This window comes from Heptranchias perlo, chromosome 33 (genome assembly GCF_035084215.1).
Source record: "Heptranchias perlo isolate sHepPer1 chromosome 33, sHepPer1.hap1, whole genome shotgun sequence".
In the NCBI taxonomy this organism is placed as follows: domain Eukaryota; kingdom Metazoa; phylum Chordata; class Chondrichthyes; order Hexanchiformes; family Hexanchidae; genus Heptranchias; species Heptranchias perlo.
Window position 1 is genome coordinate 20,570,064 of NC_090357.1, and position 72,089 is coordinate 20,642,152.

The 72,089-nt window shown below is 41.8% G+C and overlaps 1 long non-coding RNA gene across 1 annotated transcript; it reads left to right on the plus strand.

Annotated features, from left to right (window-relative positions):
* The first annotated feature begins 23,304 nt into the window (after positions 1–23,304).
* LOC137301324 (uncharacterized) lies at positions 23,305–58,097 on the plus strand. Its single transcript, XR_010958276.1, has 3 exons — positions 23,305–23,473; positions 48,895–49,014; positions 55,702–58,097. It is a non-coding gene; the product is annotated as an uncharacterized lncRNA (long non-coding RNA).
* Positions 58,098–72,089: the final 13,992 nt, after the last annotated feature.

A 72,089-nucleotide genomic window follows, 5' to 3' on the forward strand; every position in this document is an offset into this window, starting at 1 on the left:
AGCAGATGGGCTGAGGCAGAGGTGGAGACAGAGATGGCCGATGTTATGGAGGCGGTCTTGGTGATGGAAAGGATATGGGGTTGGAAGCTCAGCTCAGCGTCAAATGAGATGTTAAGGCTGCGAACTGTCTGGTTCAGTCTGAGACAGTGGCCAGGGAGAGGGACGGAGTTGGTGGCTAGGGAACAGAGTTTGTGGCGAGGACCGAAGGCAATGGCTTTGGTCTTCGCAATATTTAATTGTCGGACAAGCAACATGACAAATCAGAGGCAGCGGTGGGTTCGAGAGAGGTGGTGGTGAGGTAGAGCTGGGTGTCATCAGCGTACATGTGGAACCTGACATCGTGTTTTCGGATGATGTCGCCGAGAGGCAGCATGTAGATGTGAAATAGGAGGGGCCAAGGATGGGACTTGGTACAAGTTCGATAATATGATCACGTGATCACTTGATGCAAGTTAGATAATATCATCACACATAATATGATCAATGTATAATTAAAATAATCTTTTTGAACAAATAATCAAATGCCTTGAGAGGCATCCTGGAGTGGCCTGCACTTGTTGACAACTAATTGACACTGATGGATCAGATATTAGATCCAAATCCTTTTTCTTTTACACCCTTGATCATGTACACCCAAAATACATAACATTTATCTGCATTAATTGGTCTAGATCCCTTTCATTGCCATCTTGCACTGACCATGTACTGACTCGATAGCTTGGTGTCATCAAAAAATTGTGCACTACAGGAGTAAACCTAGAAAATTGAAGAAATTTGTCGGGAAAATCCCCTATAAATTGCTTAGGTTGTGTTCTCAAAATGGAGTTTTATCTTAAAGGTGACCATACAATATGGACTCAGTAGTTAAATTGAATACTGGAAAATGGCTGGGAAATCAAAACTCCAAACTAATTAAAATCCCAAAGATGTTTATTCAAACAGGATCTTTCTTAATAGTAATAACACCGCTAACATTGAGTTCATGTTTTACATTTTTTTTAATATCAGGATAACATCCAGCACTACGTCCTAGAAACACTGAAATTATCTTCAGCTCATCATCAAAATTAAAACCATGCTTTTTGGTTCTCACGCCTTCCAATCTCCAGCTCTGACTTCACTAATCTCTCTGGCTGCCCCCTTGAATCAAGCCACGCAGGCACCATTTAGGCACTGTTTGATCATAAGTTGAGCTATTTGATCCATGGTTGACATTGCATTATTCCAGAACAGGGCCCTTTATGCCCTCAGTTCTCCCCACTGCTACTGAAATCCTAATCTCAAAAATTGATTTCTCACATGCGCTCACTGGCCTCCCAGCCTCTACCATTAGAGTTCAGCTAATCCAGAACTCTTCGCCTTCAAAATGTCACACACACCTATCACTTCTAGCCACACCTCATTTACACTGATCACTATGCTCAATGTATCAATTTCGAATCTTCATCCTAAAAGCTTTATCAAATTCACTCCATTTTATCTGAGCAATCTTCAATCACTATACATCTCAGTCCAAACCAGTTTGCCACTAGTTCCCTGCTCATTCCATTCCAAACATCAGATACCAATCCTTCAGTCACTATTATGGCTCTGTTCGCTGGAATTTTCTCACAAACCTGATTTGCCATCTCTTTCACTGCTTTCAAAAACACATAATTAAAAACACATTTCTTGAATGTGTCTTTAGTTTCTCTCCAGCTCCTCCTTTCCTGCTTGGTGTCCACCTCTGCCCTTGAACTGAGACATTTCCTTCACAAGAAGAACATCAAATAAATGCAATTTGAAAGATTGATTGAAGATAACCTAACTGGATAAAGTTTAATTGATTAGACACCCATTAGACTTGAACTCATGAATGATTCGGAGCCAAACATTCAGCTCCTTCTGCTACTGGGCTGCACCAATTTGAAGTGCATTGGCAAGCCAAATGTAAAGATAGCTCTTCATTATTGCATTGTACTTAATTTGTGCCATTTGACCCAGACATGCTTTGAGCAAACCAGAGAATTCCATTTTACAGTACACTCATCCCTCACATTGATACACAAATACAAAAAGTATCAGTTGTTGGGGGAGAGGTTCATGAAAACCTCACTCTGCCAGTCACAACAATGGATGTCATTGACTTATCACTGCTTTGTTTTACCTGTAGTATTTTTTCTGGTGACAGCAACTTGATTATTTAATATTTATGTGAATCATCAGAGGAGATTGTTGTACATTAATAAGAAAACTGTGAACCAGTGATTCACTCTCACTCACTGCCAATCCAGCTTCCTGAGAGTAAGACACTCAGGAAAAAACAACGAACTGAATCTGCAGCACTGTGCCAGGGAATTGTGCCTAGCAGTGGCACAATACCAGGAATAACACCATCACTCCACTGCCAACCCACTGAATTGATTGACAAAATAAGTATTTCCCACTGACTGTGCAGCTCCAACCAGTGTGTGAATCATAACAGACAAAGTAGGTCATTTTTAAAACATATAAATGTTTAGCTGGAGACAAATGATAGAATATAGTAACCCAATTCCCTTTGGACAAATTATATCCTCCAAGTAAACTGGACAAAAACCTTCCCCTATAATTTGTAGAAATAAAAGTATTCCTAAGAATTTATTCTCTTTTCCTTAGTGAGCAGGAAGCTGAAATAAAATGGGGGTTAAATTGGTTAACCCCTGAAAACAGGCACATTCATGCTGCCTGGTGATTGCAGTGTTTGCTGCATGCAACCACGCTATCTGCGCTGTTGATTGGCTGCATGCACCAGCAGGGGGCCCCGATATCGGGAGTGGCCAGCACTACTTAAAGGCAGCCTGCACCTCTGTGCCAATTAAATCTGTTCTGGAACATACTGTAGAATGGCTGGGCCTGCGAGAGAGCATGCAGCAAGGTTCTCGGACAATGCAGTAGAGGCCTTGGTGCAAGACGTGAACGCACGGAGGGCATCCTTTATCTGCAGTGAAGGGGTGGAGGAGCACATGCTGAGGAGGCAATGGGAGGAAGTGGCGAATGAGGTGAATGCCAGGAGCATCGCACCACGCACATGGATGCAGTGCAGGAAGAAGTTCAATGATTTGACACGATTGGTCAAGGTGAGTGACTTCAACTGTCAAGTGGCGCATCCTGCCAACTGCATCACTAACCTCATCCACTGCTCGACACACCCCCATCACCCACCTACCAACAGACCCTTTCAATCAGTACACAACTCTTCAAATCAGATGCTGCATCTCACCCTCACATAGTACCGTGTGAAGTGATACATTTCAGTAGGAAGTATGAGGAGAGACAATGGGCCCGATTTTACCAGGGGTGCGGGTTCCCGGCGGATGGGCAAGCGGCGGTGAAATTAGTGGGTTTCCCGCCCGATCGCAGCAGGCAACCCACTAATTGGATCCACTTACCTGCTCCTCCAGGTTCCCCACTGCTGATCTGCGCGTCGGGCGGGCTGCGCATGCGCAGTAAGATCTGTCAGCTGCAGGCGCTCTATTTAAAGGGGCAGTCCTCCACTGACAGAAGCTGCAAGAAATAGCAAAGATGACTGCATGGAGCAGCCCAGGGGGACGGCTGCTCCCAGTTTAATGGTCCCTCACCCCAGGTATCAATACATGGGGTGAGGAGGAGGGGGAGGACAGAGATCTTCCCCCCGGCGGGCGGGAGGAGGCGGCCCGCCTCTGCCACCAGGAAGGCCTGGCTCGAGGTGGCAGAGGGGGTCAGCCGCGCCACCAACATATCGCCCACCTGCACACAGTGCAGGAGGCGGTCCAATGACCTCAGTAGGTCAGCCACAGTGAGTACACGTAGTCTTTCCCCTACACTCCGTCTGCTACATCACTGCCCCCACCCCACATCTCCTTCGGCACTGCCAACACTACTCTGTCACATCACCCCTCATACCCACTCAAACCCCATCCTCATCTTACCTGCACCTACTCACCTCGCCAGTACTCACCCCGCCACTACCACTCAAACCAATCCTCATACAATCTCATGGCTCTATCCCATACTCACCCTCTCGTGCATCTCTCTCACGGCCAGCCTCACTCAACCTGCCACCACCTGTGCTGCAGCCACAGGGCATGCATCACATATATGCAGTAGGCAGCGTAACGCAAACGTGTCGTGAGCATGAAGGGGATGCACAAGGGTGTTTGAGGGTTTGTCATGGTTGTTACTTATATTGAATTTCAGAACAACTCACATCACACATTATATTGGCACCACTACTGCCATGTCTTCGCGAATCCTTCCGGTTTGTGCAATAATGCTCGCTCCTGGGTATCGCTATGAGGACCCACCACTGATGCCACCCATTGTGTCACTGCAGAGTGGGTGTAGGTGTATTTGCAGGGCTCTTCTGCGCAGACGACTGAGAGACATCGGGTATGTCCCCGGTTGCAGCCTGGAAGGCTGTGGAGCAGAAGTTCGGGAGGGCAGTGGTGACTTTGACAGCGACAGGTGGGAAGATGGTGCACGGGCCAGCCAGGAGCAGCTCGGCATGAAAGAGGCTACAGATGTCCACGGCTACATGTCGAGTGACTCTGAGCCTTCGTGTGCACTGCTGCTCAGAGAGGTCCAGGAGGCTGAGCCTCGGTCTGTGGACCCTGTGGCGAGGGTAGTGCCCTCTGCGACGCATCTCTCTCTGCGGTTGCCCTCCCTCCTGCTGTACAGGTGGATGTGTCACAGCACTCTGTTGTGGAGCTCCACGTGTCAGAGGTGGACGGCGTGGATGGCGAGGCTGGTGATGCTGTTCGCCCTCCGAGGAGGTCATGACTGCAGCTACGGCGGCCCCCATCTGCAAGATGTACATCTGAGGGTGTCCGCAAGGTAGGTACATGTCTCCGGACCCCGGGGTAAGTGTGCAGGTTGGTGACTTTGACCGTCAGGAGGAGGGTGGTGGAGGCCAAACTTTGTCCCAAGTGACAGAGTGGCCTCCTGCAATGGCAGAGGGTCTCCCCCCCCCCCCCCCCCACCCCGCCCCCGACCTGTCAAATGGAACTTTGCAGCTGCCACAGGCTGACAGCTGCAACAAGTCCATTCGAGCTGGGAGTGTTTCCCCCAGTGTGTGAAACAGTCCCATGTTTATCTAAAATCACACACAGTCCCTTAATCAGGTCACTTAATGACCTGAACAAGCATATAAATACTGTCAAGTGGCATCCCGCTGGCTTTAATTGCCTGCGGTATTCCCACCAGCGGGGGCTGCGCGCGCACGCCGGTGCGTCATCGGGGAACCCGGAAGTGGATTTCGGGATTTTCGGGGCCCCCCCGCCGAGAACGCACCCGGTCGCGGGTGCTAAAATCAGGCCCCATGTAACTAAAGTGCACAATTCTAAAAGGGGTGCAGGAACAGAGAGATCTGGGGGTATACATGCACAAATCGTTGAGAGTGGTAGGGCAGGTTGAGAAAGCGATTAAAAAAGCATAGGGGACCGTGGGCTTTATAAATAAAGGCATAGAGAACAAAAGAAAAGAAGTCATGATGAACCTTGATGAAACACTGGTTTGACCACAACTGGAGTATTGTGTCCAGTTATGGGCACCGCACTTTAGGAAGGATGTGAAGGCCTTAGAGAGGGTGCAGAAAAGATTTACTAGAATTATTCCAGGGATGAGGAACTTTAGTTTCGTGGATAGACTGGAGAAGCTGGGGTTGTTCTCCTTGGAACAGAGAAGGTTGAGAGGAGATTTGATAGAGGTATTCAAAATCATGATGGGTCCAGACAGAATAGATAGAGAAATTATTCCTATTGGTGGAATGGACAAGAACCAGAGGACATAGATTTAAAGTGATTGGCTAAAGAACCAAAGGCCATGTAAGGAAAAACTTTTTTTACGCAGCGATTGGTTAGGATCTGGAATGCACTGCCAGAGGGGGTGGTGGAGGCAGATTCAATCGTGGCATTCAAAAGGGAACTGGATAAGTACTTCAAAAGAAAAAAATTTCAGGCTACAGGGATAGGGCGGGGGGTGTGGGACTAACTGGATTGCTCTTGCATAGAACCAGCACGGACTCGATGGGCCGAATGGCCTCCTCCCGAGCTGTAACCTTTCTAAGATTCTGCCACACTTGCAAACCGCACACCCACAACTCATAGCTCAAACACACTGACAGCCATTCAACCATGACAGCCACATCACTCAAACATCTTGCAGGACACTCACTGACACATTCCCGCTTTCTTGCAGGACAAGGTGGCGCATATCAACAGGAAGCAGGAAAGATCTGGGGGAGGACAAGCATACCTACACATTCTCGCCCCCAATGAGGAGACAGTGCTGTCCATCATTGGGTGGACCGTCGCTGCAGCCATGGTCACTGGCGGTGCTGGAGGTATTGATGATGAGGGTCTCTGCATACTTAATCCTCATTCTCGCTCCCCACTTCTCCCTCATTCCACAATCTTTTCTGACTCATGTACTGAAGATGGTGTGAGCACACACGTCTTACTTTCTCCTCTCCTCTCACCACAAATCAACCCGTTTCCCTTTGTCATTGCAGATACCCAAGAACTGGAACCAGCGCAGTCAGAGGAGGCAGAGGAAGATGACAGTGAAACTGTAGAAACACCGTCACTTGATCTTACACTCGCAGCCACCAGTTAGATACGGACACTGCACGTACTTTAGAGGCTAGATTAGAGGAGGGATCTGCACATGGTGAGACACCGGGCATAAGTGCGCAGGAGCTGGGGTGGGGGGGCGGAAAGGATACCGCAGTTCTGCTGCAGAGGAATCAGGTGACTACTTCGATGGGCCAGGCTACATAAGAAGGCTGACGGGCGTACACAATCAAATGCTTGGTGCACTGGAAAGCCTGCCAGAAAGCCTGCGCGCAATGTCAAGGGGCATGGAGGAGTCCAGCTCCAACTTGGCACAGGGCTTTGCGCAGAGCTTGGAGCCCATCCTTTCCCACATGGAACGGGTGGTCACCTCCATCAGCACACCTGTAGAACCCACCATGATACAACGTCAATGACCGATGTCACGGCTTCCATTACAGCACAAACATTTGCCATCCAAGGTCTAACTGATGTGTTTGGAACTAAAACTGCTGTCTTGGAAGCTCAGACTGCAGCTATCGTGGTTCTGGGTTTTAGTGTGGAACAGGGCTTCCAGGGTGTCACAGCAGTCCAGCAATCTGTTCTCCAGCAGATCACCAGGATTGCTGAGGCGCTGCCCAGGGAGAGTGGCAGTGGCGCCATGCAACAGGAACCTGTTGTCCTCGCTCAGGATTCTTACAACACCAGGTTATAGTCCAACAGCTTTATTTGAAATCACAAGCTTTCGGAGCTTTCCTCCTTCGTCAGGTGACGAAGGAGGAAAGCTCCGAAAGCTTGTGATTTCAAATAAAGCTGTTGGACTATAACCTGGTGTTGTAAGACTCCTTACATTTGTTCACCCCAGTCCATCACCGGCATCTCCACATCATGGCTCTCTCAGGATGACTGCATTCCTGCTCCTACCCCTGCCACTCCGCTGGTGCCCTTGCCATTGCCTGTCAGCTAGCCAGGCCAGACTGCTCCAGCCCAGGCCGAGATGATGCAGTCTGAAGCTGGGCCCTCATGGCTTAGAGCTGCTTGAGGTCATCCTCCAAGGCCATCTGTACTCTCCTTAATTGAAGGTCAGCAGCCTTCCACTACCCATGCTCCAGCCATTGGGGATGTACCTCGTAGGAGCACTAGGATAGGTAAAGGCACACGAATGACAGGCACTAAGGGGATGCACAAGGGTGAATAGACTTATTTTGTTTGGAATTATTACGTGTTAATTTATAAATTTGGATTTGAATTTGCATTTGATGTTGATTTTCATTTCTGCAATGAGCTGAGGGAGGAAGCAATGTGTGATCATAAGGAGGACAATGCTGTCCTTGCCTTGCTCTGAGGCTGCATCTGTGTGCAGCAGTTGACAAATCTCAGTCACGACCTCTTTAGTGAACTGCAGCCATCAGACGCACTGGTCGTCGCTGAAGTTGAGATAAGAGAATTGGTCCCTGAAGGCCCTCGTTGGATACAACCTCCTGCTCCTCCCCCTGCGCCTCCTACTCCTCCCCCCTCTTCTGGCAGCTTGTCCTGCTGTGCGTGGCCTCTCTGCATGCTCTCAGTCATGTTTGATTCCCAGAGGAAGCCCTAGCAGGCCACCCATGTCTGGCAGCAACATTGATCAGCACACTATTTTAAATGCCACTAACAGTACTGCATGACCAGCCAGACCACTCACTGTGTAATATTGCAACTTTCTCCAAGTAGAGGAAATTTCCACAAACACCTACAATTGTATCAGCAGCCAGAATAACTAATCCAGCAACTAACCTGTAACTCCTGCTTGCTCCCTTTAAATAGCGCTGGTGTGGGGGTGTCCTTCATGCCCTTTAACTCCTGTTCAGCTGTGAGAGGTTAGGACATTGGCTCGAGCGGGGAGTATGAAAATGGTGCCAGCTGCTTCCATTTAGCGTTGCACACTGATTAACATCATAATCTCCCTACTTTACTCGCTGCCGGCGGTCTTTAGGTGCAAGATGGCGTCATATCGGAAGTGTGTGCATGCATCTCAGTCGCCATTTTCGGGGCTTAGTTGGCTGCGTAGTGCCTACACAACAGGTGTTACGTGGCCCAATTTAGCCCCCAATGTGTATTACATCTGAGTGTAACATACCAGAGTTCCTGCATGTTGGGTTTTAAGATCTACACGGCCTGTATATTAGAAATGGGTAAACAAAGAAAGCTAGGAATGGGGATCAAATTGCTGAACAAAATATTCTGTAGAGAGTTTTACTGTTCTTTTCAAATCTGAAGCACAGGCAAAAAGCATTTAAAACAATTCATGGTCAAGTGTGAAAACCGTTAAGAAGCAGAAAGAATATTTAGTCATTGTGGATTTTATTTGTGAGTCTTGTTATGTAGTTATATACATGATTCCATATGTTGTGATCTGTGTAATTTACACAGACCCTGATTAACTCACATTTCTCCTAGTGTTTAGTAACTTCATGTTATTCTATAATTCCTTGTGGTTTACCAACAACTGAAGTAAAACTGACTGAGCTACAATTTCCTGGCCTCCTTTTCTTTTTAGGAAGGGTGTCACATTGTCTCCCTTTCAGTCTTCTGGCACAATTTTCCTTTCCACAAAACTTTGGGAAAATTTCAGTCAAGTCATCTGGTATTTCTTTTGTGGCTTCCCTCAGGATTCTCAGATGTGCTCAGAAAGAGTATGTGCTTGGGTCTGTAGACACGTGCATAATGACCATGTGGAACTATTTTAAGCTATTCAGGGTATTTTGTTCTTCATTCACTTCAGAGAAGAAAAACAGCAAGTGAAAGCAACAAAACTTGCAGAGAATTACTGAGGAATGTTTCTGTACTAAAAATGTGAGGCCATGATATGGAGATGCCGGTGATGGACTGGGGTGAACAAATGTAAGGAGTCTTACAACACCAGGTTATAGTCCAACAGCTTTATTTAAAATCACAAGCTTTCGGAGGCTTCCTCCTTCGTCACGAAGGAAGAAGCCTCCGAAAGCTTGTGATTTTAAATAAAGCTGTTGGACTATAACCTGGTGTTGTAAGACTCTTTAAAAATGTGAGGAGTAAGAACTTAAAATAAAATTGCTGGACTATAACTTGGTGTTGTAAAATTGTTTACAGGAGTAAGAACGGCAGCACACTAATTTCCATAACCAGAAGCGACAGAAAAAACATGCTATGTGATAAAAAAGGGAAAATGGATCGCTGACAACTTATCAGACAGCATCTCATGTACACCTGACCCTTATCAAATTGGTGCCAAGTCAACATGTTGAAAACCTGATTGCTACCTGAATCAGGCCCAACAATAAATGCCTTGTGGCACAACATGTCAGATTTCCCTGAACGACCATAACAAAAGCTTGACATAAACCCTTCCATCTGCTGACTGTTCATGAGCTGTAATTGATGAATGTGCTCAATACCCCTGTGGAAGTGATCATGAAATCAAACAGTTAATCTGCAGCTGGACAAATAGTCTCATCGTTAGCTGTATGTTCCAACAAGTGACAGGAGGAAATGGCCCACATTTCAATGGCCATGCAATTGCTCATTAACTGATTTCAGGCACAGAAAAATCACAGCAAACTGACACAAAACCAATGCCGAAGTTGAGTGCTGTATGAAAAAAAAAGTCAAAAGAAATTATTTGTGCTGCGAAAAGAATGTCATAGATACAAGAACTTTACAGGTTGTTGACAAATTCCCAACAATTACATCTTCAGCAGAACTTCTATTTGGTTGAAAATCACAAATCAAGCACAGTGAAGCAATAAATAATATGGCTGTAAAAGTTGGCAAGAGAGATCAAAAATTGAAACACAAGCCTGGGAAAAAAACTGTACGATAAAAAACAAATGTTTAACATATTTGTAAAAAAAATTCCTTTGCTATTTTAACTTACTTATAACTTATTTATTTTGAATGATTTGACAGCTGTTAATTAATGCACTGAAAAATTTGATCAAAATGTGTTCAGAAATCTTACAATCATATCACACAGTGTAATGTCCAGATCACTAGTTTGTAGCTATACTACTAAAAATTGGACTTGGGGAATTGGTACTTGTCCATCAAAGGAAAAAAGGGAACTACATACAATGTTCAACCAGTGACCATATGCAATAGTTAATGTCCAAGGCTTCACCATCACTGCTCAATGAAATGTGCATAGAAGAACTGGAAACACATCACATGAGATCCCTGAACATTGGGATGAGATCATGTTTGTCTCTCAAGAGGAACTCGTTAATGGCGGAGATGTTGAAAAACAATCAAATCCACTAGAAATCCTCCAAGATTCCCCATATATTACTCAATGAGACAAAAGAGTGGGTCGTCATCATATTTGATGAAGATGTAAATCAGCAAGTCTGAAGGACATGACGTTGATATATTTTTAACAGGAGTAATACAAAAATATAATCACCTATTGAGCACAGAATCACTCCTTTGAACAATTAACAATCCAGATGGTTAGAGATTTCAAATAAACTATGGAGTGTAGTGATCCACATTTACTCCGGTTTGTGACAGATACAGTGAGGAGTACATGGCTGGGGAAGGTGGTACAAACGAACAGCTTGCACAATATATTTTAACAGAGGGGTTTCATGTGTCCTTTATTCACAACAAGCAGCATAAATTCAATCAGGTTTTTTCGGTTTTCTCATTTGTATTGCACTGCCAACATTTCATTCTTACTTGAGTTGTATGGCTCTGAATTTTCTAGTATTAGCAGCATAACGGGTTAAGCATTTAAAAATTATGGTGTAGCATTTCTCGTTGTAAAGTGCTTTTCCACGCTGCACCATTTGTTTCATCTCCTGTAAACAGAGGGTAGGAAAGGACATACTAGTTTGGGCTGAACTCACCCTTCAAAAAAAGCAAGCTGTTTGAGCTTGTTCTATTGAACTTTCTGCCAACTATAGTGCACTCATCTTAAGTACATAACTCATTATCCTGACAGCTCAGTAGCTCTACAAGCAGAGTGTTGGACTCCCATTAAACACGTCTAGAATTCTCCCATCGGGTTCTCTGTGGTTCTTTCAAATATCTGCATTTATTGAAGTGATTCGAAATCATCACATCAATTTTCATCTAATTCTCATTTGTTACATTGCTTATCAATCCTTAGCTGGTTTCCACTTTGCTCCATTTTTTTTCTCCCTCAGACATAAATTTATTTGCACCAGGTGGTGAATCTGGGTTGAGATATGGACAATGGTCCATCACCTCCTTATAAGTCAGAGGAAAGGAAACAGCTAAAATGGCAACATAGCAAAGGACTACACCAAACTTGATATTACATAAATGGGCATGAACAGACGCGATTGCTGGATTGGATGTGGTGAAGAATAGACCAGAATACATATTCTGGTTCTGCAGAGAAATCCAGCTATTCTGAATGCTGATCTTAAGGCAACAGCAACTTGCATTTATTTTGCGCCTTTAATGTAGAAAAATGTCCCGAGGCACTATACAGAGGGTTAAGAAAAAAGATGCCGAGCCAAACAAGGAAAGATTAGGAAAATGCTTAAAAGCTTGATCGAAGAGATGGGTTTTAAGGAGGATCTTAAAGGAGAAGAGGGAGATGAAGAGGTGGAAGAGTTTAGGGAGGGAGTTCCAGAACATCAAAGACATTGTGAATGGATGGTAGGTGGGTGGATGATTTTTGTTGAGCTGAGAACACTGGAAGCCTTCATAGCCAACTCAGGAGATGATAATGGATACACTGGACCCGTCAACCCAATAAAACCATAAATCCTAACTCAGCAAAAAATTGAACCCAGATACAACATACCTGTGACACATCTATGATGATAAAGAGGCATGGTATTAATACATCAGTAATGTGTTAGTCATAAAAATGAACAACAAAAAATAGTCTAGCTAATATATTTACTGAGCTAAAGACATACCAAACTGAATTACTGACATAAAAGCTATAATAAACATTTCAATGATGGATATTCAGATTGAAACTGAATAGATTGTGTTCAGCCCAAGCTAACAGTTAAAAAATCTGTCAAAATACAGTTGAGCTACTTTCAATCTTAATGGACAGTCAGGCCTAATTCAGGATATCCCTATGAGTTTTAACAAATCATCCCCTCAGCAAGTCACTGACAGCATTTTTCCAGTTGTGCTCTGTTCAAGTCAGGGCAGTGACTTTTCATAGAAGTGGAAAAACAGAATAGTTTGCACAGGGTATCTGAAAGTATAACCAAATGGTAATAATGGCCTTTGCCTGTAGTGCACCAGGGGACAGCAGATATCGAGCCAATTGAAGGATTCTACCTGTGGTCTTGTCCTTCAGTTGACATCCCCCTCTTCAGTTTTCCCGCACAGTGAATTGACTGCATTTAATTCCTTGGCACGGTAAAGGTGGATGTCTCTTATTGCATCAATTAAAAAGAAATATCAAGGGATGCACCAAAGCTGAGTAACTTCTTTGATCAACCACAATAGAGGATAGAAAACTACTGAAGTGATGAATTAAGGCACAATCTCCTCCCCCATTTAGAAAATTAAGCACTGAGCCTCTTGAAACAACTATCGCAATTGAATATTTGAAGACTGAAGTTAATGTTTTTCTCTTTGTAGGAACCCAAAATGAGACAGTAGCACTTTAAGTGTTGTACTCTGTTCCGGAAAGATAAAAAGCCATGTGATATGTAATATTGCATCAAATACATACCTCAATTTTCTTTCAGACTCAACCAACCATTTGCAATATGCTACACTAGTATTGCAGCTGACAGCTAGAATTACATTAAAGGACAATTTGCGCCTGATTTTATGAACAAACTAGTTTAATAGGCTTGTACGTACATTTAGTCATTTCGTCCTGAAATTATTGTTGAGTCACAAGTGAAATTGTACTCAAGCACTACACATAGAAGAGGGTGAAAGCAGAAAGAAACATAATTTTCAGAGGTTTATTTGTTTTGGTATTTCACTGGCATTTTGAAGCTTAATTTGTCACAAGTGTAGATCACCTGGCTAAGGGTCGTCAGATTGTCAAGTTTGATTTAAACATTCTGATTCTTGATATTTATGGGTGCACTGTTGCAAACATGTTTGAGTGTATATCTGTTTGTTGATTGCACCTGTGTGTATTGGTGTTCATGTATAAATATATACACGACACAGCTTTTTCATGTCGTGCCATTTTTTTTTATTAATTATTTTAATTGAGCACTTTGCGCTCATAAAACATTGGGGAATGGAAAACTTTCCTTTATAGCCACCCAATATCAAAATTGAGCACTCTCAAGGTAGGGACAGCATAGCAAGAGGGAAAGTAACATTTCCTCCCCTCTGCCACAACTTCAGAAAAACATCTCCTACTGTACCAACGTGGCATCTTTTCCATTTATCATACCATTCTGTGGTCTCTCTGAACGAGGCATATTCGTGCTGAATTTAGGCAGAGTTTTGTACTGCAGTTACATGCCAACTAGGATATGGGGATGAGATCAGCCATAACCTAATTGAATGGGGCTGAATGGCCTCCTCCTGTTCGTTGAAACTGGATTAACACTGCTGAAAATCCAACATTGGAAGCTTTCAGCCAAAAGACTGAGGAAACTTTCATACCATCACTCTGGGCTTGATCTGAATCCAGGTCCAGGAAGTAAAAGGCCAGCTCCTATGCTGAGCATTTAATGCCATTGTATTGGTAAGACTTAAGATGCTGATAGGTCCAGGAAAATTCCAGTGTCCCTGAACCAATTTATGCACCGTCACAACAAAACAAATGCTATCCACACAGCAATAAAACCACTTAAATGTCAGAAGTAGCTTTATTACTTATTAGCCATAAACTACAACAATAAAATTTAATTCAAAATAAAATAACAAAGTACACGTTTAATTCTGGTCATCAATCATTTGATTTACCCTTCCTCATTATTCTTGGTCCCTTTTTCAAACTTTACATTTTTCTACCTTATCTGTCCTTCCTTTGCCTTGCTTGTCTTCTTTTAAAAAAAAGACTTGAAAGCTCTTTACTTACTTGTTTGCACTCTCCCTCCTGTTCCATCAACCATTTTGGGAGTGAGAACAACTTAAACATTGGCTAAAAACTAGCCCCAAAAAATTCCTGTTTGCCCGCTATTTTCCACTTACTGTTCCTGCAAAACCTTCTCCTAATCACTAAGTTTGCATCTATTTTTGACCAGAGCCTTTACTACTATAACCACACAATTACCAAAGCGCTTATGTTTACCTATTTCCAAGTAACATATTTATGTTTTTCTATTCTGCACATAATCCGGATTCCAGGAGCCTGGTTCTCCTCAACTGGCTCTCGGTATTTACACTGTTAAATCTGTTTACCATAGCCTGGTGGCAAACTCATGGATTCATCTCACCTGGATTTACAAGTCTGCCACTGTGCTATAGAAAACAGATTTAATAGCATAAAATGTTGGGAGCAGTTGATATGCACCAGGCCCTGAACTCTAAATTTGAAGGAAAATAACATAAATTAGCTAAAATATACCACTGTAGTCATCTGCTTTTCATGTTATGCGAATTGCCTCTAGTTATTGATTTTTTTTACCCTCGTCTTCGTTGTACCTGCACCGCCTCCCTTAACTTTTCAATACCAAAAATCTCCATCACATAATTATTTTTTAAAGACCGACTTATTTCCCATGCAGCCATTTATTCACTTTAACCAGGTGGTCAACAACTGCCGTGTCGTCCTTAGCATTACTGATGTATGGCCAAGTTGTTCTGCCATGTTCCATTCTCTTGTCATTTTCACACTTTTAATAGATGTTATGGAAGCCCTTAACAAATACAACTCCTTCACCCAGCTCTATCCTTAGCTTGTGATTATGGATTTTAACATAGCAAGCTCTGGATGAAGGTGAGATCTTTGGTAAGGGATGACATAACATCTGTTCAAAAGATAGAAATGACAACAGAATGGAACATTTTTAAAAATTCATTCTTGGGATTTGGGCTTCGCTCGCAAGGCCTACATTTATTGCCCATCCCTAATTGTCCTTGAGGTGGTGGTGGTGAGCCTTCTTCTTGAACCGCTGCAGACCATGTAATGAAGGTGCTCCCGCAGAACTCTTAGGTAGGGAGTTCCAGGATTTTGTCCCAGCGACATTGAAGGAACAACATGTATGCAGGTTTATTGTTGTGCAACAGTCTATGTCCTCTTATATCCATGTCTTGTTCGGCTTCTACTTATGTCATGTTTCTGGAATACCAATTACAAGAAATGTTATTGCTGTCTGTATTTATGTTTAATTCAAACAATCAATTGCTTCTTGAATTAGCATAAATAGATTTAAGCTTATCCTTCAGTGCCTTATCCCTATTTATTGGGGGTAATTTTAATCTACCCCGCCTGGTGGGAAACTGATGCGATCAGATTGGTTGCTCATTTTACACGCTGTCTAATTTTACTTTCCACTAACTTATATGGAAGGTGAAATCGGGTGGGGTGTAACACCGGAGGCCGATCTGATCGCGACAGTTTCCCGCCGGGTGGGTTAGGTTAAAATGACCCTGTACTTGTATTTCTCCCTCTTGACCCCGAATATGATTTCCTTCTGTCCCTTCATCAGGAATAACCATTTGCTGATCTATGCTCACCAACATATTAACCAACCCCTTCAAAATCTAGTTTAGACTAATTTTAATTACTTGCTTGTTTCAGGTTTTACACCAACCTGGTAGCACTCATCTGCTTGTGTTTGGATCATTCTTCCTTTTTAAGCTTTGCCTCTACTTCTCAAACACCGCAGTTGTCTACAAAGTCAAGTGCACACATCTGCTTCATAAGCACAGAAAATGCTGGAAAAACAATCAGGCAGAATCTGTGGAGAGAGAAACAGAGTTGACGTGTCAGGTCGATAACATTTCATCAGAATGGATGATAGGTTATTGACCTGAAATATTAACTCTGTTTCTCTCTCCACAGATGCTGCCTAACCTGCTGAGTGTTTCCAGCATTTTCTGCTTTAATTTCAGATTTCCAGCATCAGCAGTATTTTGTTTTTGTTTTATACCTTAGTAAGCAGCTTTGGAGACAATTATTCTGCTCATTCCAGCTGTGACCCAATTAACACTGCACAGGAACCAGACAATTGCCTTTGCAGCTTAGCTTTAGATTTAGCAACCATACCTTCATTTTTTTTCTTCAACCATATTATTTGTTCCTATTGGTAACAGCACTGTTGGCTCAACCGCCACTCCTCCTTTATGAGCTCTTGTTTCTGTCTGCTTACTATAAACATTCATCTTAACACCACAATTTTCACACAACTCACTATCCAGATAGCACCACTGACTCTCCCATTATAATGGTTAATCTTGCTTGCAATTGGCCTGCTACCAAATTTGTCCTTTCACTGTCAGACTCTGACCCTTCACTTTTCTTCTCTATTTCGACCTCATCCTCATCTCATCCAAGATTCAAGTTCCCTATTTGTACCCTAGGTCTCCACTGTGGGTGCACTCATAAGTGAGACCTTAAGAACGTTATTGGTCATGCACATCATCCTGTCTTTACATCGTTTCATCAATCACAATCTTTTTTCAGATGTTCCACTTACTTATATTAGAATCCACCGACTCTGACCATTGTTTGCATTACAGTCTTTCTCCTGCACAAACTTTAATGTAAACAATTTTACAACACCAAGTTATAGTCCAGCAATTTTATTTTAAATTCACAAGCTTTCGGAGATTTTCTCCTTCCTCAGGCAAATGTTTCAAGAGCTCCTTGAAGCCTACGCAAGTGAATTTAAAATAAAATTGCTGGACTATAACTTGGTGTTGTAAAATTGTTTACAATTGTCAACCCCAGTCCATCACCGGCATCTCCACATCAAAACTTTAATGTGAACATGACACACTCCTTGCATCTCAATCTCTCATTCTTCTTTAACATCATCATTATCCTAACTTACTATTTCCCTGTTAAATTAACTTTCAAGTATACAACATACCACAAACTTTTATTTTTTCATTCACAAGTCATTTTTTCCAGAATTTTAATGTTGTTTACACGTTGGTCCACATGTACATGCCTCTTGGAGGAGCAAAGTTTGTTGGCGTAATTGTACTTACTTCAGCAGCAAATTCCCGCCCTGTGACCACTGCCTCCATGAAGGACAAGAACAGCAATCTTGTAGGAACACCATCACTTTCAAGTTCCCCTCCAAGTCACAAGCCTAACCTCCCTTGGACATTTATCATGATGCCTTCATTGTTGCTGATTTAATATCTTGGAATTCTCTACCTAACACCAGAGTGGGAGTACCAATATTACAAGGATTACAGTAGTTAAGATGGTAACAGCACATCACCTTCGAGGGCAACTATGGATGGACAATAAATATGGCCTTGCCAGCCTCGCCCACATTCCAAGAATTTTTTTTAAAAAACAGCTACAGAACACTTTAAGGCTTTTCAGTTATTCAATGCTTTATTTTCTTCCTCTATTTAAATCCTTTGAAATTCTCTTATCGATTTCACTTTGGAATTCTTTAAATTCCAATATTCATTCCTGTTAATTACTTCATTGATTAGGATGGTTCTTCAATATCACAGAATCATAGACATCTTAATGCAAGATAGAACGATTCATCCCATTGTATCTATGCCGGTATGGATCCACATTGGAGCAATTAATCTTATCCCAGTTCCTGTTTCCTGGTCCCTGATAATCTGCTTTGCTCCACTGATAAAAAGCAAAAGAAAATGTCTAAATCTTGCAAACTTTAACACTTAAATATCTACACTGCCCACATTTTTATCAACAATAAATTTGGCGTGCAAAGTTGCATATTCCGAACCTATTTCTCTTTCTGGTGAAGGAGCTTCTTTCACCAGCTGCTTCTCTCCACAACACAAGAAATTAAATCAATAGGTCTTGCCATTATCTTGCCTGAATCTGGATTTAATGGGATTCCAACTGAATAGCAGTCTTCTGAAGATCTAGGAATGCTGCCAGTTCCTGGGGGCATGAGCCCACGGTCCAAACTGCCCATAATTCAACACTAATTGGCACTCTTACTCAGAGTGGTACAAAATGGATGGTGTGAAAGATGAAAATGTCAAATAAGTGCAGTTAGTGGTGCTCCTCTGATATTGAGAATTAAAAGAAAAAGTAGCACTACAGATAAGTGATATCAAAAACCATCTATGACTTTGAAAAAGAAGAAATGTAGGAGACACATTTTTCTGGACATCTGTAATTATATGTCAAAGTCTCTTTCCTGTTCTAAAAAGAACTGAGTGCCACAAGTTCCAACATAAGCTGTCTCTCATGTTCTCACTCAGTTCTAACCACTGAACACAGGTTGTATTCAAACTCGTCTATCACCTAACACCGAGAACAGCTTGAGCTTTGCATTAATGTGTTGAAAGGGTGGACATCGTTATTTCCTCCGTGGTGAGTCCTTAATCCCGGTCAAGCCCTCAGGAGTGATGTGGACAGATGTTTCCCCCGCAATGTGGAACGGAAAGTTTATGATTTGGGTATCTTCGAGTTGCTGTTCACTGTAGTGACACCCTTACTCAGAGGATTTAAGAAAAGAAAAACTGAGGAAACAAGGTAACCCATGATACTTTTGTACACCTCCAGGTATCTGGGTCAAAAACAAGAAGAGAGTCTGGAAAACAAGTCACATATTTGCCAGAAACAGGGGGACCTAATGTGACATCAGAAAAATATGTACAAATAAGTGGAGAAAAAAAACCATACTGTAATACCTTCATATCAGTACCGAACCAGTGTTCATGCTGCTTGTACCAAGGCTCCAAGAGTTAAATTATGATGAGAGATTACATAAACTAGGCTTGTATTCCCTGGAATATAAAAGGGTAAGGGGTGATTTGATTGAGGTTTTTAGGATTTTTAAAGGAATTGATGGGGTAGATGGAGAGAAACTTTTTCCACTGGTGGGGGAATCGAGGATAAGGGGACATAACCTTAAAATCAGAGCTAGGCCATTCAGGAGAGAAGTTAGGAGACACTTCTTCACACAAAGGGTGGTAGAAGTGTAGAACTCTCTCCAATTAAAAGCAGTAGATTCTAGCTCAATTAATAATTGTAAATATGAGATCGATACATTTTTGCTATCTGAGGGTATTAAGGGATAAGGAAAGTAGATGGAGTTACGATACAGATTAGCAATGATCTCACTGAATGGCAAAACAGGCTCGAGGGGCTGAATGGCTTACGCCTGTTCCTTGGTTCATATTTGCCAGGCTCTCACTTATGTTTTTTTTTTACAAGAAGTTGGAGCAAGCAATTTAAGACACATAGGGCCCGATGTTAGCAGGGCTGCGGGTTCTCAGCAGGGGGGCTATTGGGCCCGTGGGTAATGCACCCCGTGAAATTAGTCAGCTTCCCGCGCGATTGTAGCAGACAATCCACTAATTGGATCCACTTACCTGCTCCTCCGGGTTCCCCACTGCTGATCTGCACGTCGGGCGGGCTGCGCATGCGCAGTACGATCTGTCAGCTGGAGGAGCTCTATTTTAAGGGGCAGTCCTCCACTGACAGATGCTGCAACAAATAGAAAAAATTACAGCATGGAGCAGCCCAGGGGGAAGGCTGCTCCCAGTTTAATGATGCCTCACTCCAGGTATCAATACATGGGGTGAGGAGGAGGGGGAGGACAGAGATCTTCCTCCCAGCGGGCGGGAGGAAGCGGCCTGCCTCTGCCACCAGGAAGACCTGGCTCAAGGTGGCAGAGGAGGTCACCAGCGCAACCAACATATCGCCCACCTGCATACAGTGCAGGAGGCGCTCCAATGACCTCAGTAGGTCAGCCACAGTGAGTACACGCTGTCTTTCCCCTACACTCCGTCTGCCACATCATTGCCCCCACCCCACATCTCCTTCAGCACTGCCAACACTACTCTATCACATCACCCCTCATACCCAATCAAACCTCATCCTCATCTTACCTGCACCTACTCACCTCGCCAGTACTCATCCCGCCACTACCACTCAACCCAATCCTCATACAATCTCATGGCTCTATCTCATACTCACCCTCTCGTGCATCTCTTTCACGGTCAGCCTCACTCAACCTGCCACTACCTGTGCTGCAGCCACAGGGCATGCATCACATATGTGCAGTAGGCAGCGTAAGGCAAACGTGTCGTGAGCATGAAGGGGATGCACAAGGGTGTTTGAGGGTTTGTCACGGGTGTTACTTACATTGAATTTCTGACCAACTCACATTACATATTATATTGGCACCACTACTGCCATGTCTTCGTGAATCCTGTCTGGTTTGTGCAATAATGCCTTCTCCTGAGGATCACTATGAGGACCCACAACTGATGCCACCCATTGTGTCACTGCAGAGTGGGTGTAGGTGTATTTGCAGGGCTCTTTTGCGCAGACGACCGAGAGACATCGGCGATGTCCCCGGTTGCACCCTGGAAGGATGCGGAGGAGAAGTTGTTGAGGGCAGTGGTGACTTTGACAGCGAGGTAAGAAGATGGTGCTCGGGCCAGCCAGGAGCAGCTTGGCATGAAGGAGGCTGCAGATGTCCACGACTACATGTCGAGTGACTCTGAGCCTCCGTGTGCACTGCTGCTCACAGAGGTCCAGGAGGCTGAGCCTCGGTCTGTGGACCATGTGGCGAGGGTAGTGCCCTCTGCGACACATCTCTCTCTGCGGTTGCCCTCCCTCCTGCTGTACAGGTTGATGTGTCACAGCACTCTGTTGTGGAGCTCCACGTGTCAGGGGTGGACGGCGTGGATGGCGAGGCTGGTGATGCTGTTCGCCCTCCGAGGAGGTCATGACTGCAGCTACGGCGGCCCCCATCCGCAAGATGTACATCTGAGGGGGTCCGCAAGGTAGGTACATGTCTCCGGACCCCGGGGTAAGTATGCAGGTTGGTGACTTTGACTGTCAGGAGGAGGGTGGTGGAGGCCAAACTTTGTCCCAAGTGACAGAGTGGCCTCCTGCAATGGCAGAGGGTCTCCCCCCCCCCCCCACCTGTCAAATGGACCTTTGCAGCTGCCACAGGCTGACAGTTGCAACACATCCATTTGATCTGGGAGTGTTTCCCCCAGTGTGGGAAACAGTCCCAGTTTTCTCTAAACTCCCACCCCTCCTCACATAATCCCTTAATCAGGTCTGTTAATGACCTGAAATACCAAGGTAAATACTCTCAAGTGGCATCCCGCTGGCTTTAATTGCCTGCGGGATTCCCACCAGCGGGGGCTGCGCGCGCACGCCGGCGCGTCAGCGGGGAACCCGGAAGTGCGTGGGTTCGGGGCGGGCTCCGGTCCAGCTCTGGGATTCTCCAATTTTCGGAGCCCCCCCCCCGCCAGGAACGCACCCGATAGCGGGTGCTAAAATAGAGCCCATAGTTTGGCTTGAGGCAAGCCTTATATAATATAATGTTATGAACATTATATAACGTTATGAACTTTCAACAGAGATTTGAAGAAAGGCATTTGCTGTTGAAGTAAATTTGGTTGCACAGGTCAATATTTGGCAAGTTCCCCCAGCTCCCAGAACAGTTTGGATTTCAAACATAACAGAGCAATCTGCCATAAAATGGGAACCAGAACTCATCTGAACACAACAAACCCGGCAAGCTTGCCCCAGTTCAGCATTCTAACCTGGCACTGTGCTCACTCCTACTCAAACACAGTGATCCCCAAGTGTACAGGGACACAATGCTGGGTCCATCTGTATAAATACAGTTGTTCTGAAAAAATAACTTTTACATTTCTTGCTTTTCAAAGGCAAAGATGCTACTTTGATAGCACTTACCTCGAGAGCTATCTTTGCCTTTAATTTTCATCAGAGGACCATTTACTGCACTTAGTTGACATTTTTATTTTTCATACCATCCATTTTTATGGCATTGCACATCCCAGTCTGCAACAGCATTATTTAGTCTGAAAAAAAGGAGCCATTTTTTTGTCCTCATATGACCCTGGAATCTTTAAGTCAATGGCTGCCTTCTTTCAAACTTCCAAAAACTGGTGCTAATAAAGGAACACAGGAAGGTAGGAACAGGAGTAGGACATTCGGCCCCTCGAGACTGTTCCATCATTCAATCAGACCATGGCTTATCTGTACCTCAACTCCATTTACCCTCCATTGCTCCAGATCCATTGATACCCCTAGCTAGCTATAATCTATCGATCTCATTCTTGAAAAATTCAATTGACCCAGCATCTGTAGTTTTTTGGTGGAGAGTGTTCCAGATTTTCCCTGCCCTTTGCGTGAAGAAGAGATTCCTGATTTCACTCCCAAATGACCTAGCTCTAATTTTAAGATCATGCCGTTTGGTCTTTTTAAATATGTCACTTTTCAGTGTCACCTTGAACTGGAAGCCAATGTGCCACAAAAAAAAATTCCCACTTGTCATCAAACACGACTGTATGTATTAATCAAATTAACAGTAATGTGAAGAGCAAATCAGTTTGTGGCTAATACTCTCTGAAGAAACAATTCCCTCTGAGGATCTGTTAAATTTATCACAGCCTAAATGTTCTTGCAGCAGATAGTGCGTGACTGACAAATACTTCCGCAGGCGTTACCAGATATTCCAAAACGTCACGGTGGCAAATGCAGCTCAATATTCACACAGTTGAAAAGAACATTTTAAAGGTAGCCAAGCAGCTACAACACAGTTCCTACGAGCTCCTGTGCACTGTGCTGCAGACTGATGACACATGGGGTCACTCAGTTCACATTCTCAGTTCTGTTGCCGCTGGGGATCACTGAACAGAAACTGGGCATTTCCTCACAGAGAAAGAGGAAGGTATCATGGGGAGAGTCATCCCAGGCCGGTCGCACTTCCCTCCTTAGCCTAATGCAGGATGGCACTGACTGAAATGTGCAGACTAGTTGCTTGCCAGTCTTTTTGCTCAGCAACAATTGATGGCAGAGGAAGGGTTGACCCTGTGAAGGAGAATTGGTAAGAAAAAAATAGTAGAGGCTAAGTCATCAAGAATCTTTGGCTCTTGAATCAGAAATTCATGTTTACAAATAATGCAGCAACTAGAATCAAAGACAATGATAGGAAAATAACTTCACCACTTGAATTTAAACTTTATTTAAAAACTTTAGTGAATTTTAAATGCTCCATTTAAAACAAAAACATGCTCACATTTTTGTTGTGTTTGTACCAAGTGAACAGCTGTAGGAGTGGGTATCTTATATTTGTACTTTCTCCTCATTTTCAACTCTGGGATTGGACAATGCCGTCAATAAATATTGAATTGACAGGATGTGGGAGATAATTTGCTGAGGCTCACCAGGAAGATGCAACATGGGAGACTGAACAGTTTAATTATTTACCCACATCGTACCATATTCAAGTTGCCAGTTCTATTTATATCCTATGTTTCAGCTCCATGACAACACAAATTCCACAAAATTTAAATCCAATGTACTGACGAGCATGTTTGATGCTGAATTCTGTGCACAGAATGTACAAGTATTAAGCACTACACAGGCCAGATACTAACTTTGAACTTGTATACTTTTTGCACTTATCATCTAATCACAGAGCTAAATGTTAGAAAAAAGATAGTTTAAATGGCACAGCACATACAGTGCAATGAAAGAGTGGTTCTTTGTTAGGAGAGAAATTCTGCTTTCAGACAGGGCTTGACCACAACTCCATCATGGAAATATTTATCATATCGCATAGCCAATCATTCATTATTCTCCATCCACTGCCTGCTACTTTTTGAACTGTAGCCAAGCCTTTCACCTGCCACTTCACATTTACAATTTACTGGATATCAGCTTCCCAGAAGCAAGTCAAGGAATTCAGTTCAGTCCAGCATTAAAGAGTGGGAGGGATAAAAAATAATACTGAAACATCGTGTTTACAGATACAACTTTGATTTAAAAAAAAAAATAATTTTAATGTAAGATGACTAGGTAAAATCGGTATGGGAGCACTGCAAGTTGTCAACATGTACTTGCATTTTGTAGCAACTTTAACATAATAAAACATCCCAAAGCATTCACAGAGGTGTGACTGGAACACTGAGCAGCGACAGGGCAAAGTTAAAGGGGAGCTGAACTGAAGGCATAGTATGGGGCCAAGGCAATGAAAGGCTCAGCAACTGAAGGTGGGTTGCAAAGCAAGCCAGGGTTGGAAGAGAGAAGGATGCGCTCTGATATGTAGTGCTGGACAAGGTTATAGGGATAGGAAGGGACAAGGCCGAGGACAAGAATTCTGAATTCAGTGCACTGGGGGATGGAGAGCAAATGGAGGTTTGTAAACATAGGGGTGTTAGGGGAGTGTGATTTAGTGTGGGATAGGATGTGTGGGGCAGCGTTTTGAATGACGTCTTGTTTATGAAACTCCAGTGGCTGGTCAACTGCACAGGAGTGATCAAGTTATAAGGTGAGAAGAGGTGTGAACAAGGTTTTCAGTTGTAAACAATTTTACAACACCAAGTTATAGTCCAGCAATTTTATTTTAAATTCACAAGCTTTCGGAGGCTTCCTCCTTCGTCAGGTGAACGATGTGAACATCGTTCACCTGACGAAGGAGGAAGCCTCCGAAAGCTTGTGAATTTAAAATAAAATTGCTGGACTATAACTTGGTGTTGTAAAATTGTTTACAATTGTCAACCCCAGTCCATCACCGGCATCTCCACATCAAGGTTTTCAGTGTTAGTAGTGGTGAGGTAAAATTGGAGGCAGATGGTGGAAATAGATGGCAAACAAGTCACAGAAAAAAATTATTTCAATAATAGCACAGTAAAGAGATTGTTCTGTCCAGATTGAAGTTTGGAAAACAGCGATAAGCAGATATGAGGAAATGGAATGGGAATAGGAGCAAGTGTTAATACGAAATGTACAATGCAACAAACATAACAGTGTCAGACTGTGCTTGCTGATGGCTGCTTGCATTATTATGACATGACAAATAAAAATAGAAGAGATGGAGCAGTTCTACAATCATTTAGCCCAATTTTCTCCTGTGAATGTTTTCTTTCTTGATCAATGCACAGCAACAGGTAAGCATTTTATTTCACCCATCTCTTTTTTGGGCTCTCTTTCCTCTTTTGGTCATGGAGACATGATGTCATGCATTTCTCTCTCATATATTCTTACATACATACACACTCACACATACATACATACACACACATTCATACATAGGGAGAGAGAGATTCCATATTTCAAGTATCACACTTTTTGATGCATGCAGATTTTGAAGTAGCAGTTACAAAAGTACATTTAAAAAGAAAGCCCGTCATTTCCTGCTGCATTCTTCTGACCTGGGGTAGGAGTCAGGGATTGATCAGCAGCTGCCATTGTACAGCGAAACTTACCCAAAAACAGAAAATAACCTAACTGTCTTCAGGATGTACCAATTCACAGCAATTAGACGAAGTGGCCTTAAAACATCATGGCAGTTTACACACAGGTCTGCCTTAGTAACAGAATAATACATAGTGTGTGATGCGGCATAATCCTCCTGCCCTCAGAGCAGTGCATCCATCAACTTACTGTGAGCAATGCCACGGGAGATCAGCCAGTAGCAGAATTAAAATCCTGCAGGCATGTTTAAACATCACAATATTGAAATGCATTTAAGAAAGTTAGTTATATAAACTGTATGAAAAATTCGTACAGGGAAAGGACACTGACTAGACAAAACTCATTAAGAGCAGCTGGATAGAGGTGTAAATAAGTGTATTTCTGAAATGTTCTGCTTTTGAGAACAAGCTAAATAGACATGTGGAACAGTGATAAAAGGAAAGTCTAAGTGTGAAGAGGTGATGCTCTTCACAGATTAAATGTTAAAAGCTCTTGAATGCTTTGCTAGAAGGTTGATGGAAGTGTTGCAATAATATTGCACTTAGAGCTTCAAATGTTTGACTAGAAATGTGAATTGTAAAGTTCTTAGGGAAAAATTAGGTGTTCAAGTGTTCTTGAAATTGAGATCCAATGTAGACAGGATTAAATAGCACAAACATTGGTTTCTATAGATCGCTGGTTGGAAAAATATTGCAGTTGAAGAAAAAAATAAAACATAGCCCAGTGATATGCCATATTCCTGCCCCTATGTACATAGAATCACATAGAATGTACAGCACAGAAACAGGCCATTTGGCCCAACTGATCCATGCCAGTGTTTGTGCTCCACACGAGCCTCCTCCTATCTCTCTTCATCTAGCCATAACAGCATAACCTTCTGTTCCTTTCTCCCTCGTGTTTAGCTTCCCCTTAAATGCATCTATGTTATTCGCCTCAACTACTCCTTGTGGTAGCGAGTTCCACATTCTAACTGCTCTCTGGGTAAAGAAGTTTCTCCTGAATTTCCTATTCGATTTATTAGTGACTGTTTTATACTTATGGCCTCTAGTTTTTGTCTCCCCCACACATGGAAACATCTTCTTTATGTCTATCCTATCAAACTCTTTCATTTCTTTTATTCATTCATGGGATGTGGGCATCGCTGGCAAGGCCACTTTTTATTGCCCATCCCTAATTGCCCTTTAGAAGGTGGTGGTGAGCCGCCTTCTTGAATCCCTGCAGTCCGTGTGGTGAAGGTTCTCCCACAGTGCTGTTAGGTACGGAGTTCCAGGATTTTTATGCAGCGACGATGAAGGAACGGCGATATATTTCCAAGTCGGGATGGTGTGTGACTTGATGGTGGTATTCCCATATGCCTGCTGCTCTTGTCCTTCTAGGCGGTAGAGGTTGTGGGTTTGGAAGGTGCCGTCGAAGAAGCCTTGGCGAGTTGCTGCAGTGCATCCTGTGGATGGTGCACACTGCAGCCACGGTGGGAGTGAATGCTTAAGGTGATGGATGGGGTGCCAATCAAGCGGGCAGCTTTGTCCTGGATGGTGTTGAGTTTCTTGAGTGTTGTTGGAGCTGCACTCATCCAGGCAAGTGGAGAGTATTACATCACACTCCTGACTTGTGCTTTGTAGATGGTGGAAAGGCTTTGGGAAGTAGAAGGTGAATCACTCGTTGCAGAATACCCAGCCTCTGACCTGCTCTTGTAACCACAGTATTTATGTGGCTGGTCCAGTTAAGTTTCTGGTCAATGGTGACCCCCAGGATGTTGATGGTGGGGGATTCGGTAATGGTAATGCCATTGAATGTCAAGGGGAGGTGGTTAGACTCTCTCTTGTTGGAGATGGTCATTGCCTGGCACTTGTGTGGCATGAATGTTACTTGCCACCTATCAGCCCAAGCCTGAATGTTGTCCAGGTCTTGCTGCATGCGGGCATGGACTGCTTCATTATTTGAGGGGTTGCGAATGGAGCTGAACACTGCAATCATCAGCAAACATCCCCACTTCTGACCTTATGATGGAGGGAAGGTCATTGATGAAGCAGCTGAATATGGTTAGGCCTAGGACACTGCCCTGAGGAACGCCTGCAGCAGTGTCCTGGGGCTGAGATGATTGGCCTCCAACAATCACTACCATCTTCCTTTGTGCTAGGTATGACTCCAGCCACTGGAGAGTTTTCCCCCGATTCCTATTCACTTCAATTTTACTCGGGCTCCTTGATGCCACATTCGGTCAAATGTTGCCTTGATGTCAAGGGCAGTTACTCTCAACTCACCTCTGGAATTCAGCTCTTCCGTCCATATTTGGACCAAGGCTGTAGTGAGGTCTGGAGTCGAGTGGTTCTGGCGGAACCCAAACTGAGCAGGCTATTGGTGAGTAAGTGCCGCTTGATAGCATTGTCGAAGACACCTTCCATCACTTTGCTGATGATTGACACTAGACTGATGGGGCCGTAATTGGCCAGATTGGATTTGTCCTGCTTTTTGTGGATAGGACATACTTGGGTAATTTTCCACTTTGTTGGGTAGATGCCGGTGTTGTAGCTGTCATGGAACAGCTTGGCTAGAGGCATAGCTAGTTCTGGAGCACAAGTCTTCAGCACTACAGCCGAGATGTTGTCGGGGCCCATTGCCTTTGCAGCATCCAGCGTATCCAGCCATTTCTTGATGTCACTTGGAGTGAATCGAATTGGCTGAAGACTGGCTTCTGTGATGGTGGGGATCTCAGGTGGAGGCCGAGATGGATTATCCATTTGGCACTCCTGGCTGAAGATGGTTGCAAACGCTTCAGCCTTGTCTTTTGCACTCACGTGCTGGGCTCTGCCATCATTGAGGATGGGGATGTTCACGGAGACTCCTCCTCCCGTTAGTTGTTTAATTGTCCACCACCATTCACGACTGGATGTGGCAGGACTGCAGAGCTTTGATCCGATCCATTGGTTGTGGGATCGTTTAGCTCTGTCTATAACATGCTGCTTCCGCTGTTTAGCATGCATGTAATCCTGTGTTGTAACTTCACCAGGTTGGCACTTCATTTTTAGTTATGCCTGGTGCTGCTCCTGACTTGCTCTTCTATACTCCTCATTGAACCAGGGTTGAGCCCCTGGCTTGATGGTAATGGTAGAGTGAGGGATATGCCAGGCCATGAGGATACAGATGCTGATGGAATTCAGTTCCACTGCTGCTGATGGCCCACAGCGTCTCATGGATGCCCAGTTTTGAGCTGCTAGATCTGTTCTGAATCTATCCCATTTAGCATGGTGGCAGTGCCACACAACACGATGGACTGTGACCTCAGTGTGAAGTCGGGACTTCGTCTCTACAAGGAATGTGCGATTGTCACTCCTACCAATACTGTCATTGACAGATGCATCTGTGACAGGTAGATTGGTAAGGACAAGGCCAAGTAGGTTTTTCCCTGGTGTTGATTCTCTCACCACCTGCTGCAGACCTAGCCTGGCAGCTATGTCAGAAACTATTCATAATCTTAAAGACCTCTATGTACTCAATGTGTTAAATACCACTTGAGATAATACAGACGTAGAACAAATGCAAATCAAACAGAGCTGAGTTATACTGCCAGCTGAGCACTCCTCTCTCGCCAGTCAAAATGGAGGTCTGCACGTTTATGTGAGCACACACTTGCAGAGCTCTGCTCCCTGGTAGCCAAATGCCAGCTTCGTGTCATTGTTGGCAAAGAGGCAAAGCACAGTGAAGTTTGAAAAGTTTACATTGCCCTAGTTAATTATTTTGCAGCTGGTGCGAATGTCAGACCAGTTGCCAAAAGTCAATCTGGCCAACTTCATTCCCAAGTTATGTTATACAGTTTTCATCGATGCAAAACTGAAACCACTTGCATCCATACAAACCACGCAGTTAACTGGGCTGAAAGTGATTGGATGTAGCTACACAATGTGTTTATTACATTTTTAGACATAAATAAAACCTGCATCACAAATACTCCAATTACTAAACATATTGATAAAATCTTAAATAATACACTGCTTAATGTTTCTGTGGAGCACTGAATGAAACCAAGTTCTCCAAGAACTCCAGACAATCTGGTTCTAATGATTCAAAATTCCTAGGTGCCACTTAAAAGTGTGACAACGTATTTAATTACTTTACCAATACTGTACAGCTCCCAATTAGGAAGGTGAGTGGGGGGAGGAGAGCAGTCGCGGAGCAAATAAAAGACAACAATTCAAGGGTGAAAAGACAACCAGAGAGCAAATCAACTGGAGTTATTTTACTCATGCAGTTCTTAGAGACTTGCTCAGTGGAATGGGAAGAAGTCAATGTTATGGCCACTCCCAGCTTCTAACCTAAAGAACAAAATAACCAAAAAAAAGTAGAGAGGGAAGGGGGGTGAAAAAAGAAGAAAATTCTTTGTACTGGGTGCAACTCTTAGATACTTTTGGCTTCACTGCAAACTACATGCACTTAATTGAAATAACTTGCATTCCCTTGTTGGCCACAGTGTAAATGAAAAACAATTGACGTGGATATATTTGACACTGATGAAGCTGGTTGCCTGAGATAATGCAGCATTGGACTGCACAGCTGTGACCTACCTCAGCAAACATTATACTCTATTATATGGAGAAGTCAGATTTCATCATCTCCAGACCGAGAAAAGTGCACTGGAGACAGTCAGAGTCTAACGGGAATGAGAACGTAATTCCTTAACTAATAATTCCATGCTTCTTCGTTGTTGTTAAATGCTTTTATTGGAAACGCATTTAGAAATCATTTTAGCAACTTCTGACTTTTGTACTTACATAAAATAAAGGAAAAGCCACTTGTAATAAAATCTGTGCAGAAAATAAATTATGGAGTTTGATGGATGTACACAAATCTAATGCACTGAGGGCCACCAGAAAGTTTCTAACTGTAGCAGAAATGCAAATTCTGTGTTTTTAAAAAAATTTCGCTGCCTGAAATTCAGGAATTCGAAAAGCTGAAGATCAGATTCTGCTCCTGTCGCCCAGTGGGCAAGTTTCCTTTAACTGGGAGGAAACAGCGATCCAGACCTCCACCCACAAAAGATACAACCAAGGGAAATAGAAGCATGTTCACCTCTGTCGTCGCAATTGATCGGAATAGAGTGCCTGCCTCCCCCTCCCTTTCCATCTCCCACCCAAATCAATCATTAAAGCAACACTAAAAGGAAAAGGTACAAAATTACTGCTGGATTGCAATGGGTTGTCATAAGCCTGTTCCCCACTCACTGGACTGCCAGTGATTGGGTGCTGCACAATAGACATCACAGCTAATAAAATTGAGGACCTTTGTTGCCATGACATCAGCCTGCTACAGCCCTCATCTCTGAGCGATCCAGCATAAGGAGGATAGGAAGAATGTGAAAGTGTGGATTAAGGGAAGGATTTTAGTTGTTGACCTTTCTTATATGCATCATGCTGTGTTGGAAAAGACCTTCAAAAAGAAAATTAGCTGAAATTGCTTCCATCTTTACTGAGCAGCACAATGACTTGTAATTCTACAGCACTCCTCACATATAAGAAAAAAAAGGGGAAAAGGCTACACCAAGCAAGAAATAAGAAGGGATTTCAGGAAAGGGCCTGAAGAAATAAGTTTTATGGAGAGTTTTGAAGGAAAAGAGAGACATAGCAACACAAGTTATCATTGAGACAATTCATGGTTTACCTACTGTTACAAGTTTAAGGTCTGCTTTAGATATTCTCTCAGATTAGAGTCATTGGTCTCTTTGTAAGTGTTTTTCATGATCAAGACTTTACCTTTGTGACCCAATATCTAGATGTAATTTAGTGAAACCCGGAAGAGAGGGGTATAACAATTAGACTCTCTTGCTTCACAACTCCTCACCCGGACCTTCACGTGTTTTTCTCCAATCTTCCGATAGGTTGACTGATTAACACTTTAGTGAGAAAAGTTTTGATATGAATTTTTAAGCTGCTTTACTTTACCGTCAGTAACTGAATGTACAAAGTAACAATCATATCAAATATCATCCTGATGCAATTTTACTTGAGTCCAGCCTCATAAATAATAAAAATATGCCACACTGCTCTGGTTACCTGTCTTTTGGTCAGTCCTATCACATATGATACCAAGGCTTGTTCTGGACCTGGTTGGTTCCCCTCTTAAGGTTGACTGCCACTCTGGGCATACCTTACCAATTGGCCCTGACGTGTCTCTTGATTCTTTTTGTGGCCTCCCAGTGGACAGAAAGTTGAAGGTTCAGCCTCTAGCCCTTTCTCTGTCCAGGTGTTGGCTAGTAGAGCTGCCAATTAAACTGGCTATCACTTCCCCTGGAGATGGGATCCTTGAACCTTCACTCCTGCAAAGCTCAAAAGAATAAGACATTCAAATCATCAATGTGGGATGTGTTTTAATGACCCCCCCCCCCACCCAATATCAGAGGCCATTTGGAAAGATGTTTCCAGAGACTTCTTATCAGTATTCCCAATATGTGGTTTTCCAGCAAATGTACTCCCTTAAAAGCAAACTTTTAACCTGGAACAGATTTTAATATAAATTACACCAAAGCTTGTGCAAAAATCCTGAAACCTGACACTTAGACTTTAAGTGACTTTATTCCCAGCTATTAATTCATTCTCCTTCCTACCAGTTCTTCCACTTCTTGACAGGCTTCTGCAGTCTTTAGTTTTAGTCCGTCCCTTTCACCAAATGGCGGTGCATGTGCATAAAGAAACAAACGGTCCCTCTCCATGGGAATTCTCGTGATTCTTCCTATGCTGTTGTAAACTCACCGAAATACTACTGTGTGTCTCTGTGGCCAAATATCCATATCCTAGCAGCTCTGGGATGTCGCGAAAAATTCTGAAATTATACCCCTTGATAAAACTTTACTGAGTATTAAACTGATGCCAATCATGGATCAAGGCAGGTACTGGATAGCCATTTTGTGTAGTAAATAGCTTGTTCAAGCAATTGGATTAGCTGGATGATTGGGATGCAACTCAGCACCAGTCTGAAACATGCATGGCACAAGGATGCCACATTCAGTCGGAAAAGTGACTCAATAATGAAGCCATGTTAGTGTTTACTTGCTGGACCACAAGAAGAATCTGGTCCTATGACCTCCATCTGCCATGATCAAGTCGTTTACTTAAAAAAAGATGTTAATGGACATGCAAAGGACTCTATTTTTCTCAGATTCTAGACCATCAGTGAATATATTTTCAGGTTGTAAAATATTCAACTGGGACTATCCGATGTCTAAATACTACATGTGTGGCGCAGGCTCGATGGGCCAAATGGCCTCCTTCTGTGCCGTAACCATTCTATGATAATTAAAAATCCAGTTTGATTTTGTAAACAAGTGCATAAAAACAGTAAATAAACAATAGCAACAGTCAGAAAATCACTGGGAACTTCAAAGAATGGTTCTTATTTGTGACAAAAATATTGAACAATATTTTATCTAAATGAACGCTTTAAAAATAATATTTACCTCTTCAACTCCTGAAGATGCAATGGTTTAATTCCCTTCCGGAACTTTGCCCAAGAGGCTATTCTTCATAACTGAACTTTGGCCCTACCGTCCCCTGCTTGGAGCACATCTCCAGAAGGCAGGACTTGGATCTGCCCACCCCCACCCTCAGATGCCCCACCTCCTCCAACTATATTTCTGAGCCCAGTGCCATTTACATATGGACGACAGGCTTCTTGATCTCTGCCAGAGAGTCATGTCAGTCTGAGGGCAGGGACTTGCAGCAGTAAACTTCAGGGACAAGCCTCAGTGGGTAAAGGAGGAAGCTGCTGGTCAGCTGCCTGGTTATAAAAGATTCCTAAAACTGTTTCTTTTCACTGATGGGGCCTGCCCATGGTCATGCTCTGAGCACGCTTGCACAGGCCTCTCCGAGTTTTGCCCTGGGAGTCACACCATTGACTTCTACTCTGCGGCACCTATGCTCAGTGCTGAAAGAGTGAACTGCTGGCAGGAGAAACTTCTTCACACAGAATGTTTGTGAAGCTGCAGAATTCACTTCCAGGGTTAGTTGTTGAGGCACAAGCCATGCCAAAATTCAAGATTAGATTGGATAGGTGGATGAAGGGCAAGGGATTGAAGGGATAAGAGAACAGGGTGGGCAAATATGTTTAGAACTGTTTGCTTGCACCGACATGGACTGGTTGGGTCAAATGGCCTTTTTCCATGTTGTAACTTCTATGAGTTCTATGTAAATTGCAGAAGACACAACAGATTGTGGTTGTCTTATTTGCATGTATTTATCATGCGTTCGCCCACATATAGATAGACGCAGTTCCCCCTCACAGAGACCAATCACAAACAAAGATGCAGAATTGGCAGGGGTGAGAGAGGAAGAAGCCTAGACTGGAAGGTCAGGCAGCTTTATATGGCACTAGAAGTCACCACTGTTATGGCCAATCTTGTCCTAACCTGAAAACCATTTATACTTTCCATCAACACTCACGACAATCAGGAATATGAACCTTGGCTGATTTTCTTTTCTCTTCCTTCCTTCGCCAAGTGGCACAGAAACCAATTACAATTAGAACTAAGAGTCATCGTCTCAAGATAAGGGGTCGGTCATTTAGGACCGAGATGAGGAGGAATTTCTTCACTCAGGGTTGTGAATCTTTGGAATTCTCTACCCCAGAGGGCTGTGGATGCTCAGTCATTGAGTATATTCAAGACTGAGATCGATAGATTTTTGGGCACTAAGAGAATCAAGAGGTATGGGGATAGAGCGAGAAAGTGGAGTTGAGGTAAAAGATCAGACATGATTTTATTGAATGGCGAAGCAGGCTGAAGGGGCTGTATGGCCTACTCCTGCTCCTATTTCTTATGTTCTTATGTTCCAACCGCCACCATGGAGAGCAGATAATTTAGGACAACTGGTGACTGAAGAGTTTAGTACCAGTACTTCCAATGAATCAGTGATTAGCACCTGATCCCAGCAGCATACCTTCCCACTTTACAGCTGCTTGATCAAAATATCATTCTTTCTGGGGTACAATATTCTTCATTATGGATTAACTGTTAGGAGCATTTTGAACAAGAAAGATTGGCAATACTCTTTGAATTGGCCTTCGCCTTGAACACTTCTACAGATCTAAATAAAGGCAAAGAAAAAATATTGCTGCTAGTTGGTCAAAGATGTTGAAGACTTGTTTCACGGCCGCAAAGACCCTGTAAGTACAATCATTTTTTTTCCATGTTATGCTCACAGTATGGAAAGGAGAGGATGGAACTTAGAATATTTTTTCCCTTACTGGCCCTGGGTTTTTTCGCCTCTCCCAAGAGGGTTGCAGATGGTTGTGAGGGGTGGGGGGAAAGGCAGAGAGGATGGGAAGAAATGTTTAGTCATGATGAGTGTGGGGAAAGCTCGATGGACCAGCTGGTCTTTTCCTGCCCATCCATTTCGTACATTCCTATGTTCATAAGAAATTATGAACCGGCAACTTTAAGTTACTTAGGAGATATTTTTGAAGTATAAAATTAAAACTACTAATCTCTGTTGCTCAATCATAACGGCCTCGATATTAACTCCCCCATGATGGGCGGGAGAGGGTCGGTAGCGGGGGTGCTTAATGGGTTAAATATGGGGAGTACGTCCCCAACACGCTGGGCACGCGCCCATTGGATTTTTTACTCTGATGGATATTGGGGCATCCAAGTGTGGAGAGGTGGGACACTTCATTAACATATTTAAATCAGGCTCCCACAGTGCAATCGGGAGCTCAATTTAAAATTCACTTCTGCTGCACGGATTTCACAGGGGTTGGGAAACCCGGCAGTGAAAGGGAGGCGCAACCTGCCGGCTCCACAAGATATATGCCTTTTCCAGCATTCCTTGTGGGCCAGCTCCCCCCGGACTCTCAAAGATGCCTTCAGCCTCCCCCCTGCCATGATTGCCGACGTCCCCCCCTCATTCCCTCCAGCCCTGATGTACGATCTCTCCTCCCTGCCACAGTGACCAACCTTTCCCCCAACTCCCCTCCCTGATGTCTTTTATCTCCCCCCTGTCGTGACGTCCTCTCTCTTCCCGCTGCCCCCCCTACCCCCCACCCAAGGCCAGCCTTCTCCCCTTCCCTCCCGGCCGCCTGGTCTCCCCCGTCAGGTGACCTGAGGAAGGAGAAAGCCTCCGAAAGCTTGTGATTTTCAAATAAAACTGTTGGACTATAACCTGGTGTTGTAAGATTCCTTACATTTGTCAACCCCAGTCCATCACCGGCATCTCCAAATCATCTCTCGATTGTGGACGATTGTCCCCAAAGGTCCCCGGCTGCACTGTCCTGCCGCTGGCTTTCCCTCCCGGTCACGAGCCAAGCTGTCAATTCGGCCGGCTGCTGGGCGGGAAATGGATCAAAAAAAATGATAATGAGGTCCTGTCGTCAAGTTCGGCAGGACCTTGGCATCAAGTTCAGCAGCATCACCACGTCCCCGGCCTTGCCAGGTTCTTCGGCCATTTTCGGCCTCCCCCGCTTCCTCCCGCCTCCCCGTAAATATTGGGGCCAATGTTTCTGAAAGAGATAATGTTGCTGCTGCAGGGTTGCTATTTGTGGGAGTTCCAACTCACAGCACCACGGAGGAAGGGGCATCGTGTCAATTCAACCCACCACTGAGTTACTGCACTCTTCCAGTGAGGAGCTGAGTGGATGGCAGACATTGGGATGAAGAAGGTAATATCCATCTTGTTCCTTGGGGTTCATTTGAATTGGGGTTGAGGGATGTACGGGAGAAGGAAAGTAAATCGTGCTCCTGTTGATTGAGGTTGCTGTCCTTGCCTGGGTACAGACGGATTGCTGCTGTTGGATTATTTCCCCTCCTCTGGGAGGTGGTTTGTTTGTGGTGACTGAGCCTCCAGGAACCACAATTTAGGAAGGTTGTCAAGGCCTTGGAGAGGCTGCAGAGGAGATTTACTGGAATGGTATCAGGGATTAGGGACTTCACTTATGTGGATAGACTAGAGAAACTGAGCTTGTTCTCCTCAGAGCAGAGAAGATTAGGGGAGATTTAATAGAGGTTTTCAAACTTATGAAGGGTTTTGATAGAGTAAATAAGGAGAAACTGTGTCCACTGGCAGGAGGGTCGATAACCAAAGGACACAGATTTAAGATAATTGGCAAGAGTACCAGTGGGAAGATGGGGAGAATTTTTTTTTTACGCAGGGAATTGTTAGATCTGGAATTCATTGGCTGAAAGGGTGGTGGAAACAGATTCAATAGTAACTTTCAAAAGGGAATTAGAGTAATACTTGAAAAGGAAATATTTGCAGGGCTGTGGGGAAAAAGCAGGGGAGTGGGACTAATTGGATAGCTCTTTCAAAGAGCTGGCACAGGCACGATAGGCTGAATGGCCTCCTCTGCGCTGTAAGATTCTATGATTCCCTGATGATTCTATGATTCTATGAAAGGGCCACATGCTATCTGGTATTTCCTCAAATTAAAATATTCAAGTAATGATACTTGTGCATGTGTCCTTCCATATACCTCCTTGTCAATGAAACCATAATCCAGAAATCCATTGTTTGACACTGCTTTGAATCACAATGGTTTTCTGCAGAGGTGCCTTGGGATAATAATTGGGATTTGATTTTATTGGAGTTTTGTGTGAGTGGCCTCCACTGCATTTTACAATACTATACAAGTAATAATGAGATACAGGGAAAGCAATTATACATTTGAGGACTTCAAATGAAGCCATAAAATACAAAAAATGACACTTAAGCACTCTATAGAGATGATGTGAAACAAGTGATTGTCTCAGGATCACCTAATTCTATCCATCTATTATTTGAAAATACTTCTGTGTAGGAAAGATTCAGCTGTCTGATAATTCATTTTTTAACATCTGTCATATTTAAAATAAAATGTACACAACTTATATAAAACTGGGGGCCAATATACTTCACTAGACATGAACATACCCAGGATAAGTGCAGGTTTCATTGCAATAAATATAGATTCTAGTTGGTCAAATGTCAGTGGAGGGAATTATCCAGTGCTTATTTTACAAAGAGACATTGCAGCCTCGTAACATGCCTTGCAAGCATTTTAATACAGAAAAATGGGCAATGATTCATTTGGGGCTCTGATTAGATTATCACATAATTGGTCACGTCAACCCATAATAATTATTTTAATGTAACACTTAAAAAATCAATTTAAAAAAAACCCTCAGCATGACAAAAGTTTGTGTTGCAGCAAATGCAGGGAAAACTTGCCAATGTGACATTGTTTCAAAATTACATGTAGCAATAGAATATTTTTTGAAAAAAATTGTATCCTTTCCTTTGTTTTCTCTCATCATTAGTGAAGTTATATTTCCTTTTGGTTAAATTCTGTCGAATTCACTCCTATTCATCAAAGTTGCACATAAAATAAACATTTAATTCTCTTTAGATTTCAGCTACTCCTGATCAGCTGTCCGAGGCATTGCACATGGGGAATCAAAATCAAGTGTTGTCCTTCACACAATAATTTTATTTGATATGATTTATAGTTAAATAGCAAACGATACCACTAATTGAGAAGCAGGCAAAATGTGTTGGTTGGAGCACAGCAGTGCAGGCTAAGGAACGAACTCATGCAAAACTGATCCAGTACAGTGCCACCACTGGTGAGAGGGTGTAATTACAGTGTGACAAGTTTACATAGGCACTTTCCATTATAAATGTGGATGTAGAAATTTATAATGGTAAAAGTTGAAACAAAAGTGTGACAAAAATGTAGCAATGGGAAATAAGGTTTTGTAGAGTGGAAGTGCGTGCAGACAGATTTTTAATACTATATGGATATTACTATTGAAAATGGGCAGAAATGTATTTTATTTGCCCCAGTTTTCACTCCTGAAGGTGCTGATTTGGTTTTTCCAGTGCCAGCAACACTCTGGTACTGTGCCTAAATGATCATTCTTCACATGTGTGAGCATAGACAACGCGTGTTGACCGAGTGTTCGTTTGTGTGGTAGAGTATCGCAGCTGAGCCTAAATCTGCCCTCGCCCCATATTGACAGCGACAAAGAAAAACAGCTGGCACTGCTGAAATCAAACATTTGCACTGCGGGTGCCAGAGAAAAGCAATTTTCCATTGGGTCTCTGTGATCCTGAAGGAAGTAGTGCCACTGTAGAAAGGAAGTCTGGTGCCAGGGGCAATGTTGTATGGCAAATATGATGCCCGAATTGTGGGAAAGAAGAAATGTACACCTATAGGATTCATAATGAGAATAAACTTACTTATGTGTATAACTGAAAAGGCTGATTCCTGGACTATGCAGAAATGCTTATTCAATCAAATGGCTTTCAAAACTTTCAATTAATTTTGTGGCAGTCAGCTAACAGCAAGGAAACGTTAAGAGTGAGATTTATAATCCGAGAAAGTGAGACAAACTGCAAACCAAACAAATGGAGTTATGTTTGTTTTCCAGAATAACTGTAATCAAAATTGATCACAATTAAAATCAAAATGAATGAAGGTCATTCATAATGATTGAGATTTCATGGAACTGCTATTTTGCTGCAGTGGCTTTAAAATCCTCTCTGGAAGCTGCAGTGGGCCAAGGAGGTAAAGGAGACTGATACAGTTATACTCAATGGTGATATTGTGGGTCAGTTGATGAACTGTGCTGCAATCTCTGTCATAGTTCTCTTGCTAACCAGCGTGTCTTTATGCAGAATACTGGAACTGATCAATCGCAATTACAGAAAAACAAAAGAAATTGAAGCATACAAATATAAAGGGGCTAAGTATAAGGAAAAACACAAAGAGGTAAATTCGTTGTTAAAAGGTAGATCTAAAAATTAAGCTCAATATATAGATTTAAAGCACAATGTGCAAAGTGAGGCATTAAACTGAGGCCCCGTCTGCTCTCTCAGGTGGACGTAAAAGATCTCATGACACTATTCGAAGAGCAGGGGACTGCTTCCTAGTGTCCTGGCCAATATTTATCCCTCAACCAACATCACTAAAAAAAATTATCTGGTCATTATCACATTGCTGTTTGTGGGACCTTGCTGTGCGCAAATTGGCTGCCGCGTTTCCTACATTGCAACAGTGACTTCACTTCAGAAGTACTGTGTTGGCTGTAAAATGCTTTGGCCGTGAAAGGCATTATATAAATGCAAGTTCTTTCTTACTTTGTTCTTAATAAAATATTTTAACTACTTTCATGATCTCTAATTTATACTTTCCCTTTCCTCATGTCATGTTGCAGGAGGCTGCCAACAGAGTTATCTTTGACATTGCTTATATACTAACTCTGTCAGATAGGGCTTCTTGTTAAAATGTCAAAAACAATTTCTAGAGGAAGCAGTTTGGGAACAGAACTCAATAAAAACATTTTTTTTAGCTCAATCTTTACTCTCACCTCAAGTGCCAATATAGGTTGGCAATATAACATGTGGACTGGCAGCTGAAATTGAGCAACACTGAGCATTCTTTTGGGATTTTAGTGCCAACTCCAGACCCAAGTAAATGTGGTCTTTATCAGTGGGGCTGCCCAGCATGTAATAATTTCAGCTGCCATCTCTGTATGTTTCATTGATTGACCTGGCAGGAGGCAATGGTTCCCCTTACCCTCAGTGGCACTTTTTCACTCTTCTTCCAGGTAATCTCATCCTCTCTGGATGAAATCTAAGTGCAAATGTTAGTTAAGATGGGATTTTGCTCCCTGCATAGCTCAGTGGGTAAAATGTATGATGTGATGTGCTACACAAACACCATCACAGGCTCAGTTAGGTCATCTCAGTGGGAGACCTGGTGAGGGACATGACAAGGGGTCTATTGCTCTCAGCAAAAGGAAAGGAGAAAATAAGCCATGCTTCTATGTCCTCATTGATGTTCAGTGATACCTGTTGTAAAAGTATGCATAACTCAGATGGAGAGAGCATCGAGCTCAGCTCTGAAAAGAAAGGAAGACATTGCATTTGTATAGTGTCCTTCATGTGTTCAGCATGTCCCAAAGCAGTGCACTCCCACTAAATTATTTTTGAAGTGTAGTTACTGTTGTAAAACACAGAGCCACAACATACAGCAAAGTCTCACAAACAAGCTGATTAGATAAATAAGTAGTTTGTCTGTTTTTAATTGTATTGATTGAGGGAGAAACATTGACAAGGATATTGGGGAACTCCTTGTTCTTTTTTGAATTGAGCCATGGGACATTGTGCACTAAGTGCTGCACTAAAGTCTCATCCTAGGTTACGTGCTGAAGTCTATCATGGAGCTTGAACCCAAAACTTTATGACCAGAGGCAACGGTGCCAACAACTGAGCCAAGCTTCACACCTGGTGCCCTGAAAAATGAATTAGTAACTTTGCAGGCTTGCAAGTGAAGAACAAGATACCAGGGAGCTACCAGTAGACGTGAAGCCGCACTTCAATACAATGCCATTATGCCATCAAACATATGAGCACCTGTCAATTTTTAAAGTTGAATTCAAGTTTGATTAAAATACAAACGCTCTTGAAGAGTTAGTGTGGTACATGTACCCCAAGTTGTGGCCAACATGCTGGGTTTTGAGCAGGATCTTAGTATTGAGCTTTCTTCGTCTGCTTGCCAATATCCCTTTAAATAATGAGGCAACAAAAGACAGGCTCTTCCCACAGTACAGTGACTAATACAAGCCTTCACCTCAGACTGTCACCAGCTCATTTAGTTATGCAGATTTTGCATATTTGGTGTCATCAATCACTAATTGGAATCTTGCTATCAGATCAGCGGTTTGACACGACAAGTACAAATGTGTACTGGAGGGCAAGGGAAATAAAATAAAATGTAGGAAATCAGATTAAGTGCATTCTGGCATTAATCTATTGTTAGCAGTTATCACTGACTATAATGCCCACAGCATCTCTTTAAGAACACTTGAAATAACCCTGTTGAAAGATGTCCCCTCTCACTGCAAGTGTTACATCTTGTTTTTCTTTCCCTCTTTTATGCTAATGACGTACATAATTAGGCTGATTAATTTTCTGAAAGAATTAATTAGACTTGCTGCCAAAGCTCTTGTTGAGCACATATTGTACTTCCCCAAACAACATTTACTTTTTTTGTAGCCCTTTTTTAAATAGTAACTGTGATCCTTATTAATTTTTAATTGCTCAGTGTGCAGTTACAAGTGCATACATTACAGTCTTTTCCCTTCATTCGTCAACACTCTTAAATGCTTTATAGCCACTTTAAGTAATGTGTGATGCACAGAACAGGTTCTAAGGCCATGTGCATAGTAAGACACAGATAAATTGTTCCTATTAGGTGTAACGCCACCAACTTCTACATCAATAGATCACTGAGGAGGGCAGGCACAAAGCCAGGATTCTGCAGCTCATTTGACACTCTCAGCTCGTTTGCAAAAGAGCTCAAAGAACTTATGAAGAAAGTTGATGGCATTTAACTTTTTTTTTTAAAAATGAAAAAACCAACGATGCCATCCAAGCTCACCTTTTCCTATGCCCACCTAACTTTTGTATAAAATATTAAAAGTCACAGTGATACAACAGAATTTCTAATCATTTCCAATATTTACCTCCAGCGCACAACCAGGAGGTGTAACGCAGGTTCTATGCAGAGAAGAGCTTCCTTTACACCACCCCATTGATGTGCCTCAACATCAACCTCAGAATAGGACTCCCTACTACAGCGGTGTAATGTTTATATTTCCCACGACAGCCATCTTTGAACCCTCTAAATAAAACTACCAATGTAATGCTAAATTGTTATCCATTTAGTGAGGTGAGTTCATGCCTATTTGGAACTTGTTTCAGACCACCCAACCTCATTTCATCCAGGACCCTTGCAAATGGCAGACTTTTAACCGATCAATCTAGACCGACAGGACAATGTTCTAATCCACTGCACCGTACAACTACCAGAGTTCATCTCTACAAACATTTTCTCATATCCTAAAATAAGTGTCACAGTTACATGATTGACTTGACAGATTTATTTTAAATATAAATGATAATTGTGCAGCCATACCAAGTAAGTTACTAGTTATTGGCCTTCTCCAGGTTAAAAATTGGTTTTCAACCCTAGGGAAATCTAAATCCCATCCATAACTGAGATTCAAATCAAACCTGGTTTCTTTTGGAAAATGTGACCAGGTTTGTGTCCATCTGCTACAAACGGTGAGCATCACTCAGTACAGTTATCAAATTTGAGGCAAGCTGAGTGAAATTGTTCAGTTTTCTGAACATATTATTTGCAGTTATTCACCATTGTCAGGAGAATACTCCATGCAAATAGATGCATGGAAGGAGAAAGGTGACCAAATTGTCTTTTCTTATTATTTAAAAAAAAATATTACTGGAAAGATCTATTTCTGGGGGAGGGTGATACTGTATAAAAACATAAGTAATAATAGATGTGGTCCCATTTGCACTGAAAGCCACTCCAGTTGTCCAGTCACTGAATGGCATTGTGTTGGTAACTGTAAAAAGAAATATGAAGCCTTGACTATGCCACCCTCTTGGCTGAAGGGGAAATGGGGTAGTCGAGAGAGCTCTAACACTGGGCTTATCAACAATGAATGCTGAGAGGTGGGAGAGGGTCGAAGGCCATCCATCTATAACTGTTTAACATTGAGGATTTCTTGAAGATCTCCATATCTTAGGCTCTTACATAAAAATCTTATCTCAACATTACAAACTGTTCTAATACTTTTCTTATGTCTACAAAAAAAAAATTTCCCCAATTGATACAGGGTTATGAGGAGAGACTACTGCAGTGGAATTGTTCCATCCAAGAGCTGGCACAGACTTAAAAGCTTCCTTCTGTGCTATAAACATCTATGGTTCTGTGGTAAATGAACTTACATGGGCTTAGTGGAAACATCACATTTCTAATCTTTATATCACTGTTTGTCCATGGTCTAGGTTTTCATAATCATTTGACATTGGAGAGATAGCATTGATCCTGAGATTTTAAAAAATAGTGTTGCCCTATAAGCGAGGTAAAGGGCTGGGAGCAGTTTGCCTGCACAGGTGCCCTTAGTCATATCATGTTGCATGGTACTGAGATCGAGAGAGAGTGGGACAAAACATACTTTTAAAAAAGTCATTAAAATAGGTAAATCTATTATTCTGTACATAAAATTTCAGACAAAGATAGTCAATATAAATATGAATCCATCACCTGCAAATCAATTGCCTTGTACAAGAGAATTAGAATGTAACATTGATTTTGGAATGGTATCACATGAAAGGGTCAGAAAATAAAGTTCAAGGCAAAATCCATTATGAAGGCTCAGTGAATGAATGATCAACTCATCTGGAAGGTTTTGAGTGGAGTCCATGACTTATCTATCACTCAAACCTGGTAGCTCAAGTTTGATGGGGTTTGTCAGTTTCTGCCAGGCCATGACATGGAGCTCTGTGATAACCAACTAGTCCTTCTTGGAGAAAAAATGTACACAACCTGGGTGACACAGCTTCAACTATGTAACCTTTTGCTTGAGCTCACTGACAATAGGTATAGACAAATAGGCTGGATAATACCATCACCTTGGCAGAAGGAGCATTTTGGTAGTCAGTGGCCTGAGAGAAATTAAGGGTAAAAATAACAAAACAGATGCCTACTCTTGCCATCAATAAATGCATTTTCTCCTTCAGCTCCTGTAGGACATCTTGAAAACACTAACCTCTGAGACCTGCACTTCAGTTTGTTTTTGACCTCACCGTCGGCAATGGCAACTCCTATATTCGCAGCACGCTATATCAATCTTGTATTTCTCCCAGTTCTGTATTTTTCAGCCGCAGTTGCTCTGGATCTTACAATTGGCTTTTACATTTTTTCTGCTCGTTCTCATGGGGTACAGAGCAACGATGTCATTAACCTCGCACTACGCCACACTGCAAACAGCTTTTGTTTAACATGCTGATACCCAGGATACCAGGTTGCAAATGTGGAAGTGTAAAGAGCTTAGAAACTGCAGAGTTCCTTAGGAGTTGAAGCCAGGACTTTGGAAAGTATATCTACAGGGAGAGCGATATGGTATTAATGACACGGGCAGGTCATCAGTCTTCCTTTACTCGCATGGACACAAAGAAAATCCCTGAAACAAGTAAGGATTTAGATTGTAATAACTTGAACATTTCTGAACAGTGTGAAAAGGGTGCCTTGGGGATGTGCAGAGAATGCCTGCAAGGAGGACGCTCATGGGATTATAGTCCAGATTTGTGTCAATTTAAAGGGGCTCCATTCTCAGATGTTTGTGCTTTGCAAACCAGAAACATTAGCTAACATAATTCACCTACTCCGATTGCTATCGTTGCTGCTCAAAGAGCAGCCAATCCAATAATATCGAAGTAGCAAACAGCTCACTGAGATTTTTTTAATGTTAAATACCAGTTTGAAATCATCTCAGAACCTTATTGCCCAGAAACTTTAGTCGCAAAAGGGTTAATCCCTTTTCCTCCTTGGAATTCCAGACATACCAACAAATGACTGAGCCCATGTTTGTACTGATTCAGGGGAAGGGGAGTTTAATCATATATCAGCAAACTATATAATGGAAGACTGGAAAAGTCTGTGGTTATTGCTGAAATTCCACATCGATGCCTTGTGGTAGCAATATCTGCTTCAATCAACGATCGCGACTAGAGGAAATGATTGTGGAAATAGATTGTGCCCCTAGAAAGACAGGCAGTATTACACAGCAATGGATTACCCAAACTTCAATCTCTGGGTCTCTAACCAGAACCCAGACAGCATTAACTCACCAAGTATGGAACACTGCAAATCAGATCTTTCCAACTATTTAATGATGATTTCACAAATGACTATTGCTGTCAAATTCTAATTATGCACACGACAAAGTGATGTTCAATCTACATTCTGAATTGCAGGGCATTTCTCAACTCCCACTTTAGTAAACTAAAACATTTATCTTGTATCGGTGCTGCAGACATCGATGGGTTAAAGGAGTATTTCTATGCCACTGAAGAAAGAGAAAGTGAAAGAAGTGAAAAATTATAACAGCCTGAACTGCTCAAGTTGATCGAAAATCGTGAGTGGGTGGACTCAATGATAATTTCAGTAACGCAATTTGAAAGACGAGGGGGGTCTTCTAAAAACTGGTAAATATAAGTGAGATATGTCAGTGATGAGTGATGCTCCTGACCTATTATTTGTGCCATTTCTGGATATAAATGCATTGTACTTAAGTGCTGTTACCTCTCAACGGAACGAGCACAGAAGAGCTCCAGAACACCTCCTCCGAGTTAATAACGATAAATTGCTGGACTTTTAACTAGGAGACCTGAAAGATGTGCACAATCCCACCTCTCCACCATTATCGACTCCAACTTTCCTCAATTGGTGAAATTGCCAATTGGCCAATGTAAGAGAGATTTTTAAAAAATCATGCGCAGCTAAAGTGAAAAGCAATTCACAGTCCGTCTAACACATTAGCACATTACACCCATCCAATAATCATGGAATGCAAATTACAATATTTCCACAGGCTAGCTCCATACACCCATCGGATGCAAGAGGATTGAAAGGATGAAAAGGACTAACAATGCAGATTTAAACCAAAAATGGAGAGAATTAATCAGTTTGAATAGATTGGAATGTCCAGCTGAGACAACTGATGGGCACTGGTTAACACTTGGATCCTGCCATGTTATAAGAATGAACACAATACTCGTTTCCTTTGATTGTGCTGAAGAACATGAATTCTTCTCAGATAATTTCCAATAAAACCCTCTCCAATCTTCGACAGAGTAACTTTGGCTCTCAGTGGTTGCACCTTGTTAAAAACATAACAGCACCACATGCAATATCTTACCAGCAGACAGTTAAGTTCTTTTCCACATCTATTTATTGGTGATTGGTTTCATTTATTTTCAACGTTTTTATGAGACATTTGTTGTCAAATATATTCAGCACTTTCCACAGCCACATTTCAACTGTATACAAGACAATGGAGAGAAAGCACTCAAAAATAGTTTAATGGCTTCTCAAACATACAAGTCTTCCATGAAGTTCCAATCCACACATTCTATTGTACAGTAGGATGCGCGTTCCCACTTCAGTTCCCGATCTCAGCCAACCGCTTCCCAAAGGGAGTGAATGAAACATTGGAGGAAGGAGCTGAATTAGCCTGTGCCTCCTTCATAGACCTTCTGCCACCTGGTTCAAGAGTACTTTTATTAAAAATATAAGAGGTTACTTGCCATCCCTTGGTCATAGTACAGTATGTGGCACCACTTAGGAGGGTGAAACCTAAAAAGAATGCGAGTGTAAGGAAAGTTAGAACCTGTATTTTAGGGTGGAGTTACAAATTTTGAGTGTGGGTGTTGTGGAGGAGGGGGAATAGAAATCAGGAAAACTTTTTTATAGTGCAGATCAACATCAGGTGTTAATTTAGTGTCAAGTCCCAGTGATCACCAACAACAACTGTAAATAGGAATGACCCCAAATTTAAATCAGTTTAAGAATTCATTAAATTAGGGCAAAATTAGAGGTGAGTCACATCCACACTGGAGGTTTTTCCAGCAGTAACTCCCTCCTACCCACTGGAAAAGGCATGACAAGTACGCAATTATATTTACACCTGTTTACGCTCCATGTATTTCCAATGCTGTCCAGGAGCCTTCTTATTCTGTTACAAAACTTGGTCCACAGTCTCAATATCTTCTAAGTATATAGGTTTGTCTCAAGAATGTCGGAAGAGAATTACTATCCAATTGAATTCTTGGATTGTACTGGCATAACAGTCATGCCTGTAATTTTTATACTTGCCTGACTGTAAAACCTCTAAGTCACATCAACATACCATGCGTGTGAGAAAGTGCATTGGATGCATTGGAATTTAGGGGAGTTAGTGTCAGATAAATTAAAAAACGACTACCATTCTAAATAAAATACTTCTCGTGTCTCTTGGCGCCTTTCACGTACAGTGTTCAATTTCAGACAACATCTTAATCCATTTCACATTACCTGAAGCACACGTTTTTACCTCAGTGTGTTGCAGCAAGTCTATGATCACATCTCCAGGTCTGTTCAGCACATACCGTCAGTCAGACATGATTAATGTGTTTGATTGGTATTCTATGAACAGCTTAAAGGAGTACACACAGACAGGGGGCAGATCTAACATTTGCACTGATGCAAACAGATGTTTTGGGTTTCTTTTCCTCTTCATTTCATTACTATTCTAAAAGTGAATAGCTTATATCACTAAGAAGCAAACCGCTGTCGCAATGTGTATTTATATTTACGCCTGTGAGGTTTAGAACCATCTGCTTTGAAGAATTGCAATGGCTGCTGTGTTACGACAGTTGGCAATATTTGTGCCACATCTCTCAATCCTGCCGTCTTTAATCTCAGTAATGTCACATCACACTTGAGGAAGCCCTCAAATTTACTTAGTTGAACAAACAAAATTCACAGAATGAGAAATGTAGGATATTTTAGGGATGGAATGGAGAATTCGGAAGTTTAAAAAAAACATCGAACTAAGCTCTTGGTGGGATCCAGTTTCATAGCCCTTCAGTACCTTGCTCATTCTTCATGGGTGAGCTGAAACAGTATTCTACAGCAGCTGACATTGACAACCAGCAGGAGGGCCCTGGATGGTGATCAGGACCAGGCACCCTAACTGATTTTTCTCTTCCCTACCCCAAACCACAACTGTTGCCCTAGACAAGATCGACTAACTCAGCACATCCTGGGATGTTCCTAGTTAGTAGACTTTGGCACTATTTACCCACTAAACCATCAGCTGAGATTTAATTTTCTGTTTTTTCAATTTTCCATTTTAAGGAGGTGAAACTGCAAAAATAAACTGCTGGTGTTTGGATTTGTCAATTAGTGTGACAAAATGAGGCAGCTTTGTCTAAGATTTGGTTTGATAGCTTCTTGAATTCAGTCATGGTACGTAAGAGATTGAACAGCAGCTTCCCTCAAACAGGAATGTTCCAGCTCAGTTTGTTGCAATAATTATTTAATTTGTTACCATTCAATTTAAGCTATCGTTCTGTGTAAATTTATTCAAATATGTGTTTAATTGGCAGTTCTTTTTGAATTTAAGTTTTTTAAATTTAAGTTATACTTGATCCCAGTAATTGTTTTCACTGTATTTATCAGCCCACTTTTTGGAAATCAGCCTATCTGGAGATCTTGAAGAGTCTGCGGCCTTCGAATGAACAAATCTGGAGTCTTCAAGAGGGCAATTGAATTGATGAGGCTAGATTGTCTCCTTAGTTGGTGAGAAAAAAAAAGAACCATTACTTAAGACCTATTGCAAACTATTTATTTTCTATAATGTGAAGAGCTCGCAAAGCTTAACTACTATTGTGGATATATGTGTAACGTTAGTGCCCATATTCATTTGTTCTGTAAGTGATCAATTACTTTGGCATATAAAGCCTAAGACAAAATGTAGTGCAAAAAGTGATCTTAAAAATGTTCATTTTTTTTAAGTGTTTTATTTTTAAGTGTTATCCTGCCACTTTCTGAAGATGAGAAGGATCCCATGAAGGCACAGAGTAGAACCTTTAGCTGAAATAATCTGAAAAGGTTTCTATGTTTATAACCCAGACACACTTCAAATTTTACTTGGACATCCAAGCAAGTGAAAACCCTCTCTTGGAGACAGGGAGCTACAACCCATCCATAAAAAGTCATGGAAGCCAAAAATGTCTGGAGTAAATCTGTGAAAAAAAATCCCAAAACTAAAAAGATGTTCATCCTTTTCCTCTGCAGACAATATATAATTTAATAAACATGATAAAAAAATAAATGGAAATTTCTACATGTAAGGGATCAGGATAAATGAAGAGGGACATACCGGATGTGTTGGAGTCTTTTCTGCCCTTCTTAATCCAGATATTTTTGCTTATATATTTTAGAATACTCTCAACGTGAGTCTTCATTCCTTGTAGCTTTTAGAGTATGTACACTGGCTGTCATATCCAGGCAATTTATGATAAGGTGCCCAGGATAACCAACAGTAAACCTTTCTTTAGATTCCTTCAGCAACTGGATCTATTCTGTGCTCCCATGGGATTTTCATGGTGTCTTCCAAGAAGCAGAAGACTAGCACAACACCAAACCTCCTTTTAGACTTTAGCTAACAATAGATAAACAAGCAAATAACACTAATATAAAAAATATTTACTATAGATGTTAGATTATATACACATACACATTTGTTAACTTCTTATATTCTTGTCTACTATGCGAGCTAACTGGTCTGCTCTGAGCGCTTCAAATTTCCAGACTGACTTTCTGATTTTAACAGTCTAAGATAATTAAACATTCCAAAAACAGTTAATGGGTCTTTGTAGATTTGAATAACCGTCACCTAAAATTCAAAAGGATCTACCATTGATTGGCATAATGAAACAAATCACACAGCTGTTTACAATTAAATTGTATGGCTTGGCTCCTCCCTCAAGCTACCTGCTCCAGGACCAAACCTCGTAACATTTTATTGAATTAGGCGGGGATGTAAATTCTGAATGCAGCTGGTTTTTAAACTCACTCTGTATTCTGACTGAATTAAAATTACCATTATTCAGCTAAAACCAGAGGTGAATGTCACATTTACTTTCACAATGCCTTTTAAAATATGAACCTCAATCTCTTGTGGCACTTGGTTTGTGTTCTTGACTTTTAGAAGTTTCAATAGTCAACCTTCAACTCTCCGCAGAATAGAATTACTGCAGGACAAACATTATCCGTACCTCAACCCTACTATTTGTGCTAATCAGAAAGTTGTCACCATGAAAGGGAATAATCTTCTAAATGAGAATGGAAGTGCCCCTGTTTGCTTGGATGTTTTTTTAAAAAAAACTTCTAAACTATAAAGATAACTATGCAGGAACAGTAGGCTGCTCTGTGCCTCAATAATGCTTCAATAATGCTGACACATGAACAACATATAAATTTACTAAGGGAGAAAAAAGGACAATTTCCAGATGAACTAGTGTAAACGTGGTAGAAAGAGCATCTGCCTTATGTCCTACAGCACTCTATTCCTGAATTGTGACCCATTTCAAATGTGTCAAGACTTTTAAATCCAATGATCTGATTAGCTGTGCAGCAGCACTGCTTCATTTTAATACTGCATCTGGCTGACAGTAATCAGCACATTCCAGAGGCACCAATTCTACCCAGGAAGCATTTAATGGAGCACAAAATCGTCCAGTTTCCATGTGTTTTCAACCACTTTCAGCAGCTTACTGGGGTTTTCTATAGGAGCCAATTAAAAATAGACAGACATTTCCCAGCATCCCTTGTAAGTTCTCCAACATTTTCTTTTAAATAAAGTGGTGTCCAGATAACACTCAAAGCAATTCTTCATTTTCCACATGTTATCTTGTGGGACAGTCGGGAATATTAACATATAAGCAGGAATAGTTAACATTTGACCAGAAGCAAAATGCACCCAAGGACAGATAGCAGTGAATTTTTTCCTGCATTCTAATATGTCGACCACCAGGGATGCTGTAGGGTGAGAATATGGGACTGCAGGCTCAGCCCTGAGTATTTGGGCCATATGGACCAGGACGGTCACAGCATTGATCCCTAATCTGCGCTGAGTTAAGTTTGTTTCACCTAGGACGGTGGTAAGGGTGCAGGAAGTGACCTATGTCGCCTGATCTTTGTTAGAGGTGAACAAGTGTGGACATAGAAATAGGAATGGGCCTGGCTGAGCTACCTCTACAGTCACATGGCATCCTGACACTCATTGTAATGGCTCACATGTGATTGCGGTCATTTGGGAGAGGTACAGAAGGAAACTAGTGCCCATGTAACTATATCCTAACAAGTAATCAACATCTTCAGGACAGGAGTGAATGGGGACAAAATTAGTACAGTAAGAAATAAAAATGGAACTACAAGCTGATTGAAATTTTTACCTCATGGTTTGCCGACCGCTCATCTTTTTTTGTATACTTTTAGAATCTATATACTTTGACACATTTAAAAACAAAACATCCTGAAGTTAGTACCTTCCAATGAAAGGGTTAACCCTTTCCATCAAATTTGCTGTTATTTGCAGTGTGGAAAAAGTCTGTCAGAACTATATGCTATTTCCCAAACCCGGAGTGAGTCACAGCTGTCGCCTAGATACCGTATGGTCCGTCCAAAAGTAATAAGCTAAGCTGCCTCTATTAATAAAAAATACATTCTGAAATAAATCTGGGGATCTGATAGATTGCTGACAGGTGCAGGATAGATTGGTGGAACTGACAGTACTGTCACAGTCCTGTACAGCTGATGAGCTATGAAATGAAATGTAGCGGAGAGGGGGCAAAAAACAATCTGTTGTAGTAGCAGGAGTTTGGAGAAAATCAGCCACCTGCTAGATCGCCTATATGTGAAAATTCAGTCCGCAGGTTCTCCAGTAGCGTTGATGTACATAAAGGAACTCCATTTAAAGCTGTTATTACTACTTACCACAGATCTTAAAGTGTAAGCATGTGGATGCCACCAATGTTTGAGGAAGATCTAAAATACTTAGACACATAGGGGTGGAAATTTGTGGGGTGTGTGTGTGTGTGTGTGTGTGCGCGCGTGCGTGCACATGGAGGTGGGAGATGGGAGGCAAGGATTAATCCCTGCGCCTGAATGGTAAGGCCCGAAGCGCACCCGAAATTGGGTCTCGGACCTCATTACCATCGAGCCCGTGAGCTGCGAACAGCAACAGGCAGCTTGCCAGGGAAGCGGGATTGAAGATCAGATGGCTGCATCGTCTGCAGTGGCCCTCAAGTTAATGATGAAGGGGGGGGCGAGTGGGATAAGCTGAGTCGGGATGTAGTGGTGGCCGGAGAGAGAGTTAGCAGCGGCGATCTGAGGGGGAAGGTAAAGGCGGCAATTGGGGGGGAGGGGGGCGGAGAGGAGGGTTGCGGTGGCGATGGAGGTGGGGGGGTGGTGGCGGTGGTGGAGACCAGTGGCTGACAGAAACCTGCGTTCTTTAAATGTGGAGTCAGAAGGAGCACACCTGCTAATTGCTTTCACTCAGCCAGTGGCACCAGCATGACCACATAAAATGTCCACCACAATGTACAAAATGGCATCCAAAGGATTTGGACCAGTGAAAATGGCAGATCATATGTGCAATGAGATGAATACATAGCATGTTGTTGGAAACTCAGTGACGCAATGGCTTAAGCTCTATGGGCCAAGTCTTACAGGAGCAGGGCATCTCGAGACGTATGCCGTCAGTTAAACATTTTCCTGAAAATTTTTTTCGCCCTGTAAACTGTTGAAAGTGAGAGCTGATAACAGTGAGGTGAGGGCAATGGGGCATCTGCGGCCTTAGTGAACAGCGGGACCAACACTATATCTCCATAACCAATCATATTTAAAGATTGAGAAAGAAACAGAGGAATGACGGAGAAACAGGGTGAATTAGAGTCAATTCAGGCACGGAAAGAGAAATAAAGAGAGGGAAAGAAAGAATGGATTAAGAGTGAGGGAGAAAAAAGAGACAGAAAGGAAAAGTAAGAAAAATATTTTAAAATTTAAAATTTGACATTTATAAAATCTCTAACCACATCCAGGAATCATTGAACAGTTTAAATTGCTCCCTTTCTGGGCCAGAGGGATTGATTGGCACTGCATTAACAATTATCACATCGTTAAGAGTACTTCTGCTCTTAATCACCAGTCCTAATTTTCTGTGGCGAGTCTAATGGACGATTAATGTGCAAATCTGGCAAGTTCTTATAAATAACGGGGAGGCTATGGGCAAGTTGCCGTTTATGTGAAGCAAACGGCAGAACAGCATAAATTGACAAGCCAGTTCTGGAGATTCGCACCCCACGGCGTATCTCATGCGCCTGAACTTGCTGGCTGATCTGCACATTAATAACGGCGTGCGTTGTTATCATGGCATTATTTTTCCAGCAAGATTCGGCCCAGTGGTTTCACCTCTGGGACTTGGGGGTTTAAATCCAATCCAGAATGACGGCATTAAAGTCTTCTCTGTCTGCAGGCTGGAAAGATCCGACGTGAAATGAGTTTGTATATTCTGAGTCCAGTTCCTAGTCGGCATGGCTCTATAGCACCAAACTGTTCCTAATTTAGCAATAATTGGCAATGTCACTGAACATGGTCTCAGGATAGTTGGCGTGGGAAATGGATTGAAAATGCCATGGAGGGGGTTCTTCTGAGGTTGAGGCTGAGGCATATTTTTGAGGTAGAATAAAGTGATCTTTGTACCTGTGCTACACTTGACCTTGAAATGTTTATTGGAACATAGTGACTGAAATAGAACACCCTTCACCTTGATGATGAAGAACTAACATTTAAAAAAGAAAAATCAATATACTTGCTTGTTACACATAATTCAGTGTCAAAGTGATAGTTCTTGTTCATATTTATTATTGCATATTTTATCTTTATTTGATCTTCTCAATGCTTATTATTACAGATGAGGCATGGTATATCAGGTTTACTGAAGATAGTGCACACTTATGGAATAATTGCCCTGTGCATTTCAATAATTAGAGTTCATTGAAGAGACTCTAGCCAACACTTCAGTAGATTTGTACTAATCTTAACCATAATGGTTTTCTGCCAATGATTACAAATCATAAAGGAACACATCAAATTCAAAGCAGTAACTATCTTAGAAAAGGATGCAAGGTATAAGTGGCTGATACTAATATGGTCAGTCTCCTGAACAAATTCAAAATGTTGACATTATGGTGTACCATTAGACAGGACTTGGTCGCTGCTAAAGGAATATAAATAAATACATTCTGGAAAATCTGAGCATGAAATGAAAAATAGTCATTCAACTTATCAAGCTCATATAAAATTTCCCCTTTCATGGAGGTTGTCCAACACATTCATCATCCAAGGCAGGCATATCACACAGAGGTAAAACCTCCAAGGAGATAAAGCTGTATGAACTTGCTCAACTCTCAAAGTAAATCATGCAAAACTCCTGCAAATTAATCCAACCTTACAACCCCTACTATTCAAATCTGACCAGTTGCATTCTGTAGATGCCTCATCTATGGCCCAAGCACAGGAATCATCTTTTTCCATATAGAATATGATGTATGTCTGTTCTTATCTGTCTATACCTTCAATCATGTTTTCAAGTAGACATGTATCCAGCCATTACAGGTCGCCATGTAACACAGAATTTAACTCCTTTTGCTGAACTCTATTCCAAAAAAAACCTTATTCTATGGACCGGGTGAAAAATTCTTCTAATCTATAGTTTCATTTGAGGCTTGTGAATTTTGCACTTATGTCTTCCAGTTCTATAATCACACATCGATATTATCCACATTCCTCATCATTTTAAATACCTAGAATATATCCTGAATTGATGAAACAAATGTCATTAATTAAATAAAACAATTCCACATCATGTACTTTTCTGTTAACTCAGTATAGTGTGGGCAAAGATGTAGTGACATCTAAAGTGATTTAAAACTGAGCTTGTAGAATAAATAATGTCGTGAAAAAACACATCTTAACACTGCAATCATCAAAATGTGACTTTAAATTGAGAGATGTTTGATTATTCACCTGTGCTATGCTTGGAGTTAGAAAGTTATGATGATTTCAATGGGACTTTTCGATCAAAACTGCAATATGTGGCCCAAAAAAATGTAAGCAATGGCAAACTTGAAATAGTCGAAGCTTCACATCGGATTTAGATCTGACTGGCTGAAACAGTAATCATATGTTCCAGATCTGAGAAACAGGAGTATAACATATACTAGGAAACAATTTTAGGTTGCTATTACATTTCTGCAGACACGCTTCACCAGTTAGTGTTAGGGCAGCAGAAAAAGATTGATACACCCTCTTGCACAACTCAATCATGTTAGCCTTGGTTAACTGTACAATGTCTCACATAAATTGGATGAAATACAATATCCCCACTAATATTGCTCTTCTTTTCTGCTGTCTTTACAGGAACATCTGGGACCACAGCAATGTACTTTATGCTCCTAGGCTTTCTGGTGCAAACTTCACTGTTGGTTCTTCATTCAGGCTCTGAATCCTAGGGCTGCAGGACAAATTTCTTAATTCGGTCCACAATCATAGTACAAATCATGGACAAAAAAGGCAACCTGTCATAAATGGGACTGAAACATCAAAAATAATTCTCCAGTGATTGCGAGCAGTCAAGAGGATGATTGGGATAACAGAATCTACATGGCCTTAGCCAGTTTGCTTTGGTCACATTAGGCCACATTAATAATGTATGTGCAGTCTGTGGTAACTGATAGGAACAGGTATTTGAACCGAGTTAAATTATTGCTTCATTCATCAACCTGCTGACTCAGTTCAGGGCCAGCTTTGGCTCTACTGGATCCTTGATGCCTATACTGCAAGGCCATTGTGGATATTCCCAGTGCACCCTCTAGGATGCTGTGCCAGTAAGAATTCCCGACAGATTATAAGCAGAAGAGATTGAAGTAAAATTCACTCTAACTTGATCCTAATGTAGTTTTGTGACCTTCAGCTGACGTGAAATGTGGGAGAGGGGCAAAGATGCCAGGATTGTGGCAAAGAAAAAAAGATAATTGTTTCTGACAGTCGCCCTATTTTTCCCCCAAGATCAGAGAATGTGTTTGTGTATGTGTGTATGTATGTGCGGGTGAGACTGCACGTATGTGTATGAGAGAGAAAAAAAGTGTGTGCGTATGTGATAAAGAGTAAGAAAGAGAAAGAAAGAAAGAAATTGATTGAATCCATCTGTCAGCATTTGCTCTGCTTTAATGACAATCTTCACCTGATTTAATTTACAGCGAAATCAGGAGAAATAGCAAACCAAGCACATTTAGCAAAACACACCTTTTCATTGTTCTACTCAAAAATGAAAATTGAAATTGGAACCCTAAGTTCAACCAGAAAAAAGTTGGGAGCAGGAAATAGATCGGAGTTTGAGGTCAGGACAGCATTCCGCCCATGGGTTGAAGAAAATAATGGGTACGTTTTAGAATTGGGAAAATGCCTTTGCATTGTTTCAAATGATGCCTTTCACTGAAAGCGTGTGGATGTTTCTGTATTACAAAATTACACATTATAGAATACAAGGGAGGTTTAAATGAGCCATGTATAACATTAATGTTTGAGTGTTGAAATGAGGGTGGGGATAATGTCAGAAAAGTATAGTTACAAATTTCTGCAATGTTTAGATAAGATAGCTGGAGCTAATCAGGTGAAAATAATACAATGTAATTATGTGGGTCAGTCGAACTGGTGTCCGCTTGGAACTTCAAAAATTTCCAAAGCCTAATTTCTAATAAAGTAGGGCATGTTATTTATCATTTCATCCAGTACAATCTCATCAATCATACACATGCTGGCATAATATACCATTCTAACCCCGGAGATTAATTTAATATTGTGGGACAGTATGACTGACGCCATTCTGAATTGTTGTTTACTTCCCAAATCAGGTTTTCAAAAAAGCAAATATAGTGGTGGATCGACCAACACAGAGTATTAACTGTAATATAATTACATTTTCAACAAAGCATTGCTTTTAAAAAAAAAATCTTTTCAACAGCATGAGATGGAGATTTTATGCTGGTGCTCGGCATTTGCACTTCAATGAATCCTTTATCTCAATTCATTTGTGAACTCAGTGGTTCTTCCTGATGTGATGCAGGGCAGATTTCTTCATGTAATGTCTCATATCAATCATAATTTTTCTTGTAAATGATTTTTAAAAGGGGCCCAGATAGCAAGAATCACTATTTATACACCGATTGTAGATTTTATTTAAACAAATGCTTTAATTTAGTACAATAAATCGCATCCAAGCACCCACGTATCATGTTTTAACTGTAACATTGAGTATTGGAAGGCTATTTGACCATAGGGGAGGGGTAGGATCACATCCAACCCTAGTCTTGGCTTCGCCAAATGTCCACACATGCACACCATCCTGCAAAAGTCCCTAAATAGTCATCAAGAGTGAGAAGCCCTCCATATTTTTCCCCTCACTAGCCCAGAAGACCTTGGTGGATTGTTCCTCCCTTCCTGTTGCCTTGGCCGAAATCAAATAATTTAACACAGATGGGGGATCAAACCTGGGAAATTCCTTGTCTAACTGCTGTGGCGTAGCTTTTTGTTTTCAGTTCATTTTTGCTGGCAACAGCGTCATCACAAACATCAACAGGCAGGACGCTCCATGCATAATGGGGCACAGTGAACGATCAGGAATACTGATGGAACCACTGCATGTTTTTGAAGTGATGATCATCAGTTCATTATTTGGAAATAGCTCAGTCAGTATATATTGCATCTTACATCTGTAAACAGGTTTATCTGTGCATATGAATGCCTTGATCCCACTTCACAGCACAAGCAATAAAACTGAACTGTATGGTCAGTCAATTTGAATAAGCTGCATGTGCTTATTATTCACAAGTTAATAGATCTCGAGTTCATTCCTGAACCAAACAGCACATTCAACCTTCATTAAATAACATATAGCCCGAATTAAATTTTAATTTATTTTAGCAGGAAGAATGAGGAGATTCTCATTCTAAACTAAATGGTAACCAGAGGACACAGATTTAAGATAATTGGCAAAAGAACCAGAGGCAACATGAGGGTAAAAAAATTTACGCAGCGAGTTGTTATGATCTGGAGTGCACTGCCTGAAAGGGTGGTGGAAACAGATTCAATAATAACTTTCAAAAAGGAATTGGATGAATACTTGAAGGGGAAAAGTTTGCAGGGCAACGGGGAGAGAGCAGGGAAGTGGGACTAATTGAATAGCTCTTTCAAAGAGCGGGTACAGCTACGATGGGCCCAATGGTCCCCTTCTGCTATATCATTCTATGATTCTATAGAATATATCATCAATGTGTACACATCAGATGGCAGCAAGTGAAGAAATAAGTAAAGAAAATGCTGGAATTGCAAAGCAGGTGGATCAAAATTTGAGAGCAAATAAACAGGTCACCTTTCTGGTACAATAGGACATCAATCCTAATGGAGGGGTCCAGCTGAATCATTGACCTTGCTCTTTCAGTTGCTGATTGGCTGCTGCGTACTGCTAGCTGTTCTATTTTTATTTCCTACTTTCAGTATTCACCAATTTTCTTGAAACATTTATGTATGGTCAGTTCAGTGCAGAAAGGTTTAAATGTAATTATTGCATGGATAACATATTCTGAATCTTTAGAGTATAGACTGTTCTTTCAAAAAGGATCTCGACTTTTGATGAATTTGGTACTCCTGAAGATGTCAAGGTGGTAGATCACACCTGATGTCAGGGTGGAGCAGTGGCTAGGTCAGTTTCAGGATGAGTTAAATGCAGGTAAGGCTCCGTCTGCACTGCCTGAGCAGCACACCATATACTCATGTTTTTCCCTTCACATTTCAGCTCGATTCAGGTATTCATAAAGCTGAAGGCCATCTTATCAGGATGGACATATTTCTCCCCCTTACCCATAAGGGGATATGGATGTACAATGATCTTTATACTGCATAACAAAAGTTGGGGTGCAAAACCCTCTCTCCCACTCCACCATTGGGTACATTAAAAAGAAAAGCAATATAATGTATTGCAGGGTCTCAACTGCCAAGCACAATATGGTGTGCAAATACAAAAAGGCTCTTGGATCCACCCTTAGAACTGCAAACTCAAAGCTTGAATGACATTCCTAAATCTCATAGCAACAATTCTTATTGCATCTCTGAATTCTTCATGGCCCAGAATTTGCCGTCAAAATAACGGTGAGGCTAATGATATTCACCGCTATTTATGCGCAAATCGCACAGCAACTTCAGGCGAGGGCAGATGTGTGGTTAAACGCGGAAATCCAGAAGTTGCTGTCCGAGATGCACCGCTCCGCTGTTCGCTTTGCGAAAATGGGATCTCGCTGTCTGTTTCACCATTGAAATGCATTGAATGGCGTGAAGTTCCTGTATTTGCACAGTAGATACAAACTAAATTCGCCACAGAAGGTTAAGTCAAGTCATTTCAAGTCTAAGTACCCTTTTAACGATGTGATAATTGTTAATTACTGCCAGTCAACCTCTCTGACACTGAAAATTAACTATTACAAGTGTGGAGTCTCATTCCTTCAGGTTTTAATTGTTGGAGAATTTTTTAATAAAATTAAATCTTTTGTTTATTTCTTTGTCTCTTTTTTCTCTCACTCTTAGTCCAATCTTCGTTGTCCTCTCTATTTCTCTTTCTGTACCTGATTTGACATTGAATTTACCATTCTAACTTATACTTCCTTCTCAGTCCTTGCGCTGTTAATTTCACAATCCTTCAATCTGATTGGTTAAGAAGATACACAGTTGTTTGCCCTGTACACACAGGTCCTAGAGGCCCTGTAGAGGGAGCCACGCTGTTTCCATCTCCCACTTCCAGCAACTTGCAGTGCAAAATATCATGGAGATTAAACGGGCAAGGGAAAGACTAACTAACAGCGGGCACCGTTTGTCGACCGGCCATTGCCCCTCAGAAGGTTCTGTACCACACCATTAAAAAAGAAAAACACGTATAATTTATTGCAGTTACTCACCTGCCAACCACAATACAGAGTGCGACTAATAGTAACAAATAAAAAAGGCTCTTGGATCCATCCTTAGAACAAATACTCAAAAAGCTCGAATGATATTTCTACATCTCACAGCAACAATTCTTATTGCATCCCTGAATTCTTATCGTCTCTCTCAGAAGGTTCTGTACTCAAAGGTGATTGGATTTTAGAACTGTATAATTAGGGCCATGGCTTGTGTCCATGAGGAATTGCATTGAGATTGGCCAGACCAAATTGGTGACCCATATCTGCCATCTGTATTGGAGGAGGCTCATTACTTTCTAAAGATCTTCAGCTGCCTTAATGTTATATATGAAAAGCCCAAATAATACCAGACTGATTCCTGGGATGGCAGGACTGTCATACGAGGAGAGATGGGGTCGACTAAGCCTAGAGTTTAGAAGAATGAGAGGGGATTTCATTGAAACGTATAAAATTCTGACAGGGCTAGACAGACTAGATGCAGGGAGGATGTTTCCCTTGGCTGGGGAGTCTAGAATGAGGGGTCACAGTCTCAGCATACGGGGTAGGACATTTAGGACTGAGATGGGGAGAAATTTCTTCACTCAGAGGGTGATGAACCTGTGGAATTCTCTACCACAGAAGGCTGTGGAGGCCAAGTCACTGAATGTATTTAAGAAGGAGATAGACAGATTTCTGGACACAAAAAGGCATCAAGGGGTATGGGGAGAGAGCAGGAATATGGTATTGAGATAGAGAATCAGCCATGATCATATTGAATGGCGGAGCAGGCTCGAAGGGCCGAATGGCCTACTCCTGCTCCTATTTTATATGTTACTGTGTTTCTATAAAAGGCAAAACTCAAGGTAAAGATGAATAAATGATGCTGTTATAATCACGTACGTGAGTGTGGGGAAATCAGATTATGAGTACGGCAATTTGAAATGATTAAAGAGAGAACCTAAAAGTCAACCACATTTGAGTACAAAAACTTCTACATCTGTAAAGTTTTGTTCCAGTCCACCAGTTCAACACAACTTAACAAGTAGGGTCACTCCACTTGATCTTGCTTTGGTTGCTATTCATGCGCCCCCCACCCCCCTCATTCACATTGCAACAAGTCAGGCATGCGTGGGCTGCAGAGTAATGTCTTGGGAAAACAACACAGCGAATACTGTAATGTTGTTTAACCATACACAAGCCTTGTTTGGCACAGAAACTGGACAGTGGAGAGGCTTTTGCAATACCCTAAAGAAAAGAACTCCATTTTCTTTTCATAATATAATCACATTCAGTTTTTATCCCCCTGAGCAAAGTTTTTCTTTTCATTGAGTTCTATATTGGTACTGAACATATTATTAAAGAACCTTCAAATAACTTACAAACACTTTCAATATTTCAAACTCAGCGCCCTGTGATTAAACGGCAAAGAATCGTCCAAATTCAAATTGATGCAAACTAGGAAAATTCGGATCAGTTCGAAGCCAAACTTGCCAAGTTCATGTCCCTTTGGATTTTGGATGACACACAGAGGCTGATTCTGGTAAGTGCAGCTTTAGGTTGCTGTTGAAGTTCCAATCTGAAGCAATACTGGACAAAACTATAAAATGTACATCATGTTCAGCGACTCAAAAATTAATAATCAGATCTGAATCCAACATTTAGATTTAAGTTCATTCAATGATACTCAAACCTACTTCTTCAGTACCAGAAAAAAAAGTCTGATGTTTTGTACCATCAAGTTCTCTTATGAAAATATCATACTTTACTGAGAAGTTACCCTCTTTATTTTGTCATCTTCTTTCTGGTTGTTGTTATAAGACACAGCATTACTCTGCTTGAAGGACAGCAGGCAACTTGAATTGAAGCCCCTGCAAATGGCACTCTTCAGCTAGTTGCTAATTGGTTCATGGTGGGAGAAGCAGGGAGCTACAAGCTCCCTGATCTTCCATGCTTCCCAGTGACAGCTGTTTCAGTTCCTGCCGACAAAAGCATGATCAAGATCATGAACCGTCTGTGGATGGAATCAAGTGTATAAATCTGCATCCTAACAATTTGCGGCTCATTACCGTGATAACAGGGGTGAAAGTAGTCTTCGGCGGTTGGGTAAAACGGGCAATAGAGAATCTTCAGCTCGATTTACAAACTGTCCGATTTTCTTTTCCATTAACTGCAATGTAAAGCGGCCTGACGATTCGCTATTGTCCGTTTTGTGCTATCGCCAAAGTCCAATTTCACCTCCAATGTTTCTATTCGTAACCCCTCAGATAATGAAGCAGTCTGTGCCCACATGCAGCAAGACCTGGACAACATCCAGGCTTGGGTTGATAAGTGGCAAGTAACATTCACGCCAGACAAGTGCCAGGCAATGACCATCTCCAACAAGAGAGAGTCTAACCACCTCCCCTTGACATTCAATGCCTTACCATCGCTGAATCCCCCACCATCAACATCCTGGGGGTCACCATTGACCAGAAATTTAACTGGACCAGCCACAGAAATACTGTGGCTACAAGAACGGGTCAGAGGCTGGGTATTCTGTGGCGAGTGACTCACCTCCTGACTCTAGAAGCCTTTCCACCATCTACAAGGCTCAAGTCAGGAGTGTGATGGAATACTCTCCACTTGCCCAGATGAGTGCACCCTCAACAACACAAGAAGCTCAACACCATCCAGGACAAAGCAGCGCGCTTGATTGGCACCCCATCCACCACCCTAAACATTCACTCCCTTCACCACCAGCGCATCATAGCTGCAGTGTGTACCATCTACAAGATAGATCACAGCAACTCGCCAAGGCTTCTTCAACAGCACCTCCCAAACCCGCGACCTCTACCATGTAGAAGGACAAGGGCAGCAGGCGCATGGGAACACCACCACCTGCAAGTTCTCCTCCAAGTCACATACCATCCTGACTTGGAAATATATCGCCGTTCCTTCATCGTCCCTGGGTCAAAATCCTGGAATTTCTTACCTAACAGCACTGTGGGAGTACCTTCACCACACGGACTGCAGCGGTTCAAGAAGGTGGCTCACCACCACCTTCTCAAGGGCAATTAGGGATGGGCAATAAATGCTGGTGCCCACATCCCATGAATGAATAAAAAAAAAATTAAGAACAGCTCTAACTGATTGGCTTTATTTTTGCTTCACACCATCAGTCTTATTCTCTGTGGCTAGGACTAGGTTGCATTGGTTATGGACTCAGGCTAATATTTGTGGTGATATCTTGACCTCCAATAACAATTAGCATCATTAGCACAGGAGCTCCCACAGTATTTTAGCTATCTGCTAAGCAACTATTATTACAGAATGCGCAACTTTAGAGCAACACATTGTAGCATCACGTCACCCTTCTCAGGAAAAGTATATCCAAATAAACGTTCATTCTCTAACAGTATCTGACAAGCATTACCTTTTGAAAAGAAGGGACACTGAACACACTTAGTTTTAAAACAAACTTATTTAATAATTAAACTTTAGGAATTTGATTTCAACCATGAGAGCGAATACTGAGGCATGTTTAAAATGTACAGCATTATCCATAATTCATGAAGGGTTATTTTGGAACAGGAATACAGGAATAGCACATAAAGACTGAATGTAACAATAAGTGTTTGGATCTCAGAAGGTGCTGCTCTGGCACACAAACTCAATGAAATGAATAGAAAAGTGATGACAGCAACATCTATGCTAATAAAACTGGTTCTCAACCTAGATTAAATATTAACACTCATGGGGGGTGGGGTTGAATTCATAGAATCATACAGCACAGAAGGGGGCCATTCGGCCCATTGTGCCTGTGCTGGCTATGTGAAAGAGCAATTGAATTAGTCCCACTCCCCTGCTCTTTCCCCATATCTGTGCAAATTTCTTCTTTTCAAGTATATATCCAATTCCCTTTTTAAAGTCACTGTTGAATCTATTTCCACCACCATTTCAGGCAATTAATTCCAGATCATAACTCACTGCGTAGAAAAAAATTCTCCTCATCTCCCCTCTGGTTCTTTTGCCAATTATCTTAAATCTGTGTCCTCTGTTTACTGACCCTCTTGCCAGTGGGAACAGTTTTTCCTTATTTACTCTATCAAAACCCTTCATAATTTTGAACACCTCGATTAAATCTCTCCTGAAGCTTCTCTGCTCTAAGGAGAACAACCCCAGCTTCTCTAGACTCTCCACATAACTGAAGTCCCTCGTTCAACAACAACAACTTACATTTATATAGCGCCTTTAACAAAGTAAAACGTCCCCAAGGCGCTTCACACTGAGCCACATAAAGACGTATTAGGACAGGTGACCAAAAGCTTGTTCAAAGAGGTAGGCTTTAAGGAGCATCTTAAAGGAGGAGAGGTGGGGAGGTTTAGGGAGGGGATTCCAGAGCTTAGGCCCTAGGCAGCTGAAGGCATGGCCGCCAATGGTGGAGCGATTAAAATTGGGGATGTGCAAGCAGCAAGAAATGGAGGAGCGCAGGGATCTCGGAGGGTTGTAGGGCTGGAGGAGGTCACAGAGATAGGGAGGGGCGAGGCCATGACAGGGTTCTGAAAACAAGGAAGAGAATTTTAAAATCGAGGTGTTCCAGGACTGGGAGCCAATGTAGGTCAGCAAACATAGGGGTGGTGGGAGAACGGGACTTGGTGGGCAGTTAGGATATGGGCATTCCTGGTACCATTCTAGTAAACTCCTCTGCTGTGTTAGCAGTGGCACCTCTGAAGTTAGTAGCAAACTTTTAATTCAAATAGAGTGGCACTAATGTTGGTGCAATCTGCACTCAATGACACAGTAGATGATTTCAACTCGAGCCTATAGCAGTAACACCATCTCTGCCATAATCCTCAACACTTGCTGCCGACTCTGTTTTCTTGGGCTCATGTGTTCTGCTTTTTCTATGTCCGAGCAGGGATACCTCTTTGGATAGTTGGCAAGATTTACCAGCCTTTCTACATTAATTTAATGCAGTAGTTTGGCCTTAAATTCAGTTATTTTGGAATGCGACTGTATTAAAATTGGCACAGAAATCCACACAGCCATCTTGAGATGTTGTGCTTTCATGACTTCAAGCTGCTGCACATTGGTGCTACTTTTGTGTACGTTCCATACATAGTCAAGTGGAATGGTGTCAGCCGACGAAATCTGGAATTAAAAAGGCCATTCTGCCCATCAATCTCCAGAACTTATGTATGATCATTCTATCATGGACTTCTCTCATGGTTTGCAGGGGCAGGAGTATCCATACATCAAGTGCCCCAACATGGGACCTACTCTCTCACAGCCAACTCCATAATATATAGGCTATTTAATGAACTGACATGTGATCCCACATTAAATACCACTTGTGATTGTGATTTTATCAACTTCACAAGGCACACGCAAGTTAGCAATAGGGGGAGAAAGCCTGGGATTTCTGAAAAAGTATCCTCTACTGGAAATTGCACACGTGGGCATTGGATAACGGCAGGATTGGATTCAGCTGTGACGCTATCAGTGGTCATACAGCTTGCAGATACTTGCTGTCTTGGTTCACACCTTAAGATTGGCCAGTTGGGTGAGGTGTTAGAGTGTTGACAACACCAGCAGAACAGTTATATAATATCTTCTCATACCTCTCAGAAAGGTCACAAAAATGTTTCTCTTACGGTGGAATACTTATGAGGTTCAGTGACTGTTAATGTACAGGCAAATCCAGCAGCAAGATCACACAAACAGCAATGAGATGAATGATCAGTTAATGTGTTTTTGGTGGTATTGATTGAGGTAGGAATTTATGGCCAGGATACCAGGTGAACACCCTGTTCTTCCTTGAGCTGTAGCATAGGATCTTTTAAAGTCCATCTGCAGAAGGGCCTTGCTTTAACATCTCATCTGAAGGGCTGCACCTCCGTGCATTCCCACAGTGATGTACTGAAATGTCATCATAGATTATGCCCTCAAGTGCTGAATTGGGGCTTGATGCCATAATCTTCCAACTCAAGACATGAGAGTGCTACCAGCTGAGTACCTTCAGGAGAGAAAGAGAGGTTTCAAACAATGAGTTATTTAGGTGTCGGTACAAAGATAAAGAGAAAATCCCAATGGTATGACATTTTTCATCAAGTAAGTAATATGAGCTTAACATAGACTGACAGCATTGAAACAATACAAAATAAAACGAGATCACTTGCTAAAATGTTGTATTGCTCTTTGATACTATTTAATATCATCCTGCTTGCTCTTACTTTGCATCCATTGTAAATCCCATGAGCTCCAGTTCCTGCACTAATACTGGGGCTTGTGAACAGTCCACTCATGTGATTGAAAATATAGGACATGGGGGAAACATTACAGGTGCGTTGGAAGTGTAGGCAAAAAACAAGTGGCGATAACCAGCTCAGCTGGTATATTACTTTTCACTATTAACATACAGTGTGTGAATCTGTGATACAGTAAAAGGAAACTCCATCACCACTGTTTGGACTGGGAGATCAAAAAAACCCATTAACCTTTTAATCAACCTTTCACTTAACAAAACTTGTTAAGTAAAACCATCAATATTCTCATTAAGGGGGCTGGCAGGTATACAAATGGACGAAAGAATTCCAGTCTGTTTCTTTGCTTTCTTTCAAAGTCATACCAGCATTCAAAAGGTTAAAATGAGGCAAATACAATCCCTCGAGACTGGTGTCCTGATTTCATTGTACTCAACCAGGGAAAGTAGACACATTCCCCTGCAATCTCATTACCCCAGCAAATACAGCATTGTTTCTCAAGACAGTCCATGTCCCATGATTCATTGCTCTGCAAAGCAGGACTTGTCAACTCCCACCCCACCCCCCCAGTGTTCAATACCTCAGGTGGAAATTATAAAGAACACATTCAACTGCAGAGAAACTTTTTAAAAAGCACATTTCATTTTACTTCTGTAAGTCAAAAGGCAGGTGGTCTTTTATTTCAAAGTTCATTTCATAGGAATAATGAGTTCCCCTTTAAGCTCTGAATTTGACAGATGAAAAGACTGCGGATTTTGCTGCTAAAATAAATAGAATATTTGATTTAAACACAAGTTGAGACTGCTATTGGATTTTATAAAAGCTATCACTCTCCTTCATTCTCTCACAACATATAATGTTCATTTGTTATAGAAAATATCCCAGTATCTAACAATACAACACTGTCAATCAGGCTCAACACCAGACCTGGCTCTGTGAGAATCAGTGCTGTTTATGCTATTGTTTTCCTATAGTGTTTACATCTTGTGCCTGAAGATAGACTTTCATCTTTGTTTTATGTCCACTTGCTTTATTGAACAGGTCTATGTAAATCTTGACCCTCGTCTTGAAAATTTACCAATGACAAGCACATAATACCTAAAACCGACAGGGTGAAACTTGTCAAATTGTTCAAATGCTTCCATCAGACATCAATGTCAAACAGTAATAGCTGGCTCTTATGCTAGGCCCTTCCTTTCTGGTAACAGTGATATGGGCCTTACTGGCAGTGTCCCCGCAGTACAGTGAGCTGCAATACAAATGCACTTTACCACAAATTGGAAAGACATAGATCTTTAACCACAATTTTCCAATCTGAGTTGCTGACCATACTGTCAGAGAGAGATGAGGATTTTCACCAAGGAGAAAGGGCAGTGAGACAACTTAGGTTTTCTGCTGTGCATTTTGTGGCATCTGCTTACAGAACAGGATAGCCAAAGGCTTGAGATAAGGTTGTCTATCAAGCTCTGGACAATGATATGCAACACAAAGAGGCCAAAAAGGGAGGTTTTTTTTTCAAATGTAAAAATCTGAGAAGCAAAAATAATCTACATTGCAAAAAAAAGCTCTCCAAAGGTGACTTTCTGATTCAGTTGTTTGAGATGCTGTAGATCTCCCAAAACAGTTGTAAAATATGAAACAAAAACAAATGGTGCTTAAGGAGACTCGAGGAAGGTTCTACCCAACGTTCTTTCAAAAAATAAAGAATCTTTCTTTCTTAAAATGGATAAGCCTTTCAGATTGTCTGAATTGGGCCAAGTTTCCTATTTGTTCTCAATTAGATTTAAATTGGCCCCAATTTGGATTGAAGTTTTGTTATTTTGCACATCCCCCACTTGCACAGCCAGTGAATGTAGACAATGTTTTCATAATTGCGTATCTTGTAGCAATGCCTACCTGCATTGGTTAAAATCATTTCCACAAAACTCTTATAAGAAAATAACACTGTGTACTAAGATAACCAGCACATATGTCATATCCAATTTTAGTGTGGGCAACATTGGTCAGAATTGAATGAAAACCATGAAGGCTCGCAGGCACAATTAGCTGTTGGCGGTTTCAAATAATAGAATCAGCTGTCAGATTTATCAAAAACTGAGGTGACAACATAGGTTAGAATCAGACCAGTAATCTCCTAGTGACAGTATTCAAATGCACTCTGCTTGTGTTTAAAAGTCTATTTACTGAAAAATCTTTTCACTTTTCCCCTCTTCAGAACAATTTAGCCAAGGGCATCACACAAAACTGGTGCAAATTTAGCAATCCATTTCTTGTCAGAATTTCTATATAAGTGTGACAGGCAGGGACAGTATAATTGTGGACAACTGTGACTAAATACATGTCAGAAATGCCATATTCTTTTTGCCATAACTTAGTACATGACAGAAACTGGCAGGAAAAGATTGGGGAAATAAGCTAATTGCATAGACAGCCGCACTTAGTTTGAAACCATCAAAGCCCTTGTCCTCTGACTCCTTGTTGCCACTACGCAAGAAATGGGTAAAATATGGAGCTTCAAATTATTATGTTAAAGAAAAGATTAATTTTGGTTTTAAGTACTTAAGCACAGCTAGTGAATGCAGATGATGGAAAATCACTGCAGGATCTTCTATATCAATGGCAAATCTTTTTTAAGTAATACCATTAGAATCCACTGTAGAATAATAGTGTTTGAAAGCATACATTAAGTAGATTTCACTTGTGATAGTTGCAATAGAATATCCACTGTACAGTCCCGTAAAAAGACATATTAAAAAAAACTTACAATAATAATTGACCTGTACTCCAATTGTACCCCTGACAGAAATCTAGATAATTTGAATGAAATGTCTCAGTTCTTCAATTCACAAATAACTTAAGAGTGGGGCTAGCAAGATCGTCAGTAGGATTCAATCACTAACTTTCCAAGACCTAATGCAGACATACTTCCATGGGATAATGCAATAGGATTCTTTATCTCAAAATAATGACTCCGATTAAAATAATGATTCAGGGAGATTGCGTGGCTGAAGTGCCTTTGAACACGATCCAATTACCTCTCAGACCAGAGTTTGAATCCTGCCCAGAATCATGGGATTAAAGCATTTTCTCCGTCTGTTGGCTTTAAGGGTCCTGTATTAAGTGAGTTTGGGCATGGATTCATCATATGAATTCGCCCAGAATTCAATGTAGATTGTCAGTCTGATTCAGAGGCCTTAAAGACAGCTTGTAGGGGTAATGGAAAAATTAAAACAGGTGCATTCATAGCTGCTCTTCTGAGGACATAGAATTACATAGAATTTACAGTACAGATCAGGCCATTTGGCCCAACAGGTCGATGCCAATGTTTATGCTCCACACAAGCCTCCTCCCACCCTACTTCGTCTAACCCTATCAACATATCCTTCTCTTCCTTTCTCCCTCATGTACTTATCCAGCTTCCCCTTAAATGCATCCATGCCATTCGCCTCAACCACTCCATGTGATAGCAAGTTCCACATTCTAACCATTCTCTGGGTAAAGAGAGTAAAGATACTTGGCTGGAATAGAGCGAAGGGAGCTTAACTCTGCCTTTGGGAATCACTGAAGGAGAAAAGAACAGATGGAGTCTCTTCAGGAAAAACAAATTTTAAGAGGTGGTTATATGGTCATACACATGGAGAAATTCAAAAGGCTCCATTGTGATAAAAAAATCTACAAGTTACACTGGCCACGGGCAAAACAGGAAGTGCTTAAAACTGACACTTCCTTACACCAGACAAATCGTAAGCTCCCAGGAGGAAGGACCAGTAGCGAAGCCTGTATATTCAAACAATCTTAGTGAGAGAATCTTCACAATAAGGAATTCTTTGTGCTGGTCCTGCTCATCAGACTGTTGATAATGCTGATTGTAAAACAATGATAGGCTGTTTGTTGGCCACCATCTTTACTCTTATTAGCACTGCTCTGCTCTCTCTTAAATTGCTGCTTTACAAGTTGCAGGGAGCTCACACTGGGAATATTTAGATTAATTACTTGTAAGCCAGAAGACAAGTACAGTTTTCAGTTCAGTTATCAGCAGGGGTCAGCAACAAATCAAATTCTCAATGCAAAATAAAAACTTTTTGCTCAATTTAAGATGACTTTGGATTTGGACATCCCTGTCCCTTTGAAAAACATGTGCCATATGTGCAGAGCAACCAAGGCCCATCCAAGTGTGCCGTGCCTTTGTCAGGATACAAATTTCACCCTCGATTCATGCGTGTCCTCATTTTGTGTATCCCATCCTGCCAGATTATGGGTGAGCAGCTGCCGTCTGTAAACAGAGCTACAGGACAGTTAAGTGCCTTTCCATTCAAAGTTTAATGCTTCTCTTTTTGAAACGAAAACACAATTAGTTTCTGAAAGTCTGCAAAAGAAATGAAAACCCTGACACCCCATTACTGCATTTTACATGGCCTTTTAAAAGGATTATACATTGCTGACAGTTATGTTTGGATTGAGTCACAGAATAATATGGTGTACGTGTCCAATCTCTGGTTGTCTAAAGGCAGCTATTTGTCAGTATTGCCTTTCTTAATTTGGAGGGTGGGGGGCATGGAAGGAAGAGCCCATCTATATTCTGGGACAGTCTTAGGAAGTTGTAGCTATTTGGATTTGATTTTGTGCTTACCACAAATTATCTACAGCACTCTTTTAATTTAGTCATAAATGTGAACATGAAATCAAAATGTAGAACCTGCTCTGAGGGGATGCAGCAGAACACTTAGAGGTTTGGGTAGAAAGATATGAGAAAAGGTCACATTCAGAGCTCAGATACTGTGACCTCAGCTAACATACAATTGGCGGACCAAGTGAAATGTGATCTAATCAAGTATCAAATTGCACGAATATTTTAGTCTGGAACTACTAAATAATCCAAACCTAAGAACATTATGATCTTTTGAGAGATAATCGCACCAGGATCAACCCTTAATTTATGACCGTCATAAAAAAATCAATCCTCGTTACCACTGGGTCTTGTTAATGTGCTTCTTTTTAACCCTTTTCATTACCTCTTCATTCTACAGTTTCCATACTTAACAACTATGCCACCTTAATGCTGCTGGGAGGAGGTGAACAGTGTCTAGGCCTCAGACTTTAGATTTTGGATGTTATATACATTGTCAGGTGCAGCCAAGGACAACTCTTCCCAGGGCAGATGCCTCACAGAATTGTCGCGGCTGGTTAATGGAGGCACAGACTCTGAAAAATTATACTGAGGCATAGAAGGTTACTGATTCCCTGAAAACAAGCTGCAACAACCCTGTTTTAGTCAGCGATGGTTAACTCTGCTTTTCGGCTTCTGTGTACGTGATCTAGGAGAGTGTTCCACAGTCAGCAGGAGTGGTGTGTGAAACTTTGCAAATGGTATCCTGTGCAGATTTTAAAAAATAACTGATAAAGAACTTTAAAGTGCATCTATATCAGCTTTTACTTTCCTGATATGAAGGTCTGGCTTAAGCAGCAGCAGCTCTCGCGGTGATGTTCATTGTGCAATCTGCATATGATTTTCACAATAGGAGTGTGCATTATTTTCTTAATCGAACGCAGGACAGACAGATCAGCCCTTGCTCTTGGG